Below are 72,089 nucleotides of genomic sequence, written 5' to 3' on the forward strand. Positions count from 1 at the left end.
ATGTTACTAAAAACATGTGTTTATACAATGCTGTTGTTTCCCAATTTTGATAACATGTGTTTTGTTATGTGGGTATCGTTGACAGTAGCTGGTTTATTGACATTGATGTCAATAAACCGGCAGGTTTGACATTGTTGCTTCAACGTTATGATGTTCTAAGTTATTTTTTTGTCATTTAGGGATGGATTAGAGTCTTGGACGATGACCAAATTGCCGGGGTTACGTTCAACTTTTTGGGCGGTGTTCAAAAGTTCAATGAGGTCATCAAGAAATCAATGTTCGAGGAAGAGGACCATATATTCAGGCAGTCTTGTTTTGGGCATTTCCTGGACGTCCCCGAGATAGCCAATTCTTAAGTGATAGTCAACCATATTATCTCGCTGGCGGGACAATACAAGGACTCATCTTCTGAAGCTTTGTTTTTTGAAATAGGCGGTGAACCTCGGTCATTAAGTAAGGAGAATTTTGTGGAGATCACCGGCTTGCGGTTTGTTGACGACTACACTAAATGTGTTGTCAATGGTACCCACAAGAAGAGTTGTAGTCTTTACTTATGTACATTTGATGTAATAAAGTCTCATGAAGACTCTTGCTTGTAATTACTTATTTATTAATAAAAGTTGAAACGTTCATTCATCCTTCCTTGTCTGAAGTTTTATGATAAAACCTTAGTCTTTAGTCCATAAACAAACCTAACAACACATGAAGAGACAAATGTAGACTTGCATGAACAAACTCTTCATGGTTTGCTTAAAACAATACATTCGCAATCTAAGGATCAAAGGACTATTGATCTCAGTACGATTGTTAGGAGAATCTATGATGTCTGATTATGGGATTGAGAGTTGGAGACTTTATAGTTCTTCTAAGGTATCTTCCGAAGGTACTGAATTGACCAGTGCACTTCTAGAGACAAGATAAAAACAAACAATTTAACCTCTTATGTCTCGAGGTCACTACGTATGAATTGCATCATGCTTACCTCAATCCTGAAATGAGACATGTCATATAACAGCTTACGTATTCTCATTTGAGAAAGTCAGAGTTCAGACTCACTATGTGATTCTGAACAGGGCCTATTGGTGAAATACTAAGTTATGAAGATGTCATGAGTAACTTTGTGAAGATCTCATAGATATGGAATTCATGTACAAGATTGCTGAAATGCAATGTATATCACATCAGGCTTTGTTCCTTGGAATGTGAATAAATGAACTGGCCAGTGTCCAAATTGAGTCATGACTCTTTTGGATGAAACAATGGGACTTGTTAGCTCCTCGTCAATACATTGTTTCTAACTTATTCACAAGCGACAAAGGAGTTGAGGAAATAACAGCTAGAAGGGTAAAATGGTAATTTTGTAAATCCCGACTAGCTGATGATATTCATGAAGGGTAAACATAGATAATATTCAGTGGATCCACTCACCACAATTTAGTTGAATTCTTGAGTAGAAAATAAATTCATTTGAACCGAGAGATTCTCAGTGTCAACTCTTTAGTGGAGTTAGTTGATATTAAGCTAAACTTGGAAAAGGTTTGTGAACTCTTGAGTCCAAGTATTTTAGCTCAAGCTTTGTTCATTTGGATCCATGAGGTCACTGTCACAAATCATATCGAATAGGAATAGTTAAACTAGAAGCTAAGTCAAAACAAGAACGAGACAAGTTTTACGAAAATTGTCTAAAGGGTATTTTTGTCCTTTTGGACATAGGACGAAATGAATGTCAATAAATTTTTTGACATTGTCATATGATGACAAATATCACTCGGCCATTATAAGTTATTTGGGCCTTGAGGATTAATTTCATTTCATAGATTTTTACTTGAAAATTCTTAATTGGGATTTCTTATGTTGTCATGAACAAATGAAGAAACATCTAGAAGCTCCTTCTAGATGCACTATGGCCGTCCAACCTAATAGAAAAAGGATAGATTATTTTGTGCATTAATATATGAAGATACTTGCTAAAAGAAAAAGAGAAAACAAATTTCCTCCATGAAGAAAGGGAATTTCGGCCAACAAGCAAGAGGGAAGCAAAAGAGGAAACAAATCCAAGCCTTCTAGAAGGTCTCTTGGCCGTGTGAATGAGGAAGGAAGGAGAGCAAAGTTTGCTCATGAATATGTGATATTCTATAGAAGAGGAAACTACCTTATTGAAGGTAAAACTTCTCCTATAAATAGAGCCTTTATTCCTCTCATTTTATTCATTCCAAAGTTTTAGAGATTGAGAGAGCTTCTCTCTCTAGAACCTCTTGGCCGATCATCTCTCTCTCTCTCTCTCTCTCTCTCTCTCTCTCTCTCTCTCATTTTTCTTTCGTTTTTGTTCTGGCACCTAGGTCCACATTTGACCTAATGTTTTAGCTCTTCGACTTTGAGACTTGTTCTTAAGTCGTCGTGTTTAAAAGTGCCCACACACTAATTCCTTTCCTTCTCGAGTGATTCTTGTGATAGAAACTTTCGTGGTTGCTCGAGTTCCCGAGGAAATAAGAAAGACGTGCTGCGAGGGGAGACGAACGTTTCAACCTTCCTAAGGCTTCTCAACGTTCAAGCTTCTCAAAGGTTAGTAAACATATAATGCTCATTAATAGTTATAATTTATAAGTACTTGCTCTTTGTCTAGGTTAGTAAAAACGTTTTACTTGTTTTAAAGAAAATTTTTAAATATGCCGCTTGCTAGAAGCATTAAATCTTTTCTTAACCCAAGATCAATTCCAACAAAATGTTCTTATTCGGAAGTTGTTAAGGATGGTCTCTACAAAACTGCCTTCCACAAGGGTGCCTTAAATAAGAGGGACGTCGTACAGTCCTTGGTCTTCGAGAGCGAAGAATGGCAGACTGAGAAGAAGGCGAAGTTTAAAATACTTTATTTTTTGTTAAACTTGCTCATCGGCGACAACTCGAATTGTCTGGTAATGACAGTAATTATGAGTATTGCATTTCGATAAACCTTTTTGAATGTCTAACTTGATTGTGTTTTGTTTAGGTACCGAACATGAACTATGTCAAGTTGGTGGATAACTTGGACGAGTTCAACCGATACCATTGGGGAAATGTGGCTTGGAATTTCCTCCATGAAAGATTACAACATTCATCTAGAATTCAAGGTCAAGGGACACGAGTAAGGTGAGACTGCCAGGTTTCTTTTTGCCTCTTCAAATTTGGGCATTCGAGTCTTTCCCCATCCTCTCGGAGCAAAATATCTGCCACAAAGTCTCCGACACCGTCATTCCTCTCATGCTCCGATGGAAATCTACGTTTAAGGTCTCGGCACTAAAGATGTGAGGAATCAATTTCTCAAGCTCGCAGGTAAATTACCAGATTGTTTAGTAACATGTCCTTTGATTAATGTATCAAATTGTTAAGCAACATGTTCTGTCATTAATGTACCAGATTGTTTACACTCCACTTTGCTCATCCACTGTGGCGGCGAAAGGAAGAGTTGTCGAAAGTCGTGAAAAAAAGTCAATGAAATCCACTGTGGCGGCGAAAGAAGCCTTGAAGGTGCCACCGACGAGTACTGACAAGCATTCTCAGGTAAATTAAAAATGTGTATTTATTATATTCATGTCAATAATAAATATGATCTTATTGACATACATGTCAATAAACACTTGTGTTTATTGACATAAATGTCAATAAGAACATGTGTTTAATGACATGAATGTCAATAAAAATATGTGTTTATTGACGTTCATGTCAATAAAATATGTGTTTATTGACAGTCAATAGCTGCATGTGTTTATTGACATTTATGTCAATAAAAATATGTGTTTATTGCCACAAATGTCAAAAACTGCATGCGGTTATTGACATTCATGTCAATAAAAAGGCACGAAAGTTTGAAGCAAGAGAATAGATGCATGTCCGACAATGATGTGTGATGTGTTGTATTATCGACATTGATATGTATGTTTTTATTTTGCTATCACACAACTATGATATTATGTAGGATTTGACTGAACAGATATGGTAGTTACACATGGGTAATCTTTTGTGTGTGGTATTATGAGATGTGTTCAAGTACACTATTTAATGTGTTTAGGGTATGTTATTTTGATATTTATTGAGGTTTTATTGAGATCATATTTACTGATGTGTTCAGGTATGGTAGTTAATGAGGTTTTATTGACATCAATGTCAATAAAACTGACATTTTATTGACATCATTGTCAATAAAACTGACCTTTTATTGACATCATTGTCAATAAAACTGACCTTTTATTGACATCATTGACCTTTTATTGACATCATTGTCAATAAAACTGTGATTTTATTGACATTATTGTCAATAAAACTGTTGATTTTAAGAGAAGTAGAAGAATTTCATATTCACAAAAGTAGACATCCATAATTATAAAGTATTACATCATATTCAGAATTACAAAATGGTTACAAAACTTATTCAACGACTGCTTCTCTGAGACAAAGGAACAGGATCGTCACATGTCTTTCTATTGTGTCCTTCTTTGCCGCACCTGCTATATTTACGCCCACTAGGCACTTCACCTTAGGATAGTATCCTTCTCTTCTGTCACGACCCGCGAGCGACAGCTCGCCCACGAGCCCCGACCGATCAACTCTCATATTTTTCATATTAAACAATACATAACTCATAATATAAACACATTAATTAAGCATAATATCTCATAAGATTATATAATAAAATAGTTTGCGAAAATTCGGGGAAATTTTTCGCTTTTATAACTTAGAGTCTTATAGCGACTCCTATACAAATATGTTCCGGAACGTTTCAACAGAAGACACTAACCCCCGATTAAGAAACCCCATAGCCCATAGGTCAAGGCAATACGCGCTCGGTCTCGGTCTTCAATCTCGTGTCCCGCTTACCAGCTTTTCCCTTATCTACATTACCAAGGGTCATAAAACTATGAGTCGATTGACTCAGTAAGTGGGAGTCTATCTATAAAGTAAAACGACTAATGCCATGTGACGTGCAAACAAATACACAAGCATGCAGAATGATTGCTAGATATAACTAGAACATAACATTAGAGCATGACTGACGCGTGATATCACACTCTATTTATTCACTTGTCGTTCTGCAAGATCGTACATCCTCTTCTGCTACGATCTCCACAACGACAATAAGCCAGCCTCAGACCTCGAGCAGCAGTCTTACGGCGGCTTGGGTGTTTTAAGATTGTCTGGGATCCACTAGTGGTACCATCTTCATCTGACGTCGGCGCATGTGTGCCCCCTTGGCACGACAATGAGTTCACTCGAGGCGACTGCTCATTGCTGAATGGGTTCACTCTTGGCGACTGCCCATTACCATCGGGTTCGCTCGTGGCGACTGCCCGTTATCGTTGGGTTCTCCCCAGTTTTGAGTACTCAGCGCCATACAGACCACCTAGGTCTGCCACAAACACAAGTCGTTGACTTGTGGGTACCACCGACACGAGTTTAATTAAAGTTTGGGTACTCTGCGGCTAACAGCGTACACGTTAAACTTATATACGGAAGAGCGTAACGGGATAAACCCCGAAAGAAATTATTATTTCCCTTTGAAGCTCGTTAAGTGTTTTAAGCTGAAAGCTCGAAATGTGACTTTCGAACTCTCTACTCCCGATTGAATTCGAGAGTCTATTGCTCTTCCGTCTTCTCGATTCTAACCTACTTCCTAGAATTAGAAGAGAGGTCTAACTATACACATAGCAAACGTGGCTGGTTCAAGTTAGCGTTTGAACCTAACGGGCGTACCCGAATTAAGTTTTCAAGCAAGAGTGGCCGAAGCCTTAAATTTCAAGTTTATTCATTTTAGGGCTTTCACCTACTCTTGTTTACTAGCAAATAAATGCACAAACAAACATGGTTATTCCCTTGGTAAGTAGTTGACTTATGTCTCCACACTTACCTGGAATTGTTCGACAGACGGCTCGACGATTCCCGTAGATGTCTTGCTTCGCACGTTCTTCGAGGCACTTGGCTCTTGTCGAAACGTCGAAAGAACTAGCATTCGGAGTTGAGTATCCGTTAGTTATTGGATTCAAGTTTACTTAAAGAGGATAGGGTTCGTTGTCGGGATAAGAGTTGGTTCGGAAATCGAGAATTTAATTTATTATTCCCCGGTTCTTCGGAAGTTAAATTTATTCAAGTCTCGCGTATTCTCGTACCGAGATGGATACGAAATAAAATTCAACAATTAATCACGAGTCTCAAATAAATTCAATAATCCGAAAACAAAATAACCGAGAATTCCAAACGAATAATTAAATTAAATTCAAGAACATCATTAAATAAATAATTATAAATTATTTATTTAAATACTGAAAGTACATATTTAAGAGTATTTAAACGCTATAAGCGATTTAAAACTCACGAGTTAATCGAGCTTTATTTCGATAACTCTTTCACTTGATATCTTCAGAAACTGATCTCGTTGCCCTTGACTCGTCTGGTTCCCGTCCGTCCGTCAAGATCTGTAATTCAAACCTGGAACCCAACGACGAGTTAACATCTTAAATTCCAACTCTTATCAGTTTCATAAACCAAATCCCGATTTCACGTCTTAAAACCCGAACCCAATTAACCAAGTAAACTCAACATGAATCCAAAATAACCAAAAACGTCCTAACACGATGTTGACCACGAATAACTCCCGAGGCTCAGAAATATCATTCCACAAAACAGATAGACCGAATTAGCCAAAACTCATGCTCACGGCCAAAACAAGTCACACGTCCAAACTAGTACTCAAAGACAACAATATCATCACAACCACAACAAACTTCCAAACCAACTAAACACACGGCCAAACAACATACTCAGCCAAGACAACCACTCAATCCAACATATTCAGGTTCTCAACTATCATCATAGCCTCAAGTAATAACAATTCATCACAAATCTGAAAACAAACCTTAAAGACTCACACGGCCAAGAGCAACATGACCAAAAATTCGTCCATAAACCAAGTAAAAATTCCAACAGCCATAATGATCAAAACCCAATCAATTAACAGGTTCATAAACGTCTTGATATCACTAAACAACCTCCAGAAATCACAAAACCCCAACAAAAAGATCCATGAACCCTAGAACCCAATTTTCGGCCAAACCAAGCCAAACCAAAGAAATCTGAATTCCAACCTCAAATTCGAGTTATACTCATCACCAATCAAGTCCAAACAACAATTAAAACCAAGCAATTTCACTGAATTCAATCCGGATTCAAAATCCCCAATTTTTGAATCTAAGAACCCTAGCTTTGAATTCAAACCAAGGAGAAGAAATCTCACCTCAACCCACGGGTTCTAGCTTTCTCGGAGGGTCCCTATTTCCTTCCCGGCGTCTTTTCCTTGCTCCGGCGCCACGGCGGTCCTCGGCGACGTTGTTCTTCCTCGGCGTGGACGCGCGGCGACGTGGCTCGGTGCTGGATGGTGCGCGAAGAGGAAAGGAAGGAGAAGAAGAAGTGAGGGACGAGGTGGTGTTGATGATGGCGGTGAGGCTCGGTCTCGTGGGACTCAGGGCCGGGAATTTTTTTTTTTCTCTCGTCTGTCTGGTTCTTTCTCTCGGCCGAGTGATGTGAGGAAGAAGAAGATAGAGTAGAGTGAAATGAGAAATAGAGAGAGTGAGGAACGGGTGAGGTGGCAGCGAAAGAGAGAGGGAGAGTGGATTAAGTGGCTAGGTGGCACACTCTCGCCACGCCACATGTACCCAAGCGGTCCACTCAATTATTTCCACAATTCTCTTAAAACGACCCCATTTTCCTCTTTTTCTTTCAATCTCATCCTTCAAAATGTTGCACATAAGTCCTTTTAAAATAAAACCTCACAATCTTGTCCTTAATTAATTAAAAATAATCTTGAAAAATAACCGAGAAAATTATTATTATTTCCCGTTATCTTGAATATATTTAAGGGATTCCGGAATTTATTTTTACTCTTGAGATTTTTAAATCTCCGAGTATGTTTCGAATAATAATATTGGATTACTCGAACATTCTCATTCCGAAATTTCATCGACCTTAAATATTATCATTTTCCAAGATATTTAAAATTTAAGGACGTCTCATATGCAACAAGAATTTGAATTAAAACTCGTCCATTTATTCAAATTCTCAAGTCGAGCGGTTACAAAAGTTTATACATTACAATCTCTACCCCCTTAAAAGGGTTTCGTCCTCGAAACTTAGAACAAGGAAGGGTATTTCTTTTGCATTTCGCTCTTAAGTTCCCAAGTTGCTTCTTCCGCGGAGAGACTCTTCCAAAGTACCTTGACCAGAGGTATAGTCTTATTCCTTAAGACTTTCTCCTTGCGATCTAGGATTACGACGACTGGTTTTTCATTTCTATTGTCAGGAGAAATCTCAACCCCTTAGCTGATAGGATGTGAGTTTAATGATACTTAAACATACTTTATTAACACTAATAAAGTCATAAACCTCCCACAGTGCATACACAGTTATACACCTTCCATTCCCAAAGGTAACAGGAAAAATATAAACAAACTCTTACAAGAAAACGCTTATCATCATCCACTAATGATAGCGAAACAAAAGAGAGTTTTCTTCAAAAAAAAAAAAAAAAAACTTCACGACCCTAAACTCTGAGTCATCCTAACATTTGCTCTGGTTCCTGGTGGTAGTTGTGGACGTCCCTGCTTGGTCTTCACCCTGGCAGATCGTGAAGACTCGTGCATTTACCTTCGATTGCTCTTGTGGTGCTGGTGCATTATTCTCTACATTCTGACAGACCCGAGACAAATGACCTTCCTGTCCACAGCGGAAACACACCAACGTACGCGCAAAGCAATCTCCCTTATGTACTCCACCACACCTTCTGCATTGCGACGACTGGTCGTTTGCAGAATTCTTGGCTTTTTTATTGGACGGCTTTGGTCGATTATTAGATCTTTGTAAGGATTCATTCCTATCCTCATATCTCGATTGAAATCTATTTCGCTTCCGGGTGTCGACCCGATTTAGGTTGGGGGTCTCTGGTGGAACTGTAGTACCTGGCTTTAGAGCAGGAGTAGGATTCGCCTCGCGCCATCCCGCAATTCGTAGGGCTCTCTGCACAGCATTGGCATAGGTGCGAGGTCCAGTATCACCACTATCCACCTGGCTCACGATGTCCACGTTAAGACCATGCATATATTTCATCTTCCGAGCCTGATCAGTGGGGACTAGGGAAGGAGCAAACCTTGCCAACGCGTCGAACTTCGTCGTATATTCTAATACAGACATTGAATCTTGCCGCAGGCTCATAAACTCGCGTACCTTGTTTGACAGGTTAGCTTCACTCATGTACTTCCCATGGAATAGATTGAGGAATCGAATCCACGTCATCGAGTTGACATCCTCGACTGATGCCATCACCTCCCACCAGCCCCTAGCCTCATCCTCCAGTTGATTCACGGCGCAAGCCACTCTCTCTGTATCAGACAGCTGCATGTAATTGAAGATCTGCTGAGTTTTCTTGACCCAATTCTCAGCTGCAGCTGGATCAACATGGCCGTCAAACGTCGGAGGCTTCTGCTTACGAAACCTCTCGTACACAGGCTCGCCCACTGGAGGAACTACGTCAGGAATTTGAAAATTCAGCTCTTCCTGGGAATCCACGTATGCCTGCGGTGGACGTTCACATCGTTCATTTTGAGCTGGGAGCTCCGGGTTTGGTGGAGGTGGCGTATTCAATCTCGTCAGAAGTTCAGTGATCGTGCGATTTTGGGCTTCAAGTTGCTGCGCAACTATCTGATCTCGTTGTGCTGCGCTGGCAGCCTGTCTCTCCAAGGCGTGTCGCATTTCTGCGAGATCTGCCGCCGTGGCATTTCCGGCATGAGACGGTTCTTGTCCCGACATATTTTCCCAGTTCTACAAACGAGAACAAACAAAGTTACTCATATATCCATACCGAAATGCGAGAGACATACAATTAACACATGATCAAACTGAAACCGAAACGAGATTTTATATATACAACCATATACATCCATATATACATATCAAAAGATGTATACAACCCACCCTATTCAAGAGTATACTCAACCGAAAAGAGACTAGCCTCATATGGCTTAGTCGAACAAGGGACTCGAAGATAAAACACTAGTCCCCTTGTTATCTTCACAAAAACAAGAATGCCACCATCTCTCGTGGTCGCCAAGCAAACGTCTACGCAGCTGGGTCAACCGGAGGCTCGAAAGGATCCTATTCGGAATCCTCCTCATCATAATAAACCCTCTCGTCATCATGCGGAACAACTACCGGAAACAACCATCGGTAGTGAGGTACCCAGGTTCCGCTTCGCGTCACGACGAGGAACTCGGTCTACATTCGCAAGATAGCGAACGAGGGACAATCAGATTCCAGCGTCGGATATTGGAGCACTACACACAGCTCCCAATACTCGATACCTCACTGGAGTTTATCCTCGAGCACATCAGGCACTGGTCCACAATCTCTTGGACAAATCGATTTTCATATCAGACAACCGATTCTAACCCGAGCTAGTAGAATCCGTAAGCTTGCTCCTCCCATTTGTTCGTCTCCCCTGGCCCCGATCGTGTATTGTATCACCTTCTGGAACATCTCACGACCTCGGCTGATCATGCCGTCACCGGTGAAAAGAGTCCATCGACTCATCGTCGGCCAATAAGGATGGGTCATCGTGACATTCGTACGGGATCAGTGAAGCAACGAGATGATACTCATCTACTCACAAGTCAGACCGGTCCACCGGCCCCTAAGTGATGGTGCTTCCCACGACACTGAACGTACTTGCGGTTGAAAGAATTCACGTGACCGCATCGCAGTACAGACGAATCTCATCGGGGATGAGAGATCTAACTCCTAGCAATTCATTCTGCATCATGTCGAACCTATCTCTAGACAAGTCGACTCTAAGCACAACACTATCACATGGCATACTCGCGACCTATACCGAGAACACGTATCCCAAGTCTACAGAAACGGCTAAACCTGGGGCTCTGATACCACAAAATCTGTCACGACCCGCGAGCGACAGCTCGCCCACGAGCCCCGACCGATCAACTCTCATATTTTTCATATTAAACAATACATAACTCATAATATAAACACATTAATTAAGCATAATATCTCATAAGATTATATAATAAAATAGTTTGCGAAAATTCGGGGAAATTTTTCGCTTTTATAACTTAGAGTCTTATAGCGACTCCTATACAAATATGTTCCGGAACGTTTCAACAGAAGACACTAACCCCCGATTAAGAAACCCCATAGCCCATAGGTCAAGGCAATACGCGCTCGGTCTCGGTCTTCAATCTCGTGTCCCGCTTACCAGCTTTTCCCTTATCTACATTACCAAGGGTCATAAAACTATGAGTCGATTGACTCAGTAAGTGGGAGTCTATCTATAAAGTAAAACGACTAATGCCATGTGACGTGCAAACAAATACACAAGCATGCAGAATGATTGCTAGATATAACTAGAACATAACATTAGAGCATGACTGACGCGTGATATCACACTCTATTTATTCACTTGTCGTTCTGCAAGATCGTACATCCTCTTCTGCTACGATCTCCACAACGACAATAAGCCAGCCTCAGACCTCGAGCAGCAGTCTTACGGCGGCTTGGGTGTTTTAAGATTGTCTGGGATCCACTAGTGGTACCATCTTCATCTGACGTCGGCGCATGTGTGCCCCCTTGGCACGACAATGAGTTCACTCGAGGCGACTGCTCATTGCTGAATGGGTTCACTCTTGGCGACTGCCCATTACCATCGGGTTCGCTCGTGGCGACTGCCCGTTATCGTTGGGTTCTCCCCAGTTTTGAGTACTCAGCGCCATACAGACCACCTAGGTCTGCCACAAACACAAGTCGTTGACTTGTGGGTACCACCGACACGAGTTTAATTAAAGTTTGGGTACTCTGCGGCTAACAGCGTACACGTTAAACTTATATACGGAAGAGCGTAACGGGATAAACCCCGAAAGAAATTATTATTTCCCTTTGAAGCTCGTTAAGTGTTTTAAGCTGAAAGCTCGAAATGTGACTTTCGAACTCTCTACTCCCGATTGAATTCGAGAGTCTATTGCTCTTCCGTCTTCTCGATTCTAACCTACTTCCTAGAATTAGAAGAGAGGTCTAACTATACACATAGCAAACGTGGCTGGTTCAAGTTAGCGTTTGAACCTAACGGGCGTACCCGAATTAAGTTTTCAAGCAAGAGTGGCCGAAGCCTTAAATTTCAAGTTTATTCATTTTAGGGCTTTCACCTACTCTTGTTTACTAGCAAATAAATGCACAAACAAACATGGTTATTCCCTTGGTAAGTAGTTGACTTATGTCTCCACACTTACCTGGAATTGTTCGACAGACGGCTCGACGATTCCCGTAGATGTCTTGCTTCGCACGTTCTTCGAGGCACTTGGCTCTTGTCGAAACGTCGAAAGAACTAGCATTCGGAGTTGAGTATCCGTTAGTTATTGGATTCAAGTTTACTTAAAGAGGATAGGGTTCGTTGTCGGGATAAGAGTTGGTTCGGAAATCGAGAATTTAATTTATTATTCCCCGGTTCTTCGGAAGTTAAATTTATTCAAGTCTCGCGTATTCTCGTACCGAGATGGATACGAAATAAAATTCAACAATTAATCACGAGTCTCAAATAAATTCAATAATCCGAAAACAAAATAACCGAGAATTCCAAACGAATAATTAAATTAAATTCAAGAACATCATTAAATAAATAATTATAAATTATTTATTTAAATACTGAAAGTACATATTTAAGAGTATTTAAACGCTATAAGCGATTTAAAACTCACGAGTTAATCGAGCTTTATTTCGATAACTCTTTCACTTGATATCTTCAGAAACTGATCTCGTTGCCCTTGACTCGTCTGGTTCCCGTCCGTCCGTCAAGATCTGTAATTCAAACCTGGAACCCAACGACGAGTTAACATCTTAAATTCCAACTCTTATCAGTTTCATAAACCAAATCCCGATTTCACGTCTTAAAACCCGAACCCAATTAACCAAGTAAACTCAACATGAATCCAAAATAACCAAAAACGTCCTAACACGATGTTGACCACGAATAACTCCCGAGGCTCAGAAATATCATTCCACAAAACAGATAGACCGAATTAGCCAAAACTCATGCTCACGGCCAAAACAAGTCACACGTCCAAACTAGTACTCAAAGACAACAATATCATCACAACCACAACAAACTTCCAAACCAACTAAACACACGGCCAAACAACATACTCAGCCAAGACAACCACTCAATCCAACATATTCAGGTTCTCAACTATCATCATAGCCTCAAGTAATAACAATTCATCACAAATCTGAAAACAAACCTTAAAGACTCACACGGCCAAGAGCAACATGACCAAAAATTCGTCCATAAACCAAGTAAAAATTCCAACAGCCATAATGATCAAAACCCAATCAATTAACAGGTTCATAAACGTCTTGATATCACTAAACAACCTCCAGAAATCACAAAACCCCAACAAAAAGATCCATGAACCCTAGAACCCAATTTTCGGCCAAACCAAGCCAAACCAAAGAAATCTGAATTCCAACCTCAAATTCGAGTTATACTCATCACCAATCAAGTCCAAACAACAATTAAAACCAAGCAATTTCACTGAATTCAATCCGGATTCAAAATCCCCAATTTTTGAATCTAAGAACCCTAGCTTTGAATTCAAACCAAGGAGAAGAAATCTCACCTCAACCCACGGGTTCTAGCTTTCTCGGAGGGTCCCTATTTCCTTCCCGGCGTCTTTTCCTTGCTCCGGCGCCACGGCGGTCCTCGGCGACGTTGTTCTTCCTCGGCGTGGACGCGCGGCGACGTGGCTCGGTGCTGGATGGTGCGCGAAGAGGAAAGGAAGGAGAAGAAGAAGTGAGGGACGAGGTGGTGTTGATGATGGCGGTGAGGCTCGGTCTCGTGGGACTCAGGGCCGGGAATTTTTTTTTTTCTCTCGTCTGTCTGGTTCTTTCTCTCGGCCGAGTGATGTGAGGAAGAAGAAGATAGAGTAGAGTGAAATGAGAAATAGAGAGAGTGAGGAACGGGTGAGGTGGCAGCGAAAGAGAGAGGGAGAGTGGATTAAGTGGCTAGGTGGCACACTCTCGCCACGCCACATGTACCCAAGCGGTCCACTCAATTATTTCCACAATTCTCTTAAAACGACCCCATTTTCCTCTTTTTCTTTCAATCTCATCCTTCAAAATGTTGCACATAAGTCCTTTTAAAATAAAACCTCACAATCTTGTCCTTAATTAATTAAAAATAATCTTGAAAAATAACCGAGAAAATTATTATTATTTCCCGTTATCTTGAATATATTTAAGGGATTCCGGAATTTATTTTTACTCTTGAGATTTTTAAATCTCCGAGTATGTTTCGAATAATAATATTGGATTACTCGAACATTCTCATTCCGAAATTTCATCGACCTTAAATATTATCATTTTCCAAGATATTTAAAATTTAAGGACGTCTCATATGCAACAAGAATTTGAATTAAAACTCGTCCATTTATTCAAATTCTCAAGTCGAGCGGTTACAAAAGTTTATACATTACAATCTCTACCCCCTTAAAAGGGTTTCGTCCTCGAAACTTAGAACAAGGAAGGGTATTTCTTTTGCATTTCGCTCTTAAGTTCCCAAGTTGCTTCTTCCGCGGAGAGACTCTTCCAAAGTACCTTGACCAGAGGTATAGTCTTATTCCTTAAGACTTTCTCCTTGCGATCTAGGATTACGACGACTGGTTTTTCATTTCTATTGTCAGGAGAAATCTCAACCCCTTAGCTGATAGGATGTGAGTTTAATGATACTTAAACATACTTTATTAACACTAATAAAGTCATAAACCTCCCACAGTGCATACACAGTTATACACCTTCCATTCCCAAAGGTAACAGGAAAAATATAAACAAACTCTTACAAGAAAACGCTTATCATCATCCACTAATGATAGCGAAACAAAAGAGAGTTTTCTTCAAAAAAAAAAAAAAAAAACTTCACGACCCTAAACTCTGAGTCATCCTAACATTTGCTCTGGTTCCTGGTGGTAGTTGTGGACGTCCCTGCTTGGTCTTCACCCTGGCAGATCGTGAAGACTCGTGCATTTACCTTCGATTGCTCTTGTGGTGCTGGTGCATTATTCTCTACATTCTGACAGACCCGAGACAAATGACCTTCCTGTCCACAGCGGAAACACACCAACGTACGCGCAAAGCAATCTCCCTTATGTACTCCACCACACCTTCTGCATTGCGACGACTGGTCGTTTGCAGAATTCTTGGCTTTTTTATTGGACGGCTTTGGTCGATTATTAGATCTTTGTAAGGATTCATTCCTATCCTCATATCTCGATTGAAATCTATTTCGCTTCCGGGTGTCGACCCGATTTAGGTTGGGGGTCTCTGGTGGAACTGTAGTACCTGGCTTTAGAGCAGGAGTAGGATTCGCCTCGCGCCATCCCGCAATTCGTAGGGCTCTCTGCACAGCATTGGCATAGGTGCGAGGTCCAGTATCACCACTATCCACCTGGCTCACGATGTCCACGTTAAGACCATGCATATATTTCATCTTCCGAGCCTGATCAGTGGGGACTAGGGAAGGAGCAAACCTTGCCAACGCGTCGAACTTCGTCGTATATTCTAATACAGACATTGAATCTTGCCGCAGGCTCATAAACTCGCGTACCTTGTTTGACAGGTTAGCTTCACTCATGTACTTCCCATGGAATAGATTGAGGAATCGAATCCACGTCATCGAGTTGACATCCTCGACTGATGCCATCACCTCCCACCAGCCCCTAGCCTCATCCTCCAGTTGATTCACGGCGCAAGCCACTCTCTCTGTATCAGACAGCTGCATGTAATTGAAGATCTGCTGAGTTTTCTTGACCCAATTCTCAGCTGCAGCTGGATCAACATGGCCGTCAAACGTCGGAGGCTTCTGCTTACGAAACCTCTCGTACACAGGCTCGCCCACTGGAGGAACTACGTCAGGAATTTGAAAATTCAGCTCTTCCTGGGAATCCACGTATGCCTGCGGTGGACGTTCACATCGTTCATTTTGAGCTGGGAGCTCCGGGTTTGGTGGAGGTGGCGTATTCAATCTCGTCAGAAGTTCAGTGATCGTGCGATTTTGGGCTTCAAGTTGCTGCGCAACTATCTGATCTCGTTGTGCTGCGCTGGCAGCCTGTCTCTCCAAGGCGTGTCGCATTTCTGCGAGATCTGCCGCCGTGGCATTTCCGGCATGAGACGGTTCTTGTCCCGACATATTTTCCCAGTTCTACAAACGAGAACAAACAAAGTTACTCATATATCCATACCGAAATGCGAGAGACATACAATTAACACATGATCAAACTGAAACCGAAACGAGATTTTATATATACAACCATATACATCCATATATACATATCAAAAGATGTATACAACCCACCCTATTCAAGAGTATACTCAACCGAAAAGAGACTAGCCTCATATGGCTTAGTCGAACAAGGGACTCGAAGATAAAACACTAGTCCCCTTGTTATCTTCACAAAAACAAGAATGCCACCATCTCTCGTGGTCGCCAAGCAAACGTCTACGCAGCTGGGTCAACCGGAGGCTCGAAAGGATCCTATTCGGAATCCTCCTCATCATAATAAACCCTCTCGTCATCATGCGGAACAACTACCGGAAACAACCATCGGTAGTGAGGTACCCAGGTTCCGCTTCGCGTCACGACGAGGAACTCGGTCTACATTCGCAAGATAGCGAACGAGGGACAATCAGATTCCAGCGTCGGATATTGGAGCACTACACACAGCTCCCAATACTCGATACCTCACTGGAGTTTATCCTCGAGCACATCAGGCACTGGTCCACAATCTCTTGGACAAATCGATTTTCATATCAGACAACCGATTCTAACCCGAGCTAGTAGAATCCGTAAGCTTGCTCCTCCCATTTGTTCGTCTCCCCTGGCCCCGATCGTGTATTGTATCACCTTCTGGAACATCTCACGACCTCGGCTGATCATGCCGTCACCGGTGAAAAGAGTCCATCGACTCATCGTCGGCCAATAAGGATGGGTCATCGTGACATTCGTACGGGATCAGTGAAGCAACGAGATGATACTCATCTACTCACAAGTCAGACCGGTCCACCGGCCCCTAAGTGATGGTGCTTCCCACGACACTGAACGTACTTGCGGTTGAAAGAATTCACGTGACCGCATCGCAGTACAGACGAATCTCATCGGGGATGAGAGATCTAACTCCTAGCAATTCATTCTGCATCATGTCGAACCTATCTCTAGACAAGTCGACTCTAAGCACAACACTATCACATGGCATACTCGCGACCTATACCGAGAACACGTATCCCAAGTCTACAGAAACGGCTAAACCTGGGGCTCTGATACCACAAAATCTGTCACGACCCGCGAGCGACAGCTCGCCCACGAGCCCCGACCGATCAACTCTCATATTTTTCATATTAAACAATACATAACTCATAATATAAACACATTAATTAAGCATAATATCTCATAAGATTATATAATAAAATAGTTTGCGAAAATTCGGGGAAATTTTTCGCTTTTATAACTTAGAGTCTTATAGCGACTCCTATACAAATATGTTCCGGAACGTTTCAACAGAAGACACTAACCCCCGATTAAGAAACCCCATAGCCCATAGGTCAAGGCAATACGCGCTCGGTCTCGGTCTTCAATCTCGTGTCCCGCTTACCAGCTTTTCCCTTATCTACATTACCAAGGGTCATAAAACTATGAGTCGATTGACTCAGTAAGTGGGAGTCTATCTATAAAGTAAAACGACTAATGCCATGTGACGTGCAAACAAATACACAAGCATGCAGAATGATTGCTAGATATAACTAGAACATAACATTAGAGCATGACTGACGCGTGATATCACACTCTATTTATTCACTTGTCGTTCTGCAAGATCGTACATCCTCTTCTGCTACGATCTCCACAACGACAATAAGCCAGCCTCAGACCTCGAGCAGCAGTCTTACGGCGGCTTGGGTGTTTTAAGATTGTCTGGGATCCACTAGTGGTACCATCTTCATCTGACGTCGGCGCATGTGTGCCCCCTTGGCACGACAATGAGTTCACTCGAGGCGACTGCTCATTGCTGAATGGGTTCACTCTTGGCGACTGCCCATTACCATCGGGTTCGCTCGTGGCGACTGCCCGTTATCGTTGGGTTCTCCCCAGTTTTGAGTACTCAGCGCCATACAGACCACCTAGGTCTGCCACAAACACAAGTCGTTGACTTGTGGGTACCACCGACACGAGTTTAATTAAAGTTTGGGTACTCTGCGGCTAACAGCGTACACGTTAAACTTATATACGGAAGAGCGTAACGGGATAAACCCCGAAAGAAATTATTATTTCCCTTTGAAGCTCGTTAAGTGTTTTAAGCTGAAAGCTCGAAATGTGACTTTCGAACTCTCTACTCCCGATTGAATTCGAGAGTCTATTGCTCTTCCGTCTTCTCGATTCTAACCTACTTCCTAGAATTAGAAGAGAGGTCTAACTATACACATAGCAAACGTGGCTGGTTCAAGTTAGCGTTTGAACCTAACGGGCGTACCCGAATTAAGTTTTCAAGCAAGAGTGGCCGAAGCCTTAAATTTCAAGTTTATTCATTTTAGGGCTTTCACCTACTCTTGTTTACTAGCAAATAAATGCACAAACAAACATGGTTATTCCCTTGGTAAGTAGTTGACTTATGTCTCCACACTTACCTGGAATTGTTCGACAGACGGCTCGACGATTCCCGTAGATGTCTTGCTTCGCACGTTCTTCGAGGCACTTGGCTCTTGTCGAAACGTCGAAAGAACTAGCATTCGGAGTTGAGTATCCGTTAGTTATTGGATTCAAGTTTACTTAAAGAGGATAGGGTTCGTTGTCGGGATAAGAGTTGGTTCGGAAATCGAGAATTTAATTTATTATTCCCCGGTTCTTCGGAAGTTAAATTTATTCAAGTCTCGCGTATTCTCGTACCGAGATGGATACGAAATAAAATTCAACAATTAATCACGAGTCTCAAATAAATTCAATAATCCGAAAACAAAATAACCGAGAATTCCAAACGAATAATTAAATTAAATTCAAGAACATCATTAAATAAATAATTATAAATTATTTATTTAAATACTGAAAGTACATATTTAAGAGTATTTAAACGCTATAAGCGATTTAAAACTCACGAGTTAATCGAGCTTTATTTCGATAACTCTTTCACTTGATATCTTCAGAAACTGATCTCGTTGCCCTTGACTCGTCTGGTTCCCGTCCGTCCGTCAAGATCTGTAATTCAAACCTGGAACCCAACGACGAGTTAACATCTTAAATTCCAACTCTTATCAGTTTCATAAACCAAATCCCGATTTCACGTCTTAAAACCCGAACCCAATTAACCAAGTAAACTCAACATGAATCCAAAATAACCAAAAACGTCCTAACACGATGTTGACCACGAATAACTCCCGAGGCTCAGAAATATCATTCCACAAAACAGATAGACCGAATTAGCCAAAACTCATGCTCACGGCCAAAACAAGTCACACGTCCAAACTAGTACTCAAAGACAACAATATCATCACAACCACAACAAACTTCCAAACCAACTAAACACACGGCCAAACAACATACTCAGCCAAGACAACCACTCAATCCAACATATTCAGGTTCTCAACTATCATCATAGCCTCAAGTAATAACAATTCATCACAAATCTGAAAACAAACCTTAAAGACTCACACGGCCAAGAGCAACATGACCAAAAATTCGTCCATAAACCAAGTAAAAATTCCAACAGCCATAATGATCAAAACCCAATCAATTAACAGGTTCATAAACGTCTTGATATCACTAAACAACCTCCAGAAATCACAAAACCCCAACAAAAAGATCCATGAACCCTAGAACCCAATTTTCGGCCAAACCAAGCCAAACCAAAGAAATCTGAATTCCAACCTCAAATTCGAGTTATACTCATCACCAATCAAGTCCAAACAACAATTAAAACCAAGCAATTTCACTGAATTCAATCCGGATTCAAAATCCCCAATTTTTGAATCTAAGAACCCTAGCTTTGAATTCAAACCAAGGAGAAGAAATCTCACCTCAACCCACGGGTTCTAGCTTTCTCGGAGGGTCCCTATTTCCTTCCCGGCGTCTTTTCCTTGCTCCGGCGCCACGGCGGTCCTCGGCGACGTTGTTCTTCCTCGGCGTGGACGCGCGGCGACGTGGCTCGGTGCTGGATGGTGCGCGAAGAGGAAAGGAAGGAGAAGAAGAAGTGAGGGACGAGGTGGTGTTGATGATGGCGGTGAGGCTCGGTCTCGTGGGACTCAGGGCCGGGAATTTTTTTTTTTCTCTCGTCTGTCTGGTTCTTTCTCTCGGCCGAGTGATGTGAGGAAGAAGAAGATAGAGTAGAGTGAAATGAGAAATAGAGAGAGTGAGGAACGGGTGAGGTGGCAGCGAAAGAGAGAGGGAGAGTGGATTAAGTGGCTAGGTGGCACACTCTCGCCACGCCACATGTACCCAAGCGGTCCACTCAATTATTTCCACAATTCTCTTAAAACGACCCCATTTTCCTCTTTTTCTTTCAATCTCATCCTTCAAAATGTTGCACATAAGTCCTTTTAAAATAAAACCTCACAATCTTGTCCTTAATTAATTAAAAATAATCTTGAAAAATAACCGAGAAAATTATTATTATTTCCCGTTATCTTGAATATATTTAAGGGATTCCGGAATTTATTTTTACTCTTGAGATTTTTAAATCTCCGAGTATGTTTCGAATAATAATATTGGATTACTCGAACATTCTCATTCCGAAATTTCATCGACCTTAAATATTATCATTTTCCAAGATATTTAAAATTTAAGGACGTCTCATATGCAACAAGAATTTGAATTAAAACTCGTCCATTTATTCAAATTCTCAAGTCGAGCGGTTACAAAAGTTTATACATTACAATCTCTACCCCCTTAAAAGGGTTTCGTCCTCGAAACTTAGAACAAGGAAGGGTATTTCTTTTGCATTTCGCTCTTAAGTTCCCAAGTTGCTTCTTCCGCGGAGAGACTCTTCCAAAGTACCTTGACCAGAGGTATAGTCTTATTCCTTAAGACTTTCTCCTTGCGATCTAGGATTACGACGACTGGTTTTTCATTTCTATTGTCAGGAGAAATCTCAACCCCTTAGCTGATAGGATGTGAGTTTAATGATACTTAAACATACTTTATTAACACTAATAAAGTCATAAACCTCCCACAGTGCATACACAGTTATACACCTTCCATTCCCAAAGGTAACAGGAAAAATATAAACAAACTCTTACAAGAAAACGCTTATCATCATCCACTAATGATAGCGAAACAAAAGAGAGTTTTCTTCAAAAAAAAAAAAAAAAAAACTTCACGACCCTAAACTCTGAGTCATCCTAACATTTGCTCTGGTTCCTGGTGGTAGTTGTGGACGTCCCTGCTTGGTCTTCACCCTGGCAGATCGTGAAGACTCGTGCATTTACCTTCGATTGCTCTTGTGGTGCTGGTGCATTATTCTCTACATTCTGACAGACCCGAGACAAATGACCTTCCTGTCCACAGCGGAAACACACCAACGTACGCGCAAAGCAATCTCCCTTATGTACTCCACCACACCTTCTGCATTGCGACGACTGGTCGTTTGCAGAATTCTTGGCTTTTTTATTGGACGGCTTTGGTCGATTATTAGATCTTTGTAAGGATTCATTCCTATCCTCATATCTCGATTGAAATCTATTTCGCTTCCGGGTGTCGACCCGATTTAGGTTGGGGGTCTCTGGTGGAACTGTAGTACCTGGCTTTAGAGCAGGAGTAGGATTCGCCTCGCGCCATCCCGCAATTCGTAGGGCTCTCTGCACAGCATTGGCATAGGTGCGAGGTCCAGTATCACCACTATCCACCTGGCTCACGATGTCCACGTTAAGACCATGCATATATTTCATCTTCCGAGCCTGATCAGTGGGGACTAGGGAAGGAGCAAACCTTGCCAACGCGTCGAACTTCGTCGTATATTCTAATACAGACATTGAATCTTGCCGCAGGCTCATAAACTCGCGTACCTTGTTTGACAGGTTAGCTTCACTCATGTACTTCCCATGGAATAGATTGAGGAATCGAATCCACGTCATCGAGTTGACATCCTCGACTGATGCCATCACCTCCCACCAGCCCCTAGCCTCATCCTCCAGTTGATTCACGGCGCAAGCCACTCTCTCTGTATCAGACAGCTGCATGTAATTGAAGATCTGCTGAGTTTTCTTGACCCAATTCTCAGCTGCAGCTGGATCAACATGGCCGTCAAACGTCGGAGGCTTCTGCTTACGAAACCTCTCGTACACAGGCTCGCCCACTGGAGGAACTACGTCAGGAATTTGAAAATTCAGCTCTTCCTGGGAATCCACGTATGCCTGCGGTGGACGTTCACATCGTTCATTTTGAGCTGGGAGCTCCGGGTTTGGTGGAGGTGGCGTATTCAATCTCGTCAGAAGTTCAGTGATCGTGCGATTTTGGGCTTCAAGTTGCTGCGCAACTATCTGATCTCGTTGTGCTGCGCTGGCAGCCTGTCTCTCCAAGGCGTGTCGCATTTCTGCGAGATCTGCCGCCGTGGCATTTCCGGCATGAGACGGTTCTTGTCCCGACATATTTTCCCAGTTCTACAAACGAGAACAAACAAAGTTACTCATATATCCATACCGAAATGCGAGAGACATACAATTAACACATGATCAAACTGAAACCGAAACGAGATTTTATATATACAACCATATACATCCATATATACATATCAAAAGATGTATACAACCCACCCTATTCAAGAGTATACTCAACCGAAAAGAGACTAGCCTCATATGGCTTAGTCGAACAAGGGACTCGAAGATAAAACACTAGTCCCCTTGTTATCTTCACAAAAACAAGAATGCCACCATCTCTCGTGGTCGCCAAGCAAACGTCTACGCAGCTGGGTCAACCGGAGGCTCGAAAGGATCCTATTCGGAATCCTCCTCATCATAATAAACCCTCTCGTCATCATGCGGAACAACTACCGGAAACAACCATCGGTAGTGAGGTACCCAGGTTCCGCTTCGCGTCACGACGAGGAACTCGGTCTACATTCGCAAGATAGCGAACGAGGGACAATCAGATTCCAGCGTCGGATATTGGAGCACTACACACAGCTCCCAATACTCGATACCTCACTGGAGTTTATCCTCGAGCACATCAGGCACTGGTCCACAATCTCTTGGACAAATCGATTTTCATATCAGACAACCGATTCTAACCCGAGCTAGTAGAATCCGTAAGCTTGCTCCTCCCATTTGTTCGTCTCCCCTGGCCCCGATCGTGTATTGTATCACCTTCTGGAACATCTCACGACCTCGGCTGATCATGCCGTCACCGGTGAAAAGAGTCCATCGACTCATCGTCGGCCAATAAGGATGGGTCATCGTGACATTCGTACGGGATCAGTGAAGCAACGAGATGATACTCATCTACTCACAAGTCAGACCGGTCCACCGGCCCCTAAGTGATGGTGCTTCCCACGACACTGAACGTACTTGCGGTTGAAAGAATTCACGTGACCGCATCGCAGTACAGACGAATCTCATCGGGGATGAGAGATCTAACTCCTAGCAATTCATTCTGCATCATGTCGAACCTATCTCTAGACAAGTCGACTCTAAGCACAACACTATCACATGGCATACTCGCGACCTATACCGAGAACACGTATCCCAAGTCTACAGAAACGGCTAAACCTGGGGCTCTGATACCACAAAATCTGTCACGACCCGCGAGCGACAGCTCGCCCACGAGCCCCGACCGATCAACTCTCATATTTTTCATATTAAACAATACATAACTCATAATATAAACACATTAATTAAGCATAATATCTCATAAGATTATATAATAAAATAGTTTGCGAAAATTCGGGGAAATTTTTCGCTTTTATAACTTAGAGTCTTATAGCGACTCCTATACAAATATGTTCCGGAACGTTTCAACAGAAGACACTAACCCCCGATTAAGAAACCCCATAGCCCATAGGTCAAGGCAATACGCGCTCGGTCTCGGTCTTCAATCTCGTGTCCCGCTTACCAGCTTTTCCCTTATCTACATTACCAAGGGTCATAAAACTATGAGTCGATTGACTCAGTAAGTGGGAGTCTATCTATAAAGTAAAACGACTAATGCCATGTGACGTGCAAACAAATACACAAGCATGCAGAATGATTGCTAGATATAACTAGAACATAACATTAGAGCATGACTGACGCGTGATATCACACTCTATTTATTCACTTGTCGTTCTGCAAGATCGTACATCCTCTTCTGCTACGATCTCCACAACGACAATAAGCCAGCCTCAGACCTCGAGCAGCAGTCTTACGGCGGCTTGGGTGTTTTAAGATTGTCTGGGATCCACTAGTGGTACCATCTTCATCTGACGTCGGCGCATGTGTGCCCCCTTGGCACGACAATGAGTTCACTCGAGGCGACTGCTCATTGCTGAATGGGTTCACTCTTGGCGACTGCCCATTACCATCGGGTTCGCTCGTGGCGACTGCCCGTTATCGTTGGGTTCTCCCCAGTTTTGAGTACTCAGCGCCATACAGACCACCTAGGTCTGCCACAAACACAAGTCGTTGACTTGTGGGTACCACCGACACGAGTTTAATTAAAGTTTGGGTACTCTGCGGCTAACAGCGTACACGTTAAACTTATATACGGAAGAGCGTAACGGGATAAACCCCGAAAGAAATTATTATTTCCCTTTGAAGCTCGTTAAGTGTTTTAAGCTGAAAGCTCGAAATGTGACTTTCGAACTCTCTACTCCCGATTGAATTCGAGAGTCTATTGCTCTTCCGTCTTCTCGATTCTAACCTACTTCCTAGAATTAGAAGAGAGGTCTAACTATACACATAGCAAACGTGGCTGGTTCAAGTTAGCGTTTGAACCTAACGGGCGTACCCGAATTAAGTTTTCAAGCAAGAGTGGCCGAAGCCTTAAATTTCAAGTTTATTCATTTTAGGGCTTTCACCTACTCTTGTTTACTAGCAAATAAATGCACAAACAAACATGGTTATTCCCTTGGTAAGTAGTTGACTTATGTCTCCACACTTACCTGGAATTGTTCGACAGACGGCTCGACGATTCCCGTAGATGTCTTGCTTCGCACGTTCTTCGAGGCACTTGGCTCTTGTCGAAACGTCGAAAGAACTAGCATTCGGAGTTGAGTATCCGTTAGTTATTGGATTCAAGTTTACTTAAAGAGGATAGGGTTCGTTGTCGGGATAAGAGTTGGTTCGGAAATCGAGAATTTAATTTATTATTCCCCGGTTCTTCGGAAGTTAAATTTATTCAAGTCTCGCGTATTCTCGTACCGAGATGGATACGAAATAAAATTCAACAATTAATCACGAGTCTCAAATAAATTCAATAATCCGAAAACAAAATAACCGAGAATTCCAAACGAATAATTAAATTAAATTCAAGAACATCATTAAATAAATAATTATAAATTATTTATTTAAATACTGAAAGTACATATTTAAGAGTATTTAAACGCTATAAGCGATTTAAAACTCACGAGTTAATCGAGCTTTATTTCGATAACTCTTTCACTTGATATCTTCAGAAACTGATCTCGTTGCCCTTGACTCGTCTGGTTCCCGTCCGTCCGTCAAGATCTGTAATTCAAACCTGGAACCCAACGACGAGTTAACATCTTAAATTCCAACTCTTATCAGTTTCATAAACCAAATCCCGATTTCACGTCTTAAAACCCGAACCCAATTAACCAAGTAAACTCAACATGAATCCAAAATAACCAAAAACGTCCTAACACGATGTTGACCACGAATAACTCCCGAGGCTCAGAAATATCATTCCACAAAACAGATAGACCGAATTAGCCAAAACTCATGCTCACGGCCAAAACAAGTCACACGTCCAAACTAGTACTCAAAGACAACAATATCATCACAACCACAACAAACTTCCAAACCAACTAAACACACGGCCAAACAACATACTCAGCCAAGACAACCACTCAATCCAACATATTCAGGTTCTCAACTATCATCATAGCCTCAAGTAATAACAATTCATCACAAATCTGAAAACAAACCTTAAAGACTCACACGGCCAAGAGCAACATGACCAAAAATTCGTCCATAAACCAAGTAAAAATTCCAACAGCCATAATGATCAAAACCCAATCAATTAACAGGTTCATAAACGTCTTGATATCACTAAACAACCTCCAGAAATCACAAAACCCCAACAAAAAGATCCATGAACCCTAGAACCCAATTTTCGGCCAAACCAAGCCAAACCAAAGAAATCTGAATTCCAACCTCAAATTCGAGTTATACTCATCACCAATCAAGTCCAAACAACAATTAAAACCAAGCAATTTCACTGAATTCAATCCGGATTCAAAATCCCCAATTTTTGAATCTAAGAACCCTAGCTTTGAATTCAAACCAAGGAGAAGAAATCTCACCTCAACCCACGGGTTCTAGCTTTCTCGGAGGGTCCCTATTTCCTTCCCGGCGTCTTTTCCTTGCTCCGGCGCCACGGCGGTCCTCGGCGACGTTGTTCTTCCTCGGCGTGGACGCGCGGCGACGTGGCTCGGTGCTGGATGGTGCGCGAAGAGGAAAGGAAGGAGAAGAAGAAGTGAGGGACGAGGTGGTGTTGATGATGGCGGTGAGGCTCGGTCTCGTGGGACTCAGGGCCGGGAATTTTTTTTTTTCTCTCGTCTGTCTGGTTCTTTCTCTCGGCCGAGTGATGTGAGGAAGAAGAAGATAGAGTAGAGTGAAATGAGAAATAGAGAGAGTGAGGAACGGGTGAGGTGGCAGCGAAAGAGAGAGGGAGAGTGGATTAAGTGGCTAGGTGGCACACTCTCGCCACGCCACATGTACCCAAGCGGTCCACTCAATTATTTCCACAATTCTCTTAAAACGACCCCATTTTCCTCTTTTTCTTTCAATCTCATCCTTCAAAATGTTGCACATAAGTCCTTTTAAAATAAAACCTCACAATCTTGTCCTTAATTAATTAAAAATAATCTTGAAAAATAACCGAGAAAATTATTATTATTTCCCGTTATCTTGAATATATTTAAGGGATTCCGGAATTTATTTTTACTCTTGAGATTTTTAAATCTCCGAGTATGTTTCGAATAATAATATTGGATTACTCGAACATTCTCATTCCGAAATTTCATCGACCTTAAATATTATCATTTTCCAAGATATTTAAAATTTAAGGACGTCTCATATGCAACAAGAATTTGAATTAAAACTCGTCCATTTATTCAAATTCTCAAGTCGAGCGGTTACAAAAGTTTATACATTACATCTTCTTAGGTCTACCTGCCGGACGGCTATTGAAGTGAGGAGGAAGTAATTTGATTTGTTTAACTTCAACGGGAATGTCTCATGCTTTAGCACTGCCGTAGGGGTGGATAACACCTAAATAACACAATTTCCAGTACTCGGTGGTATAATAGGCAGAACAAAAGTCCACATATGGAAGGTTACGGATATGACATGCTGCAATCGCATGAGCGCATACAAAACTATCTGTTTGAAATTCTAAACATGAACATGTTTTATTCTGCAAATTCACAGCCCATCTCTCTCCATCTTTATCTAAAACCTCATACTCGAAAACAGAAGAAGATTTCACCTACAATGAACAAGTATTCACAGTGAGTTTTGGAACAATAATGTGACATTAATATCAATAAACAGTCACAGTGAGTTCTTGAAAAATATTTAATTCTTGTTCTTTTTTTATTCATATTTAATGCCAATAAACATTAGAACTTATTGGTATTAATGTCAATAAAAAGTCACAGTGAGCTCTTGAAAAATAATTAATTCCCGTTCTTTTTTTTATTCATATTAATGTCAATAAACATTGGAACTTATTGGTATTAATGTCAATAAAAAGTCGCAGTGAGTTCTTGAAAAATTGTTCTTCACGTTGCCAAGAAGATGATGCACGCAATACCCATATGCCGAATTTGGAAAAATCTTTGCCACAACATTACATATTCCATTGTTCATGTCGAATACAATGACCTGATGTGGTCTCTCCCCTATCGCTGCCTTTAACGTGCTCAAAAAATTCAACCATGACTCATTCGATTCAGAGTCTCCAACACCGAAGGCGAGGGGAAAACAATGTTCATTTGCATCCATCGCTACCGCTGTAAACAAAGTTCCACGATGATAGTTCTTCAAGAACGTAGCGTCGATAATGATGTTAGGCCGACAAAACTTCCATCCTCTTATGAAGGGACTAAGAGACTAAAAAATTTATAAATTTGTGTTCACGGTCAGTAGTAAGCTCCAGAACATACCCTGGATTTTTTTGTCTCAATCATATACTTTAAGGTGGGCAGAAATGCGTACGACTCAGTGTTAGTTCCGTATAACAACCCAAGGGCCTTTTCTTTTGCTCTTCAAGCCTTCTTATACGTCATACGAACTCCATAATTTGTCTCCATGTAACCAACGATTTCTTTCGGTTTACAATTCATTTGACGAGGATCCGCAAACTTGTGTTTCACAACATCTCCTGTGAATAGCGCCGTGGCTTTTGGATTCTTTCTAGACTCTACGGAACATGTATGCTCAGAATCAAACCTATATTAAGAAGAAATGAATGTCAATTAATAAATTAAAGTCAATAAAACTGAGGTTTTTATTGACATTAAATTCAATAAATCACAGCCTTTATTGACATTAAAGTCAATAAATCACAGTGTTTATTGACATTAATGTCAATAAAAAGTCACAGTGTTTTTTGAATTTAATGTCAATAAATACTGTGATTTTAGGTTCTTGACTATAACTAAATAATGATGTAAAACAGAGAAAGGTTGGGAGAAACACATACCTCCTAATCTGAAAAACCTCGGTCTCCCTTAATCTAACCGCACGAATTGCCCACTCACAATTGTCACCCGGGAAAACGACGTGGAGATACTTCTTACAAGAACTCTTTGTCGTGAATGCAAAGTGTTTACTTATCACATACATGGTCAAATGCTTCTTCAATGCATGTTAGGTAGCGTATAGAGCTTCTAGCTCGACTCTGATAGGCGAGTTCAAATCCATCACTTCATCCTCCCCAATGTGCTCACGGCTAATCCTAGACGGTTAGGTAAGGGGCTGTGGAGGTCGTTGTGTCGAGGGAGCGGGTTGAGAGGGTCCTTGTGTAGAGGAATGGGGTTGTGGAGGTGGTTTATATGTCGGTGGAGTTGGCTGTGACGGTTTCTGTGTGACGGGGAAGGGGGTTGTGATGACAACGCACGCGACTGTTCGAATGTGTATTCTTTCAATCCAAGTGTGGACGGAGATGCAAACTCTTCAAATCTAGACTCCCATTTCATTGGACTTGATTCTAGGCAAGACGAGGACGGCTGATTTGCTGCCTCATCGGGCGTTAGCTTAACTATCTCAATAACAAGATTATAATTTGACATGGAATGGTCTTGGCTCCTCAAATACAAGTAACTTTTGACGTGGCTATCGTTTGTAATCTTTATTGGCAATTCTGAAAATGGTGTCTCATATTTGACCATAATGGAATGAGTGGACGGTAAGAGCCACATCTCAGCGTACAAGGCGTCCATGAGATGGTGGTATTCAAAACCATCCGAAAGCACAAGTACAAACCATGCACCCTCCTTGTATACACATGGTTTAACCCATGTACCACTATGCTTGCCGTACACTAAAATATCACCCATTACTACATAAAAATAGTGTAATCGGGATGTTAATTTCCTATTTTAAACGTTTAAAATTCATTTATAAAGATTTAAAATCCTAACAAAAAAAATTAAAAAAAACAGTGAAGATTTATTGACATTGATGTCAATAAAAATGCATTTTTATTGACATTGATGTCAATAAATATTCAAAGGATTTTTCCATAATCGTTTTAGATTTATTGACATTAATGTCAATAAAAATGCAACAATGTCAATAAATCTTCAACGATTCCCAAAAAATTTCAGAAATTTTTCCAGATTTTTCATGCTTCCAAGAATCGCTCTTTCATTGTTTTTTAACTTCAATGACCACAAAAACTTTTTTTTCATGAAAACATTAAACCCTAATCAAAGTGACGAACTTTTTTCATGACGAAGTTTTTCCATAATCAAAGTGATAGATGAAGGAAAATGATAACAAACCTTCTTTCTATGAGCATGAACCCACTGAAAAACGAGTTGAAGATGAGAGATAGAGACACGAGATGAGAGACACGAGTTGAGAGAGAGAGAGAGAGAGAGAGAGATGAACAGGAAAAGAGAGGAAGAGAGAGTAGTCTGTAACTTTTGTAAAAACACGCGAGAGAGAGAGAGAGAGAGAAGTCTGACATAAATCATAATACAATAAAAAATAATAATCCCAATTAAAAAGTAATAGAAGTCAAATACTAAAATTAAAAAAAAATGTCAATAAAAGTGGGGTTATTTTTTTACATAAAGAAGATAGGTAGTCATAGTTTACGATAAAAATGGACTTATTTTATTTTGGTTCAAAATCATTATAGAAGTCATAGAAAGGGAATAATCCATATATATATATATATATATATATATATATATGTATATGTATATATATATATGTATATGTATATATATGAATAAACTTAAACTTAAAAATAGATGACGGTGTGATTAAGAGTCGTGTATGATAATAACTATTACTATAATCATTACTTTAACAAACAATTAGGTAACTAACTAATTAAAACATTTGAGATTTCTATATGGCCAAAGCTTCATAAATACTAGATAAATTGTCATAAATATGACGTGGCCTTATCAAGATATTTTATGCATTTTTGATTTGCTCTTTTGTTTTAATTTTGAAATTTTATTTCAAATTTGATTTTTTTTTTTTTTTTTTGCATTCAATTTTAAATTTTAACCAAAAATTATTCGGTAATTAATATTCAAATAAATCCCTACAATTTAGCAACCAATTTTGGGACTATGTGGGGACTGTTTGTTTGAAATAAGCGTTTATATTTGTATCATTCTCGATTTTATTATGTTGCCATATTCAAATTTCAAGCGTACATTTTTTTCTTAAGCGCCATTGTTTAATCCCAATGGTTTTTATTACAGCTCTGACATTTTCGTTGTTGAAGATTCACCATGGCTGTGTTTTCTCTTATGTAATCGGGTGTGTTTCTTTTTGTTCTTCATTATTAATTGTTATTTTATTTTCTTTTTGTTCCATTACCACGAAAAAAAAAAATTTGCCTTCAGTTATTTGACCTACGATTGTGGTATTTACATGTAGGTACTCTTTTTATTCATTTGTTTTTGTTGCAGTTAAGCTATTTGAACGTCAATGGCTGGAAAACCGTAGTTCATCGTCATCAGTTGTAAATACAGACTGCAATCAATTTGATTTAAAAACTGTTATATTTCATGACCTCGATCACAATCTACAAGAAGTCAAAACTGACTGATTTTGTATCTGTATGTGTGTGTCTTACAGCTACAGGAATGAAAAAGCTGAGAAGGCTATGGATATGAGGATTTTAGTCTCTCTAGAGAGTCTTCGCTGCATTCGAATCATATATAAATATTTGTAAATTTTGTAAAAGTTGTATTCAGTTGTAAATAATTATGTACCTATTGTTACGTTTATGTCTTTTAGATTTTGCCTTTATGTAATCAATTGTACATAGTTGTAAATAATATTGTAATCAGTTGTAAATAGTTGTAACTATAATAAAAAAAAATATAATCGGCAGTTTTTTTTTTAACTTGAATTTTACTTCGGCAAATTTGTTTATTTTGAATTTTATTTTTTTCAACATATTTTAATTATTCGGTCGGTCTAAAGAATAACTCCTTATTGATTAGCATATAGTTATGTGATTCAAGTCATTTAGTCTTTAATGTTATAGAATATTTGATTGAATATTACTATATTATGTGTATTAGGCGGTTAAGTCAGTCAAATCTTTTTATTTTAGGCGGTTTAGATTTAAATTTGAATTATTTGATCAATATAAAGAATAATTCTCTATTAATTATCATTTAGTTAAGGATTACGTGGATTTATTCTTTAATGGTATAGAATATCTTATCAAATATTGGTTAATTACGTGTATAAGAAACTTAAGCTATTCAGATTTTTTCGGAAGTCAAAATTTGAATTTTCACATAATTGGTATACAACTTTCAGTAAATGAGTGTTAATTATATACAACTTTCAGTAAATAGTATGGGTGCAATCGAGTTGGGTTAGTCGGTTTTTTCATATGCTATCAATCCAAACCGTTTCACCTAACCTTTTAGTTTTAAAATCCAAACCAAAAGGTAAAACCTAACCAAACCGACCCAAAAAAAATCGGGTTGGTTTGAGTTGGCTTTTTCGGATTATAATTCTCGAAAAATGACTTTATAACTCGAATGAAAATCATATATATAATTCAACGATATCGTTCGAGCGGCAGCGCACCAGGCCGCCAAGGCGCACGAGCAAGATCTGGCGGAAGATGAGGCCGTGCATTCCAGAATTGGCAGACTTCGAATGAAAAAGGGAAACAAAAAGAATAGATTGTAATTTTTTTAATTTATTGAACGTAAATTATCAAATTTTATGAATTTAATATTAGAATTTCTATTAAATTATTTATATAATTATTCTAATTAATATTATTCAAATTATTTATTTAATTTAACAAAAAAATTATTTAATTAATTTTTAAATAATTTTTTAAATTATAATTTTTATATATCTAATAGGCTGATTCTATTAGAATCAGCATTTTTTTAAAAAAAAAAAAAACTACAGACAATCAGATGCGACTAGTCGCATCTGATACCTTCGCGGGAAGAGTATCAGATGCGACTAGTCGCATCTGATTGTACTAACACCCGCCAAAATATTAGGCAGGGAATTACTATTAGATGCGAAGGTATCAGATGCGACTAGTCGCATCTGATACTATAATTCACGCTTTAATATCTTCTTTTGGAGGATATTTAGGTGCGACGTTTGGTGCGACTAGTCGCACCTATAATGTCGCACCTGATAGTTATGACTTTCAGGTGCGACAAGTCGCACCTAAAATCATCAGGTGCGCACTTTCAGATGCGACTTTGTCGCATCTAAAGTCGCACCTGATGATACTTTCAGGTGTGACACTGATGCTTTCAGGTGCGACTTTTGTCGCACCTGATGCTATTAATTGTACTAGTGATATGCATATTATATCTAATACGTTATGTCAAATAAAATCAAAATTTTACATTTAAAATAAAAGTTACACATATTTTAATTACCAAATCTTCATGTATTCGCAACTAATAAAGTATAATACTGAGTATTGTTTGATTTAATTATAATATTATTAAAAAATGATATTTTTTAAACAACAATACATATAAAATATTTGCAATCTTGAAAAAAAATTAAAAAAAAACACCATCAGATTGGTTTGGTTCAACCCATTCTCACGACTGTAAAAAAAACCAAACCAACCGGATACAATTGCAGTTTGATTACAACCCAAATTTCAACGGATTTTAATGGGGCGGTTTAAAAAAAAGTGCGGTTTGGTTTGAATGATCAGGTTGTTCGGTTTGGCGGTTTTCATGAACACCATAACACAAAATTTACATCATGTTAAATAACCGTACATTGGAGTTAACTATATACAAACTTGCAGTAAAAACTGTGTAGATACAACAACACAAGTTTACAAAATTACAAAACCTAATGGCACAAAATTTATTGATTAACATGTCCCCGTATCTACTTAGGTGTTTTTGTATTTTTGACCGTTGATTTCTTCTGGCCGACTTTCCTCGCCATATTCAGTCTGTGTACACAATAAAATGAAGATTGTGTAAATAAATGTAAATAACTCATTTCCATAACCTTGTTAGAATAAATTAAGTAGCTGTAAATAACATAACCTAACAACTCATTTTCATGTAAATGATCAAAACCCGGGTAATGAATGCAGAAACATTTTTATATGGTTAGAGATCGAAATAGATAAAACTTAATGTTTTTAATGGTGGCTTAACTGAATATTATCAAAAACCCCTTTGAAAATCTCATTTTCGGCTCGATTTACACATGCATCTCAAAAATCTGCAGATACCTTTGCGAAATTGTAAGAGGAATCTGAGTAAGTTAAACTAGTTGCGTCAGAATTTACTTTTGTCGACTGTAAAACTTCATTATCTCCAAGTTAATTTTTTCAGTCGGCGACTTCTTCCTCTTCTTTTAATTATTTTCTTCTTTTTTTTTAAATTGGAAATGAAATCGAGTGTTGTTATTGACTTACTAAGATTTCTTTCTTCGATTCGCGCGAGTATTAACTGCTCGAGTGAATATTATTTGAGTGTGTTTTTTAATTAGAAAAATGTGTAATTGGCGGGAAACAAATTTCGGGTATATAAGTAACTTTACGTCTTTAAATAAATGGATGTGGTTGTTTATCTAAGATTTATCAAACTTTTGCTATATAATAATTATCATATTGGTGAAGAGAAATTTCATTTTGTGGAGCTAAAAATTATCAAAATATCAAGACTAGACCCATTAGTCTAACAATATCCGAAATTAGACTTTTGGACACTTTTCGGACAAAAATACCCCTAAAGGTCCATATATATATATATATATATATATATAATATATATATATATATATATATAATATATATTATATATATATATATATATATATATATCGGATTGCATCGGATTTTGGCGGAGATTTTGGGTGAAGGTCATCAGAAAAATCCGATGAAATCTGATGATCTCCGATGAGATTCGTCGGATTTTTCCAAGGTTTTTTTAGAAACTCTAATTATGGAACTTTCCCAAAAAGGATGCGAAACCACTAAAATCGAAGCTTAATACAGATCCAAATTCCTAAAAAACTCGATCACCGAAAGTTTAAATCCTAGTGCAACTAATCGAAGATGACAAGACTTGTGATGAAGAGGGAGGGAGAGAATCAGAGGGTTTGAAATGAGAGAAGAAGAGGTGTTATTTAAATTTTATGGGCATTTTTGTCCGAAAAGTGTCCAAAAATCTAATTTCATATATTATTAAACAAATTGGTGTTGTCTTGATATTTTGATAATTTTTAGGTCTACAAAATGAAATTTTTCTTGGTGAATGCGATGATAATCCTAATAATAAATATAATAAATGCCTAAGCCTTTTAATATGAGAAGAATAAAAAAATAAAAAATAAAAAGAATAAAATCCTGTTTATACGTGATAGTTTCTGTTTTGATACGGCTATGCTAGTACTGTATTAGGATTAAGAAATCTCATATTGCTAAAAATAAAAGTAAGCATATCAAATCCTCAATTTTCATATTCGTTTCTGGCTTGACATTGATCCTGTGATACCGTATTTTATTGGTATTTTAGATTTTTCATTTCGGACCATATCGTGTCAAAAAGATATCGAATTGTATGAAAAACTCTAAAGCTGTGCTGTTGTAATTTCCGAAAAATACTACGTATATACATGGTAATTGTTGTTCTTCTCTTCATATAATCACGCTTGATACAGATATAATTATAATGCTTTCCTAAACTATACACTATATATTCCACATATAATCAATTAAAAGAAATGAAAATCCATTAAATAAGAAACTATAATCAATGCCCTTCCGAAAAAGAAAAACATGTAGTTAATACCCTACCAAAAATAAATCCGTTGAGTCGGCAATATGAAAACACGTGGAATTTGGAAATTAATATCAGAGAGAAATCAACGGCTCAAAATGGCTATATGTGGTAAGCTATGAAATCCACACGGTTTTAATACATTGGAGAAGAGAATAGCATAAACGGTAACCCCTTCTCTCTCCCTCTTATATAACAACATAACTCATTTTTTCATATATGTACTAAAATCAAACATCAACACTCTTACTTCATAAAATATTTGTTAAAAGAAAAAAAAAAGGAAACATCCTTATATCAAAGCAAGAGCTTGTAATAAAATACCCAGCGCCACTACCACAATAGAAATCAGTAGTGGAATTGTGTTATTGTGATGGCTATTCAGAGAATCGTGTTATTGTTTTGTGTATTTTCTTTATTTTTGTGTAGCTCAAAAGCTTATGATTTCTACGTTGGTGGAAGGGACGGTTGGGTCCGAAACCCTTCCGAGAGTTTCAACAAATGGGCTGAGAGAAACAGATTCCAAGTCAACGACACTCTTCGTAAGTCAACAATTCATATATATTTATATTACTTAAAACTCTTAAATTAACTGTATTAATTTGTTTGGGTACAGATTTTAGGAACAAGAATGGTTCGGAGTCTGTGTTGGTGGTGAAGAAGGAAGACTATTACAAGTGCAGCACAGACAGTCCGATCCAAACACTCCACGGCGGCGATTCGGAATTCAAATTTCACCGATCCGGTCCGTTCTTCTTCATCGCCGGCGATCGCCAGAGCTGTCTTCAAGGCCAACGATTGATCGTCGTCGTCTTGGCTATCAGATCTCCTCCTTCTCCATCGTCTCACTCGCCGGCGCCGTCGGACGGAAGCCATCCTCCGTCGTCTCACTCGCCGGCGCCGTCCCACCCAAGCCATCCTCCGTCGTCTCACTCGCCGGCGCCGTCCCACCCAAGCCATCCTCCGTCGTCTCACTCGCCGGCACCGTCTCACGGAAGCCTTTCTCCGTCGTCTCACTCGCCGGCACCGTCTCACGGAAGCCTTTCTCCGTCGTCTCATTCGCCAGCACCGTCGCACGGAAACCTAGCTCCGGCGCCTTCGCACGGACACCTTTCTCCGGCATACTCTCCGTCATCAAAATCGCCGTCGCCATCGCACGGGATCCTTCCTCCGTCTTCCGGGTCTCATTCGCCGGCGTCTGCTCCGTCAGCGCATTCTCCGTCGCCGTCGCACGGAAGCCTTCCCCCGTCTTCTGGAACTCACTCCCCGTCGTCTTCTCCGTCGGCGCATTTCCCGGTACCTTCTAAATCGCCGTCGCTTTCACCGGCCTGGTCTCCTAGCGGCAGTGGAGCTCACAGTCCAGCTGTAGCTCCGTCTTCACATTCGCCGTCCTCTGCTCCGGCTGAAGCACCGTCGTCAATTTCACCATCTTCGGACGCTCCTATAGATTCTCCGCAGAAAGCTCCTTCGCCGGAGGGATCTCCGACGTCGTCGTCGCCTCCACCGGAGGCTGAGAATGAAGAAGCAGCGAAAGCTCCGGCACCGGCACCGAAGAAGTCGAGTGCGGTGGTGACTACAAGTTCGTCGATCTCTTTGATGATCACGGTTTTGGTCACTATGTTGTTTTTCTCGGGGATTTGAGAGGGTTAGAGAAGTAATTTCCTTCAATAAGAGATTATATGCAGTAATATTTACTGTTTATTCTGAGAGGGTTTTTCATTTTTTTCCGTATATTTTTGGATTACCATGTTTTATAATTGGAATTTGTTATTGTCTTGTTTTTATTAAAGAAAGCATGGTCTGATTTTTTTTATTAATCTTTTTTTTTTTTTTAGAACATTTTTTTTATTAATCCTTGATACATATATTTATTTTGATATAATTTGGTTTAACTAGTTGATTTTTTGTACGATAGTTGAAAGGGTGAGAATATATTTTTAATTAGAATTATGAAAAATTCGAAATGTATATTTGGTTTTCACGAGGCTACTGCGGCTACTCTTATAATATAGAAGATATATATTTACAGAAAGACCTATCATTAGTCAGTAAATAGGTCATGAAGGTTATATTTGGTAACATTTCTTTATTTATCTCAAAATATACATTCTGATATCAAGCAAATAATAATTTTATGATTTATGGTTAAAAAAAATAGATTGAGATATGAACCATTTTAATTTTTAGGCACTTGTCACCCAACTATACATTCAGCAACAAATCTTCATATGTCTAAAGTCATTCACAAATATCATAATATTGTGTCGTATTCTAGGAAATTTCCCTAACTGTGGACCACAAAATCCAGAACACGGTACGAGCAAAAGAAAGAAAAATACATAGTATACACGGCATACATTTGAATTATTAAGTTCCGAGTGATATCTGATATGACATGCATACCCATGAGGACGTGTTGCAATTTATTATTATTATATAATAATAAACAATAAATTAGAGTTACTATATATGCCTCGTGGCAAACGCAATTAATTTTAATAAAAACGAATTGTCCACGTAAACATAAGACAAAGCCATTGACTTACGAACGCCATTAACATTCCAATATTTTATTCGTGTATTTGCATTTGTGTGCCCTTTTCTTTTCTTTCTTTTCCATATGAGATCAAAAAGTTTTTTTGGTTTTGGTCCATTGTTACTTGGTTATGAGTTATGACTATTGGCTTAAGCATTTATAAACTTGAAATGCCTTTAAGACACAAGAAACAGATCGACAATCTCAATAACAAGATAACTCTAGCAAATTTGACCGGTAAAATTAATCACAACCCCATACAAAAATCAACATTACATAATTCAAACAACGATATATTCATAGAAATTTGTTGACATGGTCCCCAATGTCTAATCTTCGCGCGAATGTGTGTGGTAGAGCCACTAATTTACATCTAAACCAAACAAAAATTAAAGTTTTAATCGTCAAAGTTGTTATTACTATGTGTTGACACGTAAAAATATTATAACAATTGTCATGTGAAGGACACTATACTTAGAGCACAAAATGTTGAGTACATAAAATTCTATGCATGATTTTTTTATAACTACAGACGAATCTAGTAAATAATAATAAATAAATTGAGGGTGTTGTGTGATAGGTGAGACTTTTATCGTGGACTTTTGTTCAACTCTCATTTTCTTTGTTGTTTTACTTCCATTTTATAGTGGTGATTTGGCCCATTATGTGATAATTATTTTGTAACTTCTCCTTATTTCATGTGAGAGAGTGGTTATTTTGAATAACCATTTAAAATTTTATTTTTATTAAAATACATGTTGAGTACGTGTTCTTAGTCGGTTATTATTTAAATTATGATGTGATCACGTTTTCTTAATTTGAGTAGTTATTGAGTTATTAATTTCTCTTTTTTTTCAAAATTCTGTATAATAGAGTTTGTTATTGCCTTATTTCAAATTTAGTGTTGGATTCCTAGTGCCTAGCTCGGAGTATGCTATTTATACGAGTGACACTACGTAAAATTGAACATCGAATGAGATAAGAGTTGACTATAACTTAAAGGTCCTAAAACGGCTTCGAAGCTTTTTTTTTTAAGGCAGTTTTGCTGCAGTGGGGATTGAACCCACGACCATTGTCGGCCTTGGGCTAAGGCAGGCTAGGCCCAGGCCTAGGGCCTCATATGTGGATGAGCCTTAAAAAATTTACAATCTTTGCCGATTTTTAAGAAAATTTACATTTTTTATCCTAAAAATTTACACTTGTGGTCCATTTTCTAAAAAATTCACATTTTTTACCCTGAAAATTTAAATTTTATTAGTATTATAGGGCCCCAAAATATTGAATCGCCTAGAGCCCCCGGTGAGTTTGAGTCGGCCCTGCCCACGACCTCCACACAGAAGGTAGTGTGGAATTATCACTTAACTATCCTAAGTACCACACGGCTTCGAAGCTTTAAAATGAATCACGTAGTAGTTTAGTGTACATGGGGTTGTGTGTATTTATTTAGACACGTGGCCGTCACTTGTGCTTCGGTCTTTTAATCACTGATTAATACAAATAAGTTCGCCAAAGAATAATTAAACAAAATATTATTTTACAGTTACAACTTTTCTTTTGTGTATTGCAGGATTAAAAGTTGTGTGAACAAATGGTGGGAGAAAGAAAATTAGCGTCTCTAGGAAATATTGTACATAAATATAAAGGGGTTGTGTGTATTTATTTAGACACGTGGCCGTCACTTGTGCTTCGGTCTTTTAATCACTGATTAATACAAATAAGTTCGCCAAAGAATAATTAAACAAAATATTATTTTACAGTTACAACTTTTCTTTTGTGTATTGCAGGATTAAAAGTTGTGTGAACAAATGGTGGGAGAAAGAAAATTAGCGTCTCTAGGAAATATTGTACATAAATATAAAAGCAATGATAATACTAAAGATGCCCATGAATTATTTCATTCTCACGTGTGATGTGATAGATAGTTCAGTCATGCTCATCTTAATTTTATAATTTTTTTTTTTAGGGCATGCTCATCTTGATTGAATTAGGCTCTTTATATATGCCGGCAATAAATATCAAGTATGTAAGCAACTATAAGTCTATTATTTAAAAAAATAAAAAATCAAACTAACAATAAATTTTCATATATAAGTCTATCACGGATGATAGAATTCTAATTTCTTCAATTCTAAATTCAAATTTAACATTATACTAGACAGACTCAAGAACCAAGTGCGTTAATCAAAATATGATCCATTATGAAAATAGTCAATTTAAACATTTGACATTATTAAATAACCTACATTTCATAAATCTTAGATATTATAGTCACAAAGATGATGTGGTCCTATCAGAAAAGTTTATGCTTTCCAGGTTTGTCCCTCTTTTTATTTCCGAATTTTCATTTAAATTTTGATTATTAATTCAGCAAATTATTCAAAGCAATTTTTTTAAAAATTTTGAATTTTAAATTCTCTTTTATATTTTCAAAAATAAAGAAAGCAACTACTTTTACATTATTTTGTGGATTCCTGGTAGCATATCAATGCCCAAAATATAGGCAACAATTATTTTCTGATTTTTTGTTCTTTAAAATCGTAGTTCACATTTATGCATATTTACAGATATTTACAGAATATTTACAATTATTGACACATATTAACAGATATTAACACATTTATTTTACGTTTTTATTTGAATATTTTTGTGAGTCATTTATTTAAATTTGAATTGTATTATGTGTTTAAATTTAGAAATTAATTATTTAGTTGATTTAATCGTGTTAAGATGAGCGATTTATTAAATTCATTTAAACAGTCAACGTTTGAGTGAGAATTATATATATGAGTATTCTTGTAAAATTGCGCTTGTAAATAAAAGGCAATGGTTATTTACTTAAAATTTACGAAATATTTATTATTTAACAATATCAAACATTTAAGCTGGTTATTTTTCTAATTAATTGATCAAAATACGCCAACTCTAACGTTGGATCCTTTACTTTATTCATATAAATCCTAAATATATAGGTAATCTGCAATTTCACTCAATCTAAAGTCTAAAGACATTGCATCTTCAAAAAAAAAAAGTCTAAAGACATTGTCTTTTTTCAAAATAAAAAGAAAAAGAAAAAGAAGAGTCTAAAGTCTATAACACAGTACGACTTTAGCTAAAACCTGACGGTTGAGTAAAGCATAAGGTTGATGATGTGTGTGTGTGTGTGTGTGTGAGAGAGAGAGAGAGAGAGAGAGAGAGAGAGAGAGAGAGAGAGAATAATACCAACATTATTTACATGTGTCCAAATCTGCTCAATTTCGCAATACTCGAACGTCACACTTTTATTTACATTTTATAATTTTCAGCATAAATAGTAAATTAAGCATTATGTCAATGGTGTTTTATTAATTGAACTAATATTTCATTAAATAAATTAAGTCGAGTAATAAATGTTGTGGCATGTTAATACTGCATTACGTCGTCGAAAATGAACTTCTTAGTTGATCATAAAACGAAGTTGAAGAGTAAAGAATAACACAAGGAAAATGACATCAACTAATAGTAATTTTGATACTTTAAACTAAAATAGTAGCAATTATGTTTTTGAACATTTTTACTAATAACTGTATACTTATATATTTATAATTGTTGTTAATTATAAATTTGTAAGTTTAAAGTTTATGACAAGTGTATATTTTCATGTTAACAATTATTAGTAAAAGTGTCAAAAAAATATAATTATTATTATTTTGATATAAATTATCAAAATTCCTACTACTAATTGAGGCTATTTCCAACAACCCTCTTATCATATCCACAGAAATAGTTTGAAGAAACACTAGAAATAAACAGACTGAAAAAGAGACATAAGACCAAATGCATATAATTCCTAAAATCACTGAATAAAAGTTATAAACGATTTCAATTTTGCAGTCGAACTTTGTTTAAAATTATAAACAATTCAGTTTTTTTTTTTAAGTTGTTTAGGGGTTAAATTTTACAATATATATATTTATGGTATTAAATAATAATTTTATGAGAATGAAAATATTTAAAACCAATATTTTGAGCAATTTTGAGGACCATATTACTATAAATCAAAATTAATATAAAATAACTTTCACCAATTATTTACATGTGACTTCTTTCTTGATTGATTCACGTCCGTGTTCTTTTTTTTTTTTTTTTTTTTCTTTTTCAATACGCATTCTGTTTTAGATGGTTTAATTGTCTTCCCAGTGTCAAATGGAACTATCATTTTAATCCATATCATGCAATACCACTGCGAAAATCACACAGTAAGTAATAACACTGGTTGGGGATGAACAATAATTGATGATAAGTAAGTAATAACATTGAAAGATCACAGGTTCTAAACCGCTCTTATTCTCTGATGCAAAATTTGTTGAAACTTTGGTCAATCAAAAGATCCACCATTTACGCTCCCGAGTTCTCTGCATCAAAACCCCGGTATTTCATTCAACACCGAGAGAAACAAGGTTTTGCAGATATAAATTGTTGGAGAAACGCGATTTGATCTCATGTTAATAATAATAATAGTATCTTTACATACCTTTGATCTCTGAGCTTGCGCGTCTAGTACAATCGGGCGAGAGAGAAGGGCGTTGTCCATGTTTTGCAAATAAGGACGAGCCTTCTCTTCCAACATCTCGTTCAACTGAGTCAACGATGATTTAGGCGAAAGGTCAACATAATTTCAAGCATAAAGAGGGGACTCAGTTTGACTCGTAGTGGCTGACCTTTTCCTGGCGCCAATTGTGTTCCCACTGGGAGTCCAAGATCTTGTCGGCCAACTCTCTTTGGGCATTGAGGAGGATAGCCATCTCGTGAAGCTTTCCGGGGTCTTTGAGCTCGTCTTTGCTCCACGAAGACGCGTTCAGAGGAAGCTCTAGATCTTCACTCTGCTCAAACATAAGCTTTTTCAATGTGAGACACGAGGAACACGTGAACCGAGTTTTTAGGGTGTGTGAAGGAAAATAGAATCTATCTTACGTTCCTTGAGTCGTTTGGATCAAGGGACAATAGGGGAGGAAAATGATGAGATCAAATGTATAAATATGGAATTCCATTTTCTTTGGAAAATTAGCTGGAATTTCCCACTTATTTTCCGTGACTTCCAAACACAACGTACAATTTAGATTTCCCCTCCCATTTTCACTTTCTCTCGCATTTTCCGGGTTCCTATAAACAGACGCTTAAGGGTATGTTTGGAGCCTAAAAAATCGGAGGGGGCCAAAATGAGAATCGATTGTGTTTTCTAGTGTTGTTTTGGATTGAGAAAATCCAAGCGAATTAAAACATGCGAAGGAGAAAATACCCTTTAGATTCCATTCTTTTTTCTCTCAAAATTTCATTGACTTCCAAAAAACATGGAGAATCTGATTTTCCTTCAGATTTTCGTTTTCGCCATAAGTTCCCGGGTCCCAAACATAGGCATATGGAAAGACAAATATAAGAAGACTTTGACTTACACCCCAATTCCGTGGTCTTGGCGGGGGATCAAGTTTCATAACCTCTGTTTCTAGAACCTTCTTGGCTTTGTAGTACGGGACGTTTTTCACTATCACCGGATCTTCTCTGGCTCGATCAGGATCTATCGAGATCAATGCCTGTGCTTTGGAAAGTATATGAAAAAATCACAATTCGATGGGCATTAAAAAAATAAATTAAAAATAAAAATAAATAAAAAAACCATTACCTCTTGCAAGTGTTCCCACCCGGGTTTTCTCTTGGCAACCACATCACGTAGTTGATCATAGCGCATGGATTCCTACCAAGGGTACATAAAAAATTAAAAGAAGTTCTAAAGGATCTTGAGTGTAGAAATATTTTTTATGATGTTAAAAAAAAAAATGGCTGAAACCTTGTATTGCCACCAAATTTTCTTCTTGACATTGTCATCGTACTCAAAACCACCCGTGACCTGTGGCAATGTGAATAACCAAAACGCAGCGATGCTCGGATCCTTCATGCTCTCAAAAATATGCTGAGAAACATCACATGGAAACAAAATATCAGACATCTGAAGAAAAATTAGGCAACTCGAATTCTTGATCATAATCATACGCAGAATAATATGGAAGAAGGCGAGATGTGGTATACTAGCCTCATATGGATAATCCATCTTTCGCAGGACATTGTGGGCTTTCCACGGAGGTTCTATGATCTGCACAAAGTAAAATAGCACGAACGGTAATTGAAAAGTTTTGAAAATTTTCACGATAAACCAAAATCAAAGTAGAAAAATCTAAGGACTGAGATTATGAGTTAAGCCTTAACAAAGTTACGCTATTGGTAAAAATATTCATTCATTAGTACCTGAATCGAGCCGAATCATATAATTAGTATAACCTTGACAGAGATTAAAATATACATTTTATAATTATATTAATGAGATTTCGATGCAATTACATTGGTATCAAACACAAACAAGCTTCCGATTCAAAGGTAAAGAACTCACATCATCTGCAGAAATTGTAACATGTAATTTCCCTTTGCACTCGGGACAAGCCATCACACCCTGCAATATATATATATATATTCTATAAAATATTAAATCGTGATCATAAAGTGAAATTATCTTTCAGTACCAGACAAATTCTGCAATAGAAAAGGAAGTCGACTGCAGAGGATTAAACCCGCCTATAGTTATATATCTATTGAGTGAAGAAACTAAGAAATTTACCGTTCCTTCACAGGTCGGGCAATCTTTGCACGGCAACGGTGTATGAAGATCGAGAGCAGCGGGAAGGTGAACCAACTCGGCTCGATTATTGGAAATCGCATCTGCAATACTTTCAGCCGTTGGCTTCTCGCCACTGCATGGCCATAAATATACAAATTAAGATATAATTAATTAGAGAGAGAGAGAGAGAGAGAGAGAGAGAGAGAGTCATTAATCTTAGAGCTCAATTAGTCTACACCTAATTGACTAAGGCTGTCTCAAAGCCTCACTAACTAAACAAACTTGAAACAATATGTGAAGAGCTCAAATATGGAAACTCCAATCGAGACCAAATAATCAACCGGGTTTTAGCCACACTAGAATGAGAAGAAGATATGTATACCTTTTCAAGGTGTAATTTTTAACCTGGTAATTCACCGTTCCCGAGCCTTTGCACATTGTGCAACGCAATGCCTGCCATCCCGTGCAAGTTTGACAGTTCCTTCATTTCAAAGATCTCAGTCAATACGAAAAATTCCATGTGAATCGATGTTCTGGTACACTTTCAATATCTAGGCCTATTGAAGAATTCCATCTTAAACGGACCCATATTGCAAAAAACATATAAAATACCCCAAAAAACAAATTATACGAATCGATGTACTAGTATAGTTCATAATTTAGGCTTAGCAAAAGATTCCATCTGCTACGGGCTCGTATTACAAAAACCAGTACAACACGAAGCATAAAAATCCATGCGAATTTGTTTGTATTTCGTACTAGTAGTTCTATGGGTAATCTCCACTATGGATACAAAACTTTTGTCAAGAAAATCAATAACTTTCTTGTTAAAAAAGTTACAAACTCTATCTTGACAATATATGGTTCTCTATAATAAGTCGAATCAATATAGTTTAAATTAGCTTGCTTGACTGGTCCATAAACTTTTTGTTTTTTTGTGTGAAACCATTCAGGGCTGTAGAGGTCACAGTGAATTTTTCTTTTTAAGAAAAAAACATATTGTCCATCTTTAAACCAATTAAAATTCAAACCAAAACGAAGGCTTTAAGATTACCTCTGACAAATAACTTTCTTTCCAAGCTCAAATGCAATGTCATAAGTCCCAAATGTAGCCACAGCCTGTAAGAGAAACCAAACAAGAAAATGAAAAACAATTAGACCCACAAAACCCATTTGATAAAGTAAAATAAAAAAAGGCGAAACACTGACAAAAATGGAAGCGTAGGAGAGCTTGGAAATGAGCTCTGGGACGCCGAAGCCGCGCGGAGCAGAGCCGGCGATGTGGAAAGGGATGGTGAAGGGAGAGAGGACGAGCTTTATCGGAAAGTCTAAAATGTCGATTATGTCCTGCCCATATTTAGCCGTGAAGAGCTTGTATTGAATGTCCACGGCCTTCTTCAGGCCCTCCACCAGCTTCACTGTCCCTCTTCGAGACATCGCAACCCAAACCCACTATCGGGGAAGATAAGAAAGAATAGACACTCTTTCAGATAACATACACACTTAACACTCTAAGGGAGGTTTTTGCATCTACGCCCACTAATTTATGACATGTGTTGTGCTTTAGCCCCTTCAAAACTTACATGAATGGTTAGATTTAAGTTTCCACTCAAGTGTGTGTGAATTCTTCAAGCAATGAGGTATAAATATTACAGAAAATTAGAAAAATAATCAATTTAATCGTTTGACATTGTTAAATAACCAACGTTTAGTAAATCATGGATAAATACATGAAAATTGTTTTTTACCTTAGATTTACCAAACGTTGGCTATTTAGAAATATCAAACGTTTAAATTGGCTATTTTCCTAATGGATCATAAATATTAACATTTAAATTGGTTATTTTCCTAATGGACCATAAATATTTAGACAACTCTTATATAAATTATAAAAATCAAGGATTGAAATACGGTTACCGTTGTTGTCGGGTCGGAACTTAGATTCTGTTGGTATACCATGGTAAACTAATGATTTATCGTGGTATATATTAGAAGAAAGAATAAACTGTACCGTTTAAGTTATCATTATCGTTGTGGTAAACTCTTAAATACCGAATTTATCGAGAGGTGTCCAGTGAACAAATGAATACACAATAATTTTTAATATATACATCATTAAGATTAAGAAGAGATACTAAATTTAAAAATATATAATATATATTACATCACCAAATATTAAACTACAATTCAATTAAATTTTAAAGATTTGTGTGTCTAATATATATATATATATATGTATACATATATATTAGTTTGTGTGTACATATTTTAGTTTAAAAAAATATGCATATGTACGTTAAAGTAATTAGGTCTATCTCTGCTAAAAAATTAGATTCTAAAATGCTTAATATAATGCTATCGCTACGCGTTATTTACATTAAATGCTGATATAAAGAGTCATACTTTTAAAAAAAGAAAAAGTTATAATGTCATGTATACCGCAGGATTCGGCGGTATACAATGAAAATCCTACAGCGCAGTGCCGAATTTTTTTTTCTCCTTTCCAATCCGTTTTTGAATTTTGGTCCCAGTTTCTTCTTAAATATCATGGTGTTATGAAAAAAAATTACTGAACTAAGTCGAGTTTCACGAAGCGAAAACCGGACTGATTTCCGCCTTGTTAACCACGGTTTGCTAGGAAAGGCATGGTTGTGTATGAAACGGTAACAGGACTCTCCAAAACTCCGATTTCTGTTTGATTTTCGTCAGGTTTTCTCAGAATTTCAATCCTTGAAAAAGTATCAATTTTATCAAAATAAAATGTACCTTAAATTAATAGCTTTGTATTACTCTAGTCTGACTTTGAATTTAGCACTTATAGCTTTTGGACTACCCATAATAATTTTTCAAATATTATTTCTTTACTAGAAAATAACATGTTCCACGTGGTATTGGTAGAGACCTATAAGCTCCAACAAAGAACTTTTTCTTTAAAGTGCTTGAGTTCTTTTATAGGATGAGCTAGGTCACCTAACGAATTCATTCCTTACGAAGCTTTTCAGTGTGTAGATTTTGAAGCACAACTCGAGCTACATGCCATCGAATACACGAGGATTGAGCCTCCGAGGGCTCAAACCTATATTGTGGGGACTTTGACCTCTAAGAGATCAATAAGGCATCTCGAATTACGTTACTATAATTAACAACTACATTTAGCACCGTGTATGTTTTAGGATGTAAATGCCCCACATTTAATTAATTTTTGTGTTATTGGTGCTAGTTTATATTGTCTTATCGCTCATATATTATGGTTAGGACCCATCAAGCTATTGCTTAGCCAATGGATCATTTGTGGGTTGAGGATGTGCTGGAATCATGGGCAAGCAACTCACATAGTCTAAAAATATTCTTATAAATATTAAAAAGTTTAGACGGAATATGAGGGCATGCATCTAGATCTTAACAAAGTCGGAACGAGTCAGATGGTGGGTGTTCGTTAGTTTTTAGTCCGGATACTTTGGTGTAAAGCACTCCATCATCCATGCATCAGCTCCATGATTTGTGAGTCAAATATGCCCGAGTAAAGGACTTCGTGCGTGGCTTAGAGTTTTCTCAATCCCTCACAATATAATTTTGTTTGATTTAAAGGTGCATAGAAATAAAAACAATAATGAATTACATTATTAATCATAATTTACATCCAAACCAAAAGGATGATGTATATATCTATTCGTAAATATTATATTTACCATCACGCCAAAAAGAGAAAGATGAAATTTTGTAATATATATGAAAAATACAAATTTATTATATGTTTATTGATGCATGTATTAACTCAAATGTAATAAATATATTATTTTAATTATATGCCTAAAGTATCATAAAATTTAATTTTATTATCTTTATAAAATATTTAAGATTCAAAATATCCCTCAAAATAATTATCATTTTTTCAACTAATCCACAGCAACGCAGGTCAAATAACTCAACTCATGTATCAAGAGCATTGCTATTCGGCACGGGTTACGACCACCGAACGATCCACTCACATTGCGACACGTGGCACTGTGCTGCCACGTGTCACAATGTGAGTGGATCGTTCGTGATCGTGACCCGTGCCAAAGAGGATTTCCGATAATATAATAGTGACTAATGATTTCGTGCTAATCGTGACAAAAAAAAAAAAAAAAGTAGTTAATTGTTATAGAGGAATTGATGGTGAAAATACTAATGTTTTCGTTTTTATACTTAATTTTTTTTTTTTTTTTAATTATTTTCGCCACCGATTCTTCTTTATATAACTATATTATATGTTAGTAAAAAACAAGAACAGAAAAGCAGCAAAGTTTCCAAGCCCTGTCTGTGAATAAAAATGGCATCTTTGGGGGTAGTGAACGGGGGAGGAGTGACGTCACAGGCGTACCTGGAGAGCAAAGCGGTGAAGGAGACCCGGAGTCTGATATCGGAGCTGTGCCGGCAGTTCTACACCCTCGGATGGGTGTCGGGGACAGGTGGCAGCATCACAATCAAGGCCCACGACGAGTCGGTCCCGAAGCCCCAACAGCTGGTCCTCATGTCCCCTTCGGGTACCGTAAAAACACATACACACATGCTAGCAATTGACGAATGAATCAATTAGAGTGAATAAAGTAAAGAGAGAGTAAGTGATTATTGAGCGCGCAGGGGTACAGAAGGAGAGGATGGTGGCGGAGGACATGTACGTGCTGAGTCCGACGGGGACGGTTTTATCGGCTCCGTCGCCGAAGCCCTACCCAAACAAGCCTCCCAAATGCTCCGACTGTGGCCCACTTTTCATCAAGGTATCACCTTTTTTTCATACTCATTATCTTTGCCTCAAAATTGTATTCACACTCGCAAACTCTCATACGGAGAATTTTGATTTTTCCGTCCCATTTTCGTTTGTTCAAATTCGGGTTCAAAACATAGCCCCTTAGTTTCCAGGAATGCGATGATCGAAGGTAGTGATTCCCTTGTTTTGATCAGTATTTTTTGGTTTGGTTGTGTGTTGTGTTGTTGTGTTTGTGTGACTGATTGTTGATTAAGCGAAAGAAAATGACTAATAAAAGGAATGATGTTTTTAGTTCCTAATGGATTACAATGAAGGAAATTTTATAAGGCCGATTTTTTTTTTTTTCCCCAAAAATTTCCGGTTTTCCATGGAATTTTAACCTTGGATGAATAAAAACGAACTCTCCAGAAAGTCACCAGTTTTTGCTAAGAATTCCGATGAGTTTCCACAACGAAACAAAGTAATTTCCTTTCGCACGCCAATATCTAGCCAAAAACAGAAAAAAAGTGGTCATGAAAATTCCATGGAAACTTTGCTTTTGGCCCAACTTTCAACGATTTTCCATGACAAAACAAAATAAGTGTCTTTAGAAAACCAAAAATATTGGTGAATTTCTGCGATTTTTTAACCCATGGAACCTATGAACATTTTTAATGTGACAAAGACGACTAAAAGAAACCATAAGTTTTTTAATTTTTCTGACGATTAATGGATCGCGACCAGAAAGCGAAGAAGCGATTGGTTTGGAGGGAAAAGAGATCGATGAATCTGAAAGGAAAGGTAAAAATTGCAGCCAAAGTTTTGGGACTTTAGACTCTCTTGAATGATAAGGTCTCTCGTGATCCCACAAATCCAATCAAGACTAGAATTCTACTACATTCTTTGATATATGTTCGTGTTTGGAAGTAGAGTTCAAAGGAAACTTTTATTTGGGTTCTTTGATTGAGTTCTTCTTTTATGTTGATGTTATAAACGATTCCTTAAACTTGAAATCACATTTTGGCAAGACCTTGATTCAGTATTTTTTTTGTCACTTTAATGTTTCTTAAACATGTATGCGTATGATTTTAGGCATATGAGATGCGTAACGCCGGAGCCGTGATACACAGTCATGGCATGGAATCGTGTATCGTTACGATGCTCAAGCCACAAGCTAAAGAATTTCGGGTAAGTTTTGTAAAAGAAAATGTAAATACATCTCAGACTTGTCTCGTAATTTTCTGTTTTTTCTTCTTCTTCTTCTTCTGTACAGATAACTCATATGGAGATGATCAAAGGAATACAAGGGCATGGGTATTATGACGAGCTAGTTGTCCCAATTATAGAGAACACGGCCTACGAATCTGAGCTTACGGAATCCCTGGCTAAAGCTGTATGTCCATATCATCTTGATAGAATTTGAGTTAGGTCAATGACTAGAGTTTTATGTTTTAAAGCACTTGATCGAACCATTGTCTTGCTGTTGTGTGTGTGTGTGTGTGTGAGAGAGAGAGAGAGAGAGAGAGAGAGAGAGAGAGAGAGAGAGAGAGAGAGCAATAAATAAGAACAAAAGAAAGAAAATAAAATGTATGTCAAGCTTGTAATATGTTGGGATTAAGGGTGTATTTAGTAGATAGAGGGAAAATATGAGGGAAAGAAAAATGAGGGGGAAAATATGAGGGAAAATACATAATTACAGAGGGGATTCCATTTTCTTTGGAAAATTGGGTGGATAATGATATTCATCCAAATTTCAACACGTGGGGCCGCGTTTGTGTCTATATTCTCCCTTTTTCCGTGACTTGCAACCATAATGTAGAATTTTGATTTTCCCTTCCGTTTTCCTTTGACCTCAATATTTTCATTTTCCTCGCGTTTTCTGGCTTCCAAACGGAGCTATAATAATTAGTAGATAAGTTGTGGTTGAATATAGAATTGTCAGAAGTTGCTAGTCTATAAATATGAGCTAGTATGGTAGAAGAAGAGCTTGCTTATTGTATCTCTAGAATGTCCACGACTATTTTCGTTCATCTCAAATTTTGTATAAATGAAAATGGAGGCTCTTAACATAATTGTTTGTAATACTTTTTTGAGATATCAGTGGAGACTATCCAAGCAGAATGTAGGATTTTTTTTTTTTTCCCCCCGAGTCCGCAACTGGTACTTCTGGTGGATTGTTTATTTGAGTGAAAGCTATCATTTCACTTTTCATATCTTTTGATCTAATCTTCATGTGTAAAGCCATATAGCCATCCAGCATAAAAACTTTCACTCTTTAATTATTATTAAAATGAATTCTGTAGATAGTTTCTGTAGGCTGATTTCGAGTTTTATGAGTAATGTTCAACCCTTAGTTTATTTTTTTATTTTTTATGGTAGAGCATATTAATATAACCTAGGACCACCCGTCCTTCCTGTCTACTATTATTCATGTTAAATTTTCCTTTTGCTTTATAGATTGAAGCGTACCCGAAAACGACAGCTGTGCTTGTTCGCAATCATGGTCTGTATGTGTGGGGAGACACATGGATTAGTGCTAAGACTCAAGTATGTAATAGTATCAATATGCATTATATTTTCCCTTCGATTTTATTCAGCCTGAAAATAGTTGTTGGTTCGTCTTTCCGGTTGTGTGGGTACTTTCTTTTATAGATCTTTAATTCCTTTCAGGCCGAGTGTTATCACTATCTCTTTGATGCCGCGATCAAGCTTCATCAGATGGGTCTGGACTGGACTACTCCAAATCATGGTCCGATTCAGAAGGTTAACGCCCATAGAAATGTATCTGTCAAAGCTTCAGGTTCAAGCAATGATTTTGAGCCGGTGAGTATAAGTTCTTCATTGACAATATTCTTTTGGGTAAATGCGGCGTATCATATTCCTGGGTTTTGGGGGTTTTAATTTTTTGGTGGGTTTATGCAGCGTTGCATTGTTCTTGACATCGAGGGAACAACGACGCCGATATCGTTTGTCATGGATGTTTTATTTCCGTTTGCTCGTGATAATGTCGAAAGGCATTTGTCTGCAACGTATGAAACTGCGGAAACCAAGGACGATATAGAATTGCTACGCTCTCAAGTAAGGTCTTCTGACACGTGTCCGGTTATGATCTCGTGAAATATTTCTATCTATCTTAAGAACTAAGAGCACACTTCTTTTTTTTGTGCGGAAATTATCTAGTTTTTCCGGGCTTAGCCACCGAATTTGTTTATACTTTATATTGAGGTTGTCAAAAAGGTCAGGCCAAGCCAGGCTGGGCTGGCCCTTTTTCTTCAATACCAAGAGAGTCCCGCATCTAAAGAGGGCCCAAACTTTTTGGACCTTCATAAAATTTCTTCAATTGAATATATATATATATATATATATATATATATATGTATATATATATATATATGTATATATCGTTGTGTGATGATAATTGTTTTAGCAATAAAAAGCTGCATTTCTATCAAGGTTTTAATGGGTGAAAATGACCTCGAGGCGAGATGAGGCGTTATCCTCAATTCAATTCAGTGTTTAAAATGTATATATATATATAATATTGTTTTTACTAAAAACTTATATTTTAAATTTCTTTTGACAAATGTAATTTACATAAATGTCCCAAGCTGAGTAAGGTGGTCATTGTCACAGGTTGAAGAGGATGTGGCAAAGGGTGTTAGTGGGGCCGTTTCTGTCCCCTCCGAGGATGCAGGCAAAGAGGCCGTTATCAAAGCTTTGGTTGCAAATGTGGAAGCGATGATCAAAGCCGATAGGAAGATCACTGCCTTGAAGCAATTGCAAGTATGTCAACTCATTGGAATTCTTTCTTAATTCCCATCTCGTATAAAAAAATTAAGCTGATTTGTCTTTTGTAGGGTCATATATGGCAAACCGGGTTTGAAAACAACGAACTTGAGGGTGTTGTTTTCGAGGATGTACCCGAAGCTCTTGCCAGATGGCACGCTTCGGGCATAAAGGTAATTTCCTCGCTCTTCCGTATTTTCTGTTCATGTCCAAAATGTTCCGACTATGTTGATCGGTTTCTTTTAGTATATAATATATATGGTCTTCCAAATGCTGAAAATTAGACCCTTTATGATCTTCTTTCACACTCGCGAAGAACATCGAAATTCCATTCCATTAACATTGGATTCAGTTCAGTGTGTTAAAGAGCCCGACGTTTATTTTAACCTTCTTTTTTATTATTATTATTATAATTACTAAAAGGCGACATTTTTTCGCTTGTTTGTTATGGTGCAGGTGTACATATATTCAAGTGGAAGCAGGTTGGCACAGAGATTGATATTCGGAAACTCAACCTATGGCGACCTTCGTAAATACTTGTCCGGCTTTTTCGACACTGCAGTCGGGTAAACAATGCCTTCTCTCTCTGCTTTCTATATGATTTAATCATTAAAGAAACTTTTTGACATAGCCCAATTAAGCGCATATTAGAAATATAGCTCAACTCGTCCTTTCCTAGTAGTGGTTATTCCAAGTAAATTAAGTTAACCAAAGTTCATCAAATTAATCTCGGTCGAAAATCTTTTATTACTGAGTTCCATGTTCACAATTGACAAGTAGATTAAATTGACCATTGCTGTAAATTAAATAAATCAAACTTGGAGTATTTCCTCGATTATTTGATCGTTTGGTTATAAATTTAAGACAGGGGTCCAAATGGATATTATGTCTAACTCTGTTCAATCGTTGTTCTTATTACCTCAGGAACAAAAGAGAAACGCGTAGCTACGTCGAAATCGCAAACTCTCTCGGGGTCAATAAGCCGTCGGACATTTTGTTCGTGACCGATGTCTATCAAGAAGCCACTGCTGCCAAGGATGCAGGTAGATAAAAATAAATTAAAAATAAAAGTTCAGATCTCTTTTTATTTCTTGTCTAATTTTCGTGTTCATTAACTCAGGATTGGAAGTGGTTGTCTCTATCAGACCCGGAAATGGAGCACTTCCTGAGAATCATGGCTTCAAAACGATCAACTCCTTTTCGGAAATTTGATCTTTGTTCTCTCTTAGTCGTATCTTAATAAATAGAGCACAAACACAATGTGTTGTATTGATGACGATGTTAAACAAATAAATTAAATATGAAGTGGTCATCTGTAAGAAAAATTCCTTTGCTATTATATTCCCTCTGATTTTTAATTGAGAGTATTTTAGTAGTAAAGTCGTCTGAAATTATCAATGTCATTGTGTGTGGCCAATTCTTGACTATGGTTCGCTCTCTCTCTATATGTTATTTTGTGAATATAAAATATTTATTCCATTCATTAATGGTATGATATCACAAAATAGCCGTGACACAATTATGTAAGCCAATAATTATTTGGCAAAAAAAGTTTGTCTAAGAAAGGATCACCATGCAATGTTAATAGGGAAAATAAAAAAATGTAAACAATATATTCTGAATATCAATTATATCACTCTACAATTATTTGATGCATTGTACGATATATATATATATATATATATATATATATATATATATATATATATATATATATATATCAGAGCCAGTAGCTGCAAACACAAAAAGGTGGGTTCCACTTGATATGTCGGTCCCATTTGTATGCATAGTGATCAAAAGTAGAAACTATTCTATTTTTATATTATGTATCCAAGAAAGAGAGCACTTTTTATGAGACATAAAAATGCTAATATTTTTAAAAATGACTTTTTAGTTATATAGTCATTTGACTTAGTTTTGTATAATAGTCAATCTTTTGTAAATTTTTTATAAATATTCAGCTCAACTCATTTGCGGCATTAAAAAAGATTAAAAAAAAAAAAAACCATGAATAAGCGGGAATGTTTTTAGGTATTTTTGTCTTTTTGAGTACTGTAAATAAGTAGAGGTGGCTATTTACAAAAAATTTACAAAAAGTTGGCTATTTTGCGCTTAAACTTTCGGTAGTGGCTAATTTTTTGTTTAAAAAAAATAATAATAAACACTTTAGGGTTGCATGATTTTGTAAGACAGTCTAATTAGCTATTTTAAACTATTTGATTAACAAAAAAGCTAAAGCTACATTGTCAAAAATTTGTGTGACATTGTCATTAATTTTTTTTAAACATTTTACCACTTTCAAATTCGATACTTGTATATTTTTTTTTGTAAATTTTGATTATTTTATTAATTTAAGATAAACTTTAATTATTTTACAAATCTATTAATTTCACTAGATTATTTAACTATAACGCCCTATATTTTTAGGTCACATGAAATAGTGTAACGCTATCACTAGAAGAAATGGATTATTCCTAAAGTATGATCTCCCCATTAATTTTGGACCAAAATCCATTAAGTCCAAATTAATCCAAATCTATGACCCCATAAATTGGGCAATTACATTTTTAACCCTTTTTTCTCTCTTTACCCAAATCAACGGAAAAAAAACCCAAATCAACAGAGGAATACCACCTCCAGGAAGAGCGTCGTTCTATGACTCATCGGTGTCGGATCCAAGCATCTCAATCCACGACCCAATCGTCCTCTCCGCCGCTCTGAAGATCATCCGACGCTAGAGAATTTTGAAACCACCTTCATTACTCGCCGGAGACTTCCCTCTCGGCCGCGCTACATCGCCGGAGTTCAGACGACGCTGAGAATTCCGGCGGAAGACCTCAACGCCGAGGCCAATGTCAATAAATCTTCAAAGGAATTTTCCAGAATCATTGAAGATTTATTGACATTAATGTCAATAAAAATGCATATTTATTGACATCAATGTCAATAAATCTTCAACGAAAATCCAGATATTTATCAAGAAACTGTTTCTGAAAATTTCTGGGTTTTCGTTGAAGATTTATTGACATTGATGTCAATAAAAATGCATATTTATTGACATCAATGTCAATAAATCTTCAACGAAAACCCAGATATTTATCAAGAAACTGTTTTTGAAAATTTCTGGGTTTTCGTTGAAGATTTATTGACATTGATGTCAATAAATATGCATTTTTATTGACATTAATGTCAATAAATCTTCAATAATTCTGGAAAATTCCTTTGAAGATTTATTGACATTGGCCTCGGCGTTGAGGTCTTCTGCCGGAACTCTCAGCGTCGTCTGAACTCCGGCGATGCAGCGTGGCCGAGAGGGAAGTCTCCGGCGAGTAATGAAGGTGGTTTTCAAAATTCTCGAGCATCAGGGGATCTTCAGAGCGGTGGAGAGGACGATTGGGTCGTGGATTGAGATGCTTGGATCCGACGCCGATGAGTCACAGAACGACGCTCTTCCTGGAGGTGGTATTCCTCTGTTGATTTGTTTTTTTTTTTTTGGGTAAAGAGAGAAAGAGGGTTAAAAATGTAATTGCCCAATTTATGGGGTCATAAATTTGGATTAATTTGGACGTAATGGATTTTGGTCCAAAATTAATGGGGAAATCATACTTTAGGAATAATCCCTAGAAGAAATGCATATAAACGGTTTATGGTCCAGCAAAAAAGTATACAATAACAATATATGTAGTAGACTTCGCAAGTCTTTTAAATTATTACGAATTTTGGTGACTTTTTCTCATTTTCTACACACAATTTTCCTAGTAAGATGTCTTACGAATTAAATTGATTTTATAATAGAGAGAGGAAAACATTTGTTAAAAATTGTGTTCACTTGTTAAAATAACTGAATAAATTATCGTCTTCAATCCTATCACTGTCATAGGCATAGCCTAGCAAATTTCCTGTTACAGTTATTACATTTTTGCAATTCGTTAGAGTGGGAGAGATTACATATTCTTAAGATTGGTTTGTTATCAAGTCAATTTATAAACAATTACGATCAGCATATAACCTATTCCTTTCAAAGAATGATGCGAAACAACCATTTAAAATTAATTGATTCACGCAATGCTAAAATCTAAAGTTTTTAATAAAATAATTCGTTTTTACGATTTTTTTTTATTGCAAAATAGCAAAGATTTGATTCTAATAAAATGACATTTTTTATAAAAATAAAACATTAACACATGTACATAAGATATTTACTACGTATATGAATTTATATAAGAGTAAAAAAAATATTAACAAACGGTACTTGCTTCTGTAATTTTTTTACTTTCTATTTTATAAGTCTTAGCTACTCCACTTTATTTCATAAATTAGATCAAAACCATTTCATTACGTTTATGTCTTTTGCGGGGCCATCTTATAAGTTTATTTGAATATAACATAACATTGACTTACGAAATAAATATTATAATTTATAGAACGATTCATTTCCTTAGAATTACAAGCACAAAATAGTAAGACAATATTACAATATTTATACAAAAGAAATAATATCTAAAGTGAAATATCTTAATGGAAACAACGGTGAAGCGAGGTATTTATCAACAACCAACCATGTCGATGTGAGTAATGTCAAGTGTTGCATTCAACGATGTTGAAACAGCTCAGAAAAAAACATGACTATATTTGTCTCTAGTAATAAGTTTCAACTTTTGTACTCTGTTAGGGAAGAGAAATACTACATTCATAATTTGTATGTAATGTATAGGTTTTATATATGATTATGAATGTTGTATGAGTATTATGTGGTCCTAAATTATGGGGACCAACAAATACCCTTTCTTGCACAACTTTGACTCTTCATTCATACCAAGTCCTCTCTCTTTCTCTCTCTCATATATATTATATAGTTGCTTCAAATTCAAATTTTGAGCTTTCACTTACCCAATTGGAGGGGACCAAAATGAGAACCCATCAAAAAAGTTGACTTATAATTTGGATATACATTAATACATATATGAATCAATGTTGATGCAACTACCAATTTCTTGCCCAGTTGTACTTGTACTCCTAAACTAAATAATGCAACACTTGTGACCTTTTCTTCCCAAAAGTCTTCCTTTTTGTAATTCAGGCACTCATTAGGGATTTTTTTTAAATTTTTTTTTTTTGAATCATGAGCACAACAAACAAAAAAGAAATGTAAGTTGTCGCTTAAATTTATCTATTCTTTTGTCCTTGTAGAAAAAAAAACATACTTATTCTTTTCTAAACGTATTTGAAAATTGAAACAATCTTCCTATGATTAATCTCTTAATTTTTTTTAATTATGTGCGAATAAGTACAAACACGCTAAATAACATTTGTGTTAGATTACAAGATCTGTGTTAGTTTGCAAGATCAGTCGTCGATCTGCAAAATAATGACCCTTAAAATAGAGACGTTATATCAGATCCTTATTTATAACAGAGAGACATAGCACAACATCATTCCATATTATCCAAATTGAGTTACATGTATCAAGAAGATACGTTTTCTTTCAGAACTCGTAGTTTAAGAACTTAAAAAATTAAAACTAAGCGTGTTTAATCTGAAACAATCTTTCAATGATTGATGACTTAACTTTATTTGTTTTTCGGACACTATGTGAGTAAACACTAAACACACTAATAAAGTCGATATTAGTTTGCAAAATCAGTCGTCGATCTAAGAAATAACGGGGCTTATAACGGGGACGTTACATAAACTCATTATTCCATAATCCATATAATCCAAACTGAATTACCTAAAATCCAGACACTGAAATTTATAACTTAAAAAGCTTGTTTGAGTTTGAGAAAGCAAGAAAGTACCATCCTAAAAAAAAAAAAAAAAAAAAAAAATCCTCTCTGCCATTGTATCAAACAAACAAACAAAAGACAGCATGTAAAACAAAATAACACACTAAGCAAGAAAACTTATTAAAAAAAACAAATAGACTTTACCATAACACCTATGTCAATAAAAACGGCCGCCTTAAATTCTAAAATAATTTATGTATAAAAAAACTTTATATTTTGGTCAAAAATGATACAATTATATGTAAGACTAAAAATTGCGATTGCTTGCTCGCTTGCTTAGTAGAACAGCAACAAACAACAATTTTAATATTTTTTTTTTCAGGGTTGATAAGATTGGAAGTAGTAGAAGCGGGCGATAAATTGTACAAATTGGATTGAAAGTTGGAATCTTTTTGGAATCGACAATCGATCTACACTTAATAACCAAACATTGGACCAATTGTTTCAACGAAAAAGTCAAATCAATTTCATCATCATACTCATATTCCGATTCCGAACTCACTGGTGATGATCGGAGACTCTGGGCGAGGTGAGAGGGAAGAGAGGCAAAAGCCGCGGCGAATCGGAAGCCGACATCGGCGATTTGGGGTGCATATAAAAACCCTTCTCTGCGATCACTCTCTCCTCCTCTTCCGACGAACACGACGACGACGAGTTGTTGTAGTTTCCGGCGGCGGAGAGAGGCGTGACGGGGCTGAGAGTGAGCGCCGGGAAATCGAGGAGGCTCGGCGAGAGGATCTCCGGCGGCTTGTAGTTAGCCCTGGGTGAGAATCCGAGGGTGCTGATCATGAGCGTGTTGTTCTTGAGGCTGTTCCGTCGCTCGTAGAGCTTGAAGCCCTGTGCTTTCTTCGGCGGGATTTGGGATTGCCTTGAAGGTGCTTGTTTAAATGCGTCAGTAGAGCCTGTGAGCATTTGGACGACGTGTTTGAAGTTTGTGGTGTCGGCTTGGACGAAGGTCGTCGGGTACGGATTCGGGTCGGGCCTTGGGGTCGCGGGTCTCGGCGTTGGTGGGTTTGACGGAATTTGGGCTCCGGTGGTGCTGCTCGGAGAACTTGTGGGTGGAGATGGACATGGGTTTTGCTCTCTTTTTCGCTCTCGGGGGCTTGATGCGTAATCCATGGAGAGAGAGAGAGAGAGAGAGAGAGAGAGAGAGAGAGAGAGAGAGAGTTTTGGTGTGGTTTGGGTGAAGAAGGGGTTGTGAATCGTCTTTGTGATGATGTAACAAACAAGAGTGAAAAACAAGCCTTTGATGGGTTGGGAAAAAGGGAGGAACTTTTTTTTTTCTTTTTCCTTTTTTTCTTCCTTAATTGCTTTGTCCTCTCTCTCTCTCTCTCTCTCTCTCTCTAAATATATATATATATATATCTATATATATATATATATGTGTGTGTGTGTGTGTGTTTGTGTGTGTGTGTGACTTGTTATTGTTATTGGAATTAAAAAGATTGATTGTAGTCTTCTTATTGTGAATGGAAATTCAAACTCGTTAAGAGTCATAGAGGAGAGTTATTAAGCTCTTTTTGCCTATCAAGTTTTTTTTTTTGATAGGGTGACACGATTTTCCTCCTCAATAATGATTTTGTGTTGACTTTTCTTTTAATTCCTTAATTATTATTCGACAAGAAAAGAAAAGAAGATGGATAGATTGGAAAACTAATTAATCATTAGTTGGATTTTTCCTACGCATATATATCTTCTATATTTGGAAACGATCCTAACATCCTTCCCACCTTGACTAATTTTCTTTATATAGGTTTTAAGTGTTTTTTTTTTTTTTTTTACTTTTTAATATTTGAATGTAATTTTCTTTTTTTCTTGATTATTTTTTCATTCATCTTATCATTAGTTTCTAACGAGTATATTTACCCACGCGTTGCCGCGAGGTAATTTAAAAAATACTTAATGTATAGCTTATAAAGATAACAACAGTTAGTTTTAGAATAATGACCAAATATGTTTTAGAAAAATTCAGGGGTATAAGGAAATATTATCCCTCAATGCGGCAAATATGAGAAACTTGTATAATTTTGGTAAAATATGTTAATAAAAAGTAAAAATAAGGGTAAAAAAATTAATTTTATAGTGAAACCTAATATATGTATTGTATTTTAGCTACTAAACTCGTGAAATATTATATATGTATATAAGTATGTGGATATATATTCGTATTTTAATATAAACTGTACATACATATTCTTTTTCTTTTGTATCATGGGTTTTTAAGTAGGCCGGCTAAACAACTAGCCAAAACAACACCCCTACTTTAAAATTATAGCCCAATTATTAACATATTTAGGAAAATAGCCAATTTATCATGACAACATTCTAATATTCCAATAGTACCCTTAGGTTAATATTATTAACTATCATAGTAAATAATATCGTCCATAACAAAAAAATTAGTGAATCTAATTAACAATACCAAAAACTACAGTAAATAATATTTGTTGTAACAAGAACGACAGTAAATCTTATTTACCGTAACAAGAACAATAGTAAATATTATTTACCATAACAAGAACAAAAGTAAATCTTTTTTACCGTAACAAGAATAAAAGTAAATCTTATTTACCATAACAAGAACGACAGTAAATCTTATTTACCATAACAGGAAAAGTATCAGAGTTGAGAATTAGTTAATCTAACAGTAAATACGATTTACTTATTATTTCCGTGAGCAATCGAGGACAATAAATAGAGATGAGGATTAGTTAATCTAACAGTAAATACGATTTACTTATTAGTTAATCTAACAGTAAATCTTATTTCCAAAAGAATTGAATACATGACCTAAAGTCAAACGATCATCACAATATCGACACCAAAAAATCAATAAACAAAAAGCGAAAAACCTAACCATGTTTAACTACAATAATGCCTTAACTACAACGGAAATAGAGAAATTAAAGTAATCGAACGAATTGAAAAGAAACCCGCTGTCTTCAGATCACCAAATCGATCAGTCCCCATGACGAACAAGAACTCACGGGAACTAGTCACCGTCGACGACAAAGCACCGCCGAGGCGGAATCAGGTGTTTTCGATCGTCGATGGTTCAAACCCCGACGATTGGGTTCTTTGAGCCCAGAGGTTCTTCTCTGAGTACGATCGTCATCTCTCCGACGCCGAGAAGGTTCAGACCGTCGAAAGCTTTAAAGGCGAAGCACTCGACGAGATTAGGGGCTGATCTTTCAAGACTTGGTCAGAGCTCGACTGCGACTCATGTTCGACCAGTGGAGAGGTTTCAAACGAAGAAGATGCTTAACTCAAATGGAAAATAAACAAATAAATAATTCTTTTTTGCAATCGTCTTCTTCATTTCGTTTCGCTAAAAAAAAGTCCGAATCAAAAGTTACAAAACAGAAAAAACAATAGTGCTAGTTCCTTTTCTGTTTGATTCGTGAGATATCTTTCTGAAGCTTTATTTTCCCTCTCTTGATTTTTCGGTCGATCATTGAAGAATATGCAGAGGAGCTATAATCTCCGGCTTTATATCAACGCCTCAGTCCCAGCGTCTCACGGGGGATTATTTGTGACCAGATCTAAAAAAAGCTGGCTCTGGAAAACGTTTCTCGAAGCCTCTCCAATCGGAGATCGTCGACCTCGACGACGACTTCGAGGCTTATTTTTCGGTCGAGACAGAGCACCAGAGGGATTTTCGGCCAGAGGTGGGGCCCACTCGGTGGAGGCGGCGACGAGAGACGTGGAGTCTTTGGCGGTGGTGCGGACGAAAGTGTAGAATCAGAGAGGTTTGGAGGACTCTCGAAGCCTTGGCCATGGCTGTGGCGTGAGGTGAGAGGAGAAAGAAGAAAGAAGTGGGAGATGAGTTCGAAGAAAGGACAATTTCGGAATCTAAGTAGTGTTTGGCTATTCCCCTAAATAAATGTATAGTTTGGTTATTATTTTAATCTCTCCCGTATGAAAAGGCTAGTTATTAACAAATATCTTTTAAATATAATAGATTTCAATTGATACTTAATCATTTGCATTTTAATCATTATCGTTATTTGTATTTACCTCAACGAGAATATAATGGTATTATATAGTGAAAAGAAAGTGGCCGAAGGATTAAATAGAACTTTCAAGTAAAAAAAAAATAAAAATAGTGAGTTATAGATTAAGTTTTATGTGAAATCTAAAAATATATTCCCCTCTTTTAATTTATTTAACTCTTATTGATTTTAAATGAAACTACATGCCTTTATAAGTTTCTAAAATATGCATGGTAAATTGTACATGTAAATAAATATGCATTTTTTTTTATAAAATGTCATTGTTTAATATTGTGTGGGTGATACAATGAGTGTGATTTTATAAAAAAAAAAAAAAAAAAAAAAGGCGGGTAAAAAGAAACGGGAGAAAAAATAAACTATAATGTAAATGTAATATGAGAGAGAGAGAGAGAGAGAGAGAGAGAGAGAGACCATTTGAAATGGCTCAGCAGACTCAAATATATCATGTTAAATTGTGAAGATAAAGAAAAGTAGCTAATGTAAAGTTGTAAACAATAACGCAGACTCGAATAAAATAAAGAACAATGTGAAATGAGATAAGTGCACTGCTTTTTTCTATATCTACTGCCCATCATTACATAATAGAAAATTAAATAGTAATTCAAGTTTGGAAACTCTCTTTTAATATATATATAATGAGCTAACATTTTTTTTTTATCGAAGAGGTAACATATCTTGATAATCGTTGAATGTAAATATTTATATTTATATGCATACACATATACATATAAATAGAGAGTTACTGTGGTATTTATTTTATTATAAGGTAAATATTTGCACCAAAAATTGTTAAATAATATATTACGCAGCTAAAATATATTCAAGAAATCAAATAAAGTTGCAACATATTTATAATAAAGTTATAAATATAAGCACCGGCTTGCTTGTTTATACTCAAGGGCCGACTCTGAAGTCTTATGAACAGTAAATTCCTAGTCATATTTATAATACCTACATTTATAATACATAGGTAGATATATACAAGTATTTATGTTATTCATATATTTTACTTTAAAATCTCATATAAAAATATGTGCATCGATTAGATTGATTTCATTACAAATATGATTTAAAAAATCCAACTAATCATAATATATATATATATATATATATATATATATATATATTCAAAATTCAATTTGATAAAAATGAGGTAATTCATTGATAAGCATCCCCGTCTCCAAGTAAAGAGATATGTTTACGCAACGCCAAACACAAAAATTATGTTCACATAACGCCAATATGATAAGATGAGTTAATTTATTGATAAGCATGGTGTCTTCAAATAAAGAGATATGTTCGTGTAACTGATAGGTGCATTTCGTACGCGTTAAACTCTTATTTTCGGCTTGAATATCGCGTGTTCTCGAGTGACTTTTGGTGTGTTTTTCAGTTGATTTCAGGTTTAAAAGAGTATTTAAGTGTTAAAGAGATTAGTAGAGCATCATGTGACGTTACCGAGCTATTTTGAGGTGATTCAAAGACTTTTTGAACATGTTAGAGCGAAAAAGAAATACGACATCCTCTTCTACATGATTTTTAGGTTCTCTAACCGATATTCTAGAATAATTCTTTCCACCATTGTATGGAGATTTCTCTTATCTTTCCAACACATAGTTATTTGCAAGAATCGGACTTCGGAGCTAAGAGTTATGACCGTTTCAAAAACGGTGCGCGCTGGGAAAAAATGGCGCGCCGCTCCATGAAATAGGTGCGCCACGCCGACAAAAAATTGACAAAGCCCACTCCCGAGTAGCTACGTGGAACACGCAAAGCTGAAATTTAAGCGTGCGCGCCGCTCAAGCCCTATGGGGCGGCGCGCGGACACGAAAACTGCACTTTTTAATTTCTGTTTTTGCTTCGATTTTCAATCGTTGGATCAAATCCAATGGTTCCAAGGTCTCCGAAAACACACCAAAATAGTCTATATATACTAGACTTTCAGAATTCAGAAGTTAGTCTTTATTTTAAGGTATTTAGTAGTTGTTTGGCTCATTGGGAGAGAAGAGGAAAACGGAGAGGAAGACCACCGCTCGTCGACGATTGACAACCGCGATTCGGCATTTTATCTTCTATCTATTTCCCTTTGAACTCCCATTATTTTTAATTGTTTTGAGATGATTTTTATGGTTTAATTTTTTTTTTGTTACTCTCGTCGCATGAAGGTGATGGCTTAGCATTATGCTTTAATTGAAATATTTTTCTATTCATCTTCTTTATCGCTTAAATTAATTATGTGCTTAATGCATGTATGAGATTAGCTATATCGTTCATAAATTTTAGGGTTGTTTAGTTATTCGAGAGAGAATTAGACAATCGTGCGGAAGGATTACAGAGAGAATTATGTGCTTAAGTTACTTGAATAACTCGTTGAACGCTCCGTCTTGAACAATTATGTTACAAGTTGTTTTTTCAAATAAACTATGTCATACAAATAACAACAATCTTGATTCACTACAAAGATATTCTAAACGTTATTTTTATCGCGCTTGAAAAAGTAAAACTAAGACGAAGCATATCACTATCATCAACACAAAACTATTAAAGTCAGGTAAAAATATAACTCCCACGCGTTAAATAATATTTAAGAATAAAATAAGTTTAATGAAGGAAAAATTTAAATTTGTTATTTTATAAAATAGTCAAAGTTCAAAAGCTATGAAATTTTACTACAAATGGCTAGTTCACGATTAAATGTGAAATCTTGACTGGTTCAAATTTATTTTTAAGTGTATTAATTTGTTTAAATTAAGAAAACCAAATTCTTTTAAATTTAGTTTTAAACTATATTTATGAAGTCTTGGAGTCTTAAAAACGATTTTTTTTTAAAACAAATAATGAAAATACACTCACGAATCTTGGGTTTATTTAAAGATTTCATGACATATTTTTCATCATATCATAGATTAGATGATATATATGTAATTAAATCTTCAAATAAACTTATATCTAACGACATATATGTCATTAAATCCTAAATTTGATTATATATGTTACTAAATGTCCAAAACTCATATTAAATGACAAACTTTTCAATTCTACAAGAACTACATACTTTGATGCGATTAGTCGCATCCAAAAGTCGCATCCGAAGTTATTGCTGATGGATCGATTAGTCGCATCCAAAAGTCCATGACTTTTGAATTCGACATTGAATGCGACTAGTCATATCCATTTTTGCATCAATGTCAACAAGTTTTGGCGGAGTTTTAGATTTTTGGATGGAACTAGCTCTTTTTTCCAAAATTCCAAACGTCGATCATCTCGTACCCAATGCCGAAGTGCTTCAGCCTCGCCTCTGCCCCGTAGTGATTTTCTGAGATTCGGTTATCAATTGGATGAGACTTGCTCAAGAGCTGCAAAAGTTTGGTAAACCACATGTTCGTCCAGTGGTTCATGACTTTGATGTGCATCAACGAAACCACGAACGACAAAGACAAAAACTATTTGCATCCAGGGTACAATTTCGTATCCAACTCTGCGAATAGGTCTTCCACTTGCTCTTCTGCACGCCATCATCGAAATTCTCGTGATCCACAATATCATGCTGAGCGCGTGCAATTCTCCTACTTGTCTCTGATTAGTTCTGATGGCATCTTCTTCTTGAGGAATGACATGACACTCACCGTGATGATACCATTCAGTGTAGTTCAGGGTAAACCCTTTGATCATGAAGCGCGACCTTACGACCCCGATTTATTGTCATCTCACATTGTTGTAAGATTTTCAAGGACAACTATACCGGCCATCTTCGTTCGGATGTTTTCTTTCAAGGCGGATGAACTCCTTAACTCCTATTTTATACTACAAACTCAACCGATTGTTCTTGATAATCCAATCTCTACTTGGATTTGGCATTTCGCCGAACGAGAGGGCAAACAAGATGGACAATTAAGTCATTGATTAACTTTGAAATAGAGTAGTTATTAGAGGCGCGGGAACAAATTTAGTAAAGTGTGAGAGAGATTGATAGAGAGAAATGACATTATTTTTAAAATCTGAACGTGGAAAATGGGATAAGAAACTAGAATATTTTTTTATTTGAAATGTTCTGCAATATATTTTGCAGAGTTTCCCATATAATATTGACAAATCCAAAACCTACAATTTTATATAAAATAGACCAAGACTATATTATTCATCAACTAAATCCCAAATCTTGAGCTTCGATGACTCAGCCACAACTTAACAATTAAAATAAATAACTCTAAACAAATTTACATGACTTATAATTCTTATTTCATTTTAACTAAATCAATCTTACTTTCAATTACAAATTCAATTTCTATTTCAATATTGTAATCTTAATTTCAAACAAACTAACTAGATTAAATGATTACAATTAACATATTAACATTTATCACTATAGTTACTTGAGGGTTCATTATGAAAATAGCCAACTTAAACGTTTGACATTACTAAATAGCCAACATTTGATAAATATTAGGTAAATAGCCACTTTCAGACGTAAATAGCCACTTTTTTTTTTTTTTTTTTTTTTTTTTTTTTTTTTATACAAAACATTGACTATTTACCTAAGATTTACGTCTGAAAGTAGCTATTTACTTAAAATTTACTAAATGTTGGCTATATAACAATATCAAACGTTTAAGTTGGCTATTTTTCTAATTTTTTGATTACTTAAACTAATTAAGTCATATTAACATTCATAATTACAATAACCTGAATAATACTATACAACTAAAATAAATAAAAAAAATTAATACAAGTTGTCGTTTATTACTTTTTTAAGCATATAAAATTCTAAGCACAACCAAATAACCTAAACTAGGTTAATTAACATACACATTAGTTAAATTTTATTTATTAAGTTTCAAATTTAATCACTCAAACTAATATGAAAAAAAACTTCACAAATTCTAAAAGAAACTAATTACTAATTGTACTAATTTACTTACATTTTTAGCAAACTAATTTACTAACATTTTAATAAACTAATATGAAGTAAAGAGATTTTAACAAGCTAGAGATCGAGAGAGAGAACCGAAGAGGGAGACAGTTAGAGATCGAGAGAGAAGGATTACAGACAGAGTTTGAGAGAAAGAGAGAGATGGAATTTGTGGTCGTGTAGGTGTGGTGAGCGGCGGTCAGAGGTGGTCGTGTGACTATCGTGAGTAACGGAGGTCGAGCGGCAGTCAAAAAGAGAAACGGAGAAAAAAAACAAATTTCGGGTTTCTGGTGATGGTGGTGGTATCGGAGAAGATGAAGGCAGAGGTGTGGTGGTGGTCGAAAAGTGATGCTCGGTGGAGAACAAATTAGGGTTTCGGAGGCATGAAGGATGCAAAGACGATGGTGGTGGTGGTTGGAGAAAGGAAGTAGAGAGAGATGGTCGGATTAAAGAGTAGATCAAGAGAGATTGTAATTTTTCAGATTGAATGAAAATCGAATAAGAAGGTGGAGAAGAAGAGTTTAAATGGGCGTGGCCTTATTTTTTGATGCGACAAAGTAGCATCCAATTGCGACAACAGATATGACTAGTCATATCCAAAAATAATTAAATTAAAATAAATTCAGGTCATCAACTGAATGAAAATAAAATGAGAAAAATATGGCCCTCTTAAAATTTGGAGTATTGTATGCGACTAGATATCGCATCCAAAGACCTGGCAGAAAATGTATGCTAGTTGTCACATCCACTTATCAAAACTCCTGCTTAAATGAGTGAAAAGTTGTAACTTCTCAGTGATCCAATTGGATGCGACTAGTCACACCCATTGCACATTTGGATGCGAGAAGTAAGCCGACGTCAATGACCCAGTTTGTCCTTGTGATGAGAGAGAGAGATTGAGAGAGATGGAGATGGAGCACGAGCTTCATGAGCGCGAGAGGAAGACAGAGCTTAAGGAGAGAGAGCAAAGGGAAAATGAGGTCAAAGATGGCTAGAGATGGAGCACGACCTAAGTTAGAGATGAGAGAAATAGAAGTAGGTATTAACAAAAAAAATGAAGGAATTAAACGAGAATAAAATTGTACGGATTTTTTTTATCTCTAGTAAATTTATGTGTTCTAATTATATTTTGATTAATTTTGAAAAAAAATATATATTCAATTTCACTAATATTTGTATCAAATTTCCTACTAGTAATTAGTAAAACTTTTCTTTAGGGAAAATGACACATATATAGTTATATACCTTGTGTTTTAGTGAAATATCGAGTTTAACCTTTGGTTTTCAAAAATGTCGAGATCATACCATCTGTTTAACTAAAATGACGAAATTATACCCTGAAATAGACAACATTGCCACAAATCTTCTTTTCATTGAATTTTCATTGACGTTGACTATTATATTTATATGTAAGAACCAATTATCTTTATTCATTCGCGTCATATATGTAATTTATTTAAAAACTAAAAAATAAACAACAGTCTTTTAATCGTGAAGAACGCAAAAAGAGGCAAAAGGGTAAAAATCGACAGTTGATAGTCATCAAAATTACAGATTCGAACAGAGAACCCAGGATTCAGAGTTGCAATTTGAACACATAATGAAGTCATCTATTGGGAGATATGAATTTTATGATTTAATTTCAATTTAAGGCTATTTTTATTTGAAAATTGGAAATTTGGAAGTTAGGATACTATTTTGAATTTGATTCGGTTTTTCTTATATAAGAGCTAATATTAATGAAAGGGAGATTTGTGACACTGTTATCCATTTCAGGGTATAATTTTGTTATTTCAGTTAAACAGAGGGTATGATTTCGACATTTTTGAAAACCAAAGGTTAAAGTCGACATTTCACTATAACACATGATATATATATATATATATATATATATATATATATATGTGTGTGTTATTTTCAATTTTTTTATTATTATTATTATTTATGTTTTACTGGCACACATTAGTCATCGAAATTTTATTATTGTAACATATTGGTGTCTAATTTATTTTTCTAAAATTTTAGTTCATAATTATGTATTTTACTGTATTTTGTCTATTTTTTCTTATTTAAACAGCTGTCCTAGTTTTGTTTCTTTGCTTCTGAAGTCCCATGAACGCAACACCTTTTCTTCTAAATTTTATAAAATAGCCTTTTGAAATTGAAACTAATTGATTAGTAAAATAATTAAAATTGTAATTTCTGTATATTCGCCAAAGTTACTATGCAATTTGTTTTACATAGTCATTACAATTTGACTTATATAAGTAATTTGTTACTTTAAATTTTTTTAATTAAATGGACACAAAAATATTGAAACCTAATACTTGCACATTTATTTGGGTGTAAATTATAGCTATTTTACTAATTTTAGATAAACCTGAATTGTTTTTCCATTTTTTTTTTTTGCTTTCAATTAGCTATATAGCTATAACACTTTTTTTAAAATATATATTTACATACTAAAATAATGTCTATACTTTAAAATGTATTCATAAAAGAAAAACACTACTCTAAAAACCTAAAACTATTTAACTTTTATTTGGTAGGATTAAAATAAAATTTAATTACTTTATATTTTAGAAAAATTCACAAGAAATCTTAATTTTTAAATATGGTTTAAATTGATAGGTATTAAATATTATAAAATATAATAAAATTAAAGTATAAAAATACTGCAAAATTATTAGTTTACAAAATTATTATTTAAAGACTAAAATATTCTAACAACAAATGGTTAGTTACAAAAATGCCACGATCAGAAGTCTAAGATGAATGTACTTACAATTGCGAGAAATCTAATTAAATTAAATTTTTTTTCTACAACATAAAATTCTACCATACAATAGACACACTAAAGTATCCAATATAATATGAAGCAGAATTTTTGTACTAATTTTTTAAAATATTTATTGTGTGATATTTTTCTTGATTAAATTTTTATTTATTCCTACGACTGTAACACACATCCCTTAAATTAAATCTGATATATATTTTAACGTGAATCAGTTCCGTTTTCCACAATTTGTAAAGTGCTTACAACAGCAAGCAATAATGGTCAGATTCCAATCAGTTTTTAACACCAAGAAAATCCGTTATTAGTACATAATGCATATATGTCAATTAATCCCTAATGACTGAATTTTAACCTTTAAATTATCTACATAATTAAAAGAAGACTAGAATCGAATTCCATTCATACGGTTGGGGTCGTGGGAAGATGATTCTGATGAGCAAAGACAAAAAAATAAAAATGGGTGGAGGTGATCGATTTTTCATTTAAAGCTAATTATGCTGTTTGACATAAGGGAAAATTAGTACATAGAATGTTTTACAATAATAATATTCAATTTTGCTTGGACTTTTTGAAAGATATGGCATCCAAGGTAAATATAATGGAACATGTTAACCTACAAACAATTTTTCTTATCCTTTTTCTATCTGAAAGGGTTAACCAATATATAGATAAGGAAATTCTCACACACACACATTTTAAAATCTTGCCATGTTTGTTTCTTCATTTGAAAACTATTTTTGACTTTTCTAACTTGAACAATTTTATGAAAAAACTGAATTGACTGTATGTTTGATGATTCTCAGAATACAACCCAAAAAGTTTTCAAACTGTTTTCTGTTTTAATGAAGAAAATCATAAAACAGTTTTTAGGTGTTTTCTAATTTTTTCATTCAATTTTTTTAACTTTTTTTCTTTTTTTTTTTAATATATCCTCTTGGCATTTCCTTCTCTCCTATCAACATCATTTCATATTCCTCACTTTTGATTATCGAATTTGTTTTCGTTCCCCGAAAAACTTAAGTTTTACAATTATGGCAAACTTTAAACAATCGGAACTCCATTTTACAAACTATTAATTGGTCGTGATCCTCTCGTCGAGCACATGAGTTTTCACTATTTTTA

General features: G+C 36.5%; 3 protein-coding genes, 4 long non-coding RNA genes and 1 pseudogene across 8 annotated transcripts; 2 read left to right on the forward strand and 6 right to left on the reverse strand.

Annotated features, from left to right (window-relative positions):
- Positions 1-5,879: 5,879 nt before the first annotated feature.
- On the reverse strand, positions 5,880-7,568 carry LOC149401140 (uncharacterized). The gene is made up of 3 exons (XR_016296785.1): positions 7,262-7,568; positions 6,344-6,456; positions 5,880-5,973 (listed from the first exon to the last, which is right to left on the reverse strand). It is a non-coding gene; the product is annotated as an uncharacterized LOC149401140 (long non-coding RNA).
- Positions 7,569-12,312: 4,744 nt separating this feature from the next.
- LOC149401141 (uncharacterized) lies at positions 12,313-14,001 on the reverse strand. The gene is made up of 3 exons (XR_016296786.1): positions 13,695-14,001; positions 12,777-12,889; positions 12,313-12,406 (listed from the first exon to the last, which is right to left on the reverse strand). It is a non-coding gene; the product is annotated as an uncharacterized LOC149401141 (long non-coding RNA).
- A 4,744-nt stretch (positions 14,002-18,745) lies between these two features.
- Positions 18,746-20,434, reverse strand: LOC149401142 (uncharacterized). Its single transcript, XR_016296783.1, has 3 exons — positions 20,128-20,434; positions 19,210-19,322; positions 18,746-18,839 (listed from the first exon to the last, which is right to left on the reverse strand). It is a non-coding gene; the product is annotated as an uncharacterized LOC149401142 (long non-coding RNA).
- A 4,745-nt stretch (positions 20,435-25,179) lies between these two features.
- Positions 25,180-26,868, reverse strand: LOC149401143 (uncharacterized). Its single transcript, XR_016296784.1, has 3 exons — positions 26,562-26,868; positions 25,644-25,756; positions 25,180-25,273 (listed from the first exon to the last, which is right to left on the reverse strand). It is a non-coding gene; the product is annotated as an uncharacterized LOC149401143 (long non-coding RNA).
- A 9,077-nt stretch (positions 26,869-35,945) lies between these two features.
- ENODL1 (early nodulin-like protein 1) lies at positions 35,946-37,590 on the forward strand. The gene is made up of 2 exons (XM_089613136.1): positions 35,946-36,310; positions 36,385-37,590. Exons 1-2 carry the CDS (start codon positions 36,142-36,144, stop codon positions 37,407-37,409), a joined length of 1,194 nt encoding a protein of 397 aa, XP_089469262.1. The 5' UTR covers positions 35,946-36,141; the 3' UTR covers positions 37,410-37,590.
- A 4,890-nt stretch (positions 37,591-42,480) lies between these two features.
- On the reverse strand, positions 42,481-46,438 carry EMB2737 (embryo defective 2737). Its single transcript, XM_089613540.1, has 12 exons — positions 46,157-46,438; positions 46,002-46,066; positions 45,330-45,428; positions 44,948-45,080; positions 44,723-44,782; positions 44,369-44,428; positions 44,126-44,248; positions 43,961-44,032; positions 43,734-43,871; positions 43,002-43,163; positions 42,815-42,919; positions 42,481-42,695 (listed from the first exon to the last, which is right to left on the reverse strand). The coding sequence occupies exons 1-12, from the start codon at positions 46,382-46,384 to the stop codon at positions 42,663-42,665; spliced, it is 1,278 nt and encodes a 425-aa protein (XP_089469666.1). The 5' UTR covers positions 46,385-46,438; the 3' UTR covers positions 42,481-42,662.
- Positions 46,439-49,191: 2,753 nt separating this feature from the next.
- On the forward strand, positions 49,192-54,865 carry LOC149401146 (haloacid dehalogenase-like hydrolase family protein). Of its 2 annotated transcripts, XM_089612535.1 has the most exons (13): positions 49,192-49,473; positions 49,571-49,707; positions 50,421-50,477; positions 50,769-50,864; positions 50,950-51,069; positions 52,134-52,223; positions 52,347-52,499; positions 52,599-52,754; positions 53,310-53,459; positions 53,534-53,635; positions 53,919-54,028; positions 54,387-54,505; positions 54,583-54,865. In XM_089612535.1, the coding sequence occupies exons 1-13, from the start codon at positions 49,260-49,262 to the stop codon at positions 54,672-54,674; spliced, it is 1,596 nt and encodes a 531-aa protein (XP_089468661.1). In that variant the 5' UTR covers positions 49,192-49,259; the 3' UTR covers positions 54,675-54,865. The 2 variants fall into 2 exon arrangements, with proteins under 2 accessions (XP_089468661.1, XP_089468662.1); XM_089612536.1 differs by lacking the exon at positions 50,421-50,477.
- Positions 54,866-59,622: 4,757 nt separating this feature from the next.
- LOC149401147 (VQ motif-containing protein 4 pseudogene) lies at positions 59,623-60,577 on the reverse strand (annotated as a pseudogene).
- Positions 60,578-72,089: the final 11,512 nt, after the last annotated feature.

The sequence above is a fragment of the Urtica dioica genome, chromosome 4 (genome assembly GCF_054948205.1).
Source record: "Urtica dioica subsp. dioica isolate 48M chromosome 4, U.dioica_male_clone48M_v1_H2, whole genome shotgun sequence".
Classification (NCBI taxonomy): domain Eukaryota; kingdom Viridiplantae; phylum Streptophyta; class Magnoliopsida; order Rosales; family Urticaceae; genus Urtica; species Urtica dioica.

What these genes read in the sequence shown, in the direction of transcription:
- ENODL1 (XM_089613136.1), top strand. Translation starts at nt 36,142, where the DNA reads ATGGCTATTCAGAGAATCGTGTTATTGTTTTGTGTATTTTCTTTATTT. An exon ending in CCAAGTCAACGACACTCTTC is followed by an intron (nt 36,311 to 36,384) that starts GTAAGTCAACAA and finishes GTTTGGGTACAG; the next exon opens with ATTTTAGGAACAAGAATGGT.
- EMB2737 (XM_089613540.1), bottom strand. Translation starts at nt 46,384, where the DNA reads ATGTCTCGAAGAGGGACAGTGAAGCTGGTGGAGGGCCTGAAGAAGGCC. An exon ending in TCTCCTACGCTTCCATTTTT is followed by an intron (nt 46,067 to 46,156) that starts GTCAGTGTTTCG and finishes TTTCTCTTACAG; the next exon opens with GCTGTGGCTACATTTGGGAC. An exon ending in TTACAATTTCTGCAGATGAT is followed by an intron (nt 44,429 to 44,722) that starts GTGAGTTCTTTA and finishes TACTTTGTGCAG; the next exon opens with ATCATAGAACCTCCGTGGAA.
- LOC149401146 (XM_089612535.1), top strand. Translation starts at nt 49,260, where the DNA reads ATGGCATCTTTGGGGGTAGTGAACGGGGGAGGAGTGACGTCACAGGCG. An exon ending in CGATGAATCTGAAAGGAAAG is followed by an intron (nt 50,478 to 50,768) that starts GTAAAAATTGCA and finishes GTATGATTTTAG; the next exon opens with GCATATGAGATGCGTAACGC. An exon ending in CACAAGCTAAAGAATTTCGG is followed by an intron (nt 50,865 to 50,949) that starts GTAAGTTTTGTA and finishes TCTTCTGTACAG; the next exon opens with ATAACTCATATGGAGATGAT.